Source organism: Scardinius erythrophthalmus (assembly GCF_964197995.2).
Source record: "Scardinius erythrophthalmus genome assembly, chromosome: 13".
NCBI classification, from domain to species: Eukaryota; Metazoa; Chordata; class Actinopteri; order Cypriniformes; family Leuciscidae; genus Scardinius; species Scardinius erythrophthalmus.
Window position 1 is genome coordinate 30,279,000 of NC_138233.1, and position 72,089 is coordinate 30,351,088.

Genomic DNA, 72,089 nt, shown 5'->3' on the forward strand with positions numbered 1-72,089 from the left:
CTGTAAATATTCCTCATTTACTTGCTGTTCTACGGGCATTATGGCTAGTTTGCTTGCTTTGAAACAATCTTTATTGTATATAAAACGCTATATAAATATAGGTGACTTGACAACATTAGCAGTGTTACATTAGCAAGCATCACCTTTACTATTGTTCACTTCACACTCATTTATCGATCTAACGTAGAAACATGCGTAGAAACAAGTGCAGAAATCATCTTGTGACAGTTCACACGTGTGATTTACCAATCCCATCATACGAATGATCGTACGTTGAAATGTGGCGGTGTCATGACAAATCGGGTCTCCCCAAACTGTCAGTTAATGAGTGATATGAATTTAAAATATGCATAGCTTACTATATAATGTGTACAAAAACACATTAGTGCATAATAAAACCAACTGAACGTAATTTCTTACATTTGATTAGGCCATTAATTCATCAATAATAATAATAGCCTAAAAAGTGTTTCAATAATTTAACATCATTCATTTGTATTGTATATAAATTAAATATTTGGACATTTAACACAATTACATTAAATATGATTGAGATTATATAGGGTAAGTGCAAATGTGTGTAGCCTAAACTAAGCTATCAGGCGCTATTAGGCACTTACCTGTATGCTATGCTAGTATAAGCTAACTAATACAGACATAAATAGTTGTTATATTGTATTTGAAACAGCATTTATAAAGGAGGAATTGTAATCAGCCGCTAAAGAGAGTACCTATTAAAAGCCATCTGAACCAATGGGATCGCTTGGGGTCCTAAAGGAGACCCGATTTCGGAGGGGGGGGGGAGGGGGGGGGAGGGGGGGGGGTCCAATTTGTCACTACAGCGGCTCAAAACAATGTAATTTGAATATCATGCCCCTAAAGATTCAGGCTTTAGAAGCCTCGCCCCTAGAGTTTACGACATGGAGAAACGAAACCCGGCCAAGAAGAGGAAGTATCTCATGAAAGAGAAATTGATCCACCCCAGAAACACCCGTTAACCTCATAGTTACATTAATTTATATGTATATTAAATACCGGTAAATAAAACAAAACATTTACAAACATTATAAACTAGGCTATTTCCCCCTCACTCTACAACAAATTCTTTAAATTTAAAGGTATTCAGAACAGAACAAGAATGAAAAATAAGTAGCTATCAAACTATAAAATAAAACACAAATTAGGCCATAGCAACATAGGCTACCTAATGGGCTCACCTCTCTCATTCGGCAAGAATCCAAATAGCCTGTGTTTCCGTATTTGCCATGTAACATTTGGTTGCTTAACTATTATTCATTATGTAAACAAGGCTTTGTATTTCACTAGTGTTTCAACATCCACATAAAACTGCATCCTTCACATATCCTGCAAAAATGTGTTTGGTCAGCAGATTGGATTTTACAGCAGACCATTTTGAGCAGTGTAACTTTTATGTTTGGTTGACTACACTTGGTTGATGACGAATAGCTGAAATGTCAAGTTAGCAATGCTAGAACTGATATGTTGTGTGTGTGGCACTGAGTGAGGCACCTGACAAAAAAAAAAAAAAAAAAAAAACCCTAAACATAATAAATATTATATCATCATAATCTTTAAATAAACTTTACATTTGTCTATTATTAATAAAAACTTTCACTAGTGTACATGTAACATGAATGACGCCTCAGTCGGTTTGTTGAGAAACGGTGTGCTAATGTTTTTATAAGAGTTATTAACTTATGATTTTTGACTCTTGGATAATAAAACATCTAACACTGAAGACAGGAGTCTTATGGACTAGGGCAGGGATCAGCAACTCCGGTCCTGGAGGGCCACTGTCCTGCAGAGTTTAGCTCCAACCCTAATTAAACACACCTGAACAAGGCAATCAGTGTTTTCAGTATTACTAGATAGATACAGGCAGGTGAGTTTTTATCAGGGCTGAAGCTAAACTCTGCAGGACAGTGGCCCTCCAGGACCGGAGTTGCTGATCCCTGGACTAGGGGCTGTATTACAGGAAAAAAAGCTAACTCGGAATCCTATTCTATGTGTTTAGTAACCATGGTAAATTCACTAAAGAAATGGAACATTTTCCCAATCTTGCTAACACTTTAATAACTGCATGCTATGAATCATTGGTTAAGCATTAGTAAATAGTTAATTCATAATTTATAAAGCATTAACCAACATAAATACAGCTATAAATGCTTTATTCTTTATTTATAAGCATATCTATAATGTGTTTAATAATTGTATTTTCATACTTCATTTATGATCACTTTATCATTTCTAATCATGAATTATACAGTAGGAATACGTTAATAAAGCATTTATTAATACACTGAGAAACTATTACTATATGTCTAAATATGTATGTTTATTGATCATTTACTTACACTTTCTAAATCAACTTATGAACACTGAGAGCTCAAATAACGTAATAATAAAGAATTGATCAATTGATCATTAATAAAGTATGAAAATACAATTATTAAACACATTATTAATATTAATGAATCAAGTATTAACCATTTATAGCTGTAATTTATAAACTGCCTATTAATGCTTTATAAATGATGAATTAACTATTTACTGATGCTTAACTAATGATTCATAGCATGCACTTATTATAAAGTGATACCTGTTTGGTTGAACCCAATGATTTGATTAGATGAATCTCACAACTTACCAAGATAATAAACAAGATACAAGAGAAAGACCCAAACAAACTCAAGCAACATTATCAGATGCATAAATTTAATCAATGTAAGCAAGGTTTGAACACCTCAGTACAATGTTATCAGTGTGAAATCAGGAGAGAATCAGAAGAGAGAACATATTGGATGCTGCTGACACAATGCGAGTCATGCGCAAAATGGCATATTAAAATTCACAGTCACAAACCACTCAATGAGGGTCTGTGATTAATTGCTATGATACATAAGAACATTTACGGAAACGAGAGCACAGATGTTCATTGAGAAGCAGCATTAATGCACTGCGGCATCATAAGAGTCAGTTACAGGTCCACGCTGCAGTGTGTTCATTGCTCGCCTACAGGCCTGGATGTTGATTACATAAATGGGCCTGATGTCTTTTTCCTAAAAGTATCTGGTAAAAATAGCAGAGATTTGTGACATACAATAATATTTTGAGATGTGATTAGCCGTATTGCTTTTGGACTGAATTGAACGTCAGAGAGGGGGTCCCAGAGAGGACACAGAACCGTATTTGTAGGCCGAGGGCAGTTTGAACACAGGCGTTTCCCATGATGACTCTCTGCGGTAGGCCATATTATGGGATGGACTCATCGCAGGCTCCCGTAGACCACTGGAGAATTCCCTACTGCAAGAGATACTTCTCGTATTACTCCGGGCGTAAATGCTAAGATACAATAGTTTTCCAAGATACAAGACAGTAGAGTCATTCTTTAGTGGAAGAAATACCTGACAGTGGCACTGAATGGCGCTGAATGGCTTCCCATAGAGCTCTGACTTGATGTCCTATGAGGAACTGAACCTAAAAGGAGGAGACCATTCATTACAGAACAAAGTATACAGCTAGATCATATAAATGGATTGTTGATATCATTGTGAAATGAGTGCTGCTTCTGAGATCTCAGAAGTACTATCCACTCTTTTCAGAGTCAAAATATTAAATAAAATAAAAAGGTGGCTGATATATTTGGCCAAAAACTGGGAAAACTGACAAAACCCAAAAGCTTTTGAATGTAATTCTGTTAATCTGTAAGATATATTATTTTATATTAATACATTATAGCATTTCACTAACTGGATTTAGGTATTAGGGGTGGAAGAAAATAGATACATTTTCATATCGCGATATTATGTTTGGCGATAATGTATTGATTCTTAAAAACACTATCGATATTTATTTCTTAGTTTATATCCAAGATTCGTGTCAGTGGCTTTGTGTTCGGTTAAACCCAACCGCTAGATGGCAGTGTTATTTCAGAACGTAAACTGTGATGCAGAGAAGTGCAAAGGTGCATCACTAGCTTTAGCATTAGCAAACCCAGCTAACAAGACGATAGAAATATAGCAGCTCCCGCCACGGTGTTCAGAGCTTAAGTGTGGACTCATTTTGACTAAAGAAACCACTAAGGAGATCGACAAGAGTCATGTTGTTTGACAAGAGTCACGCTGTATTATGCATGTTATTCCAGGCCAGAAGTTGGTGGTGTCACTTCGTAAAGAAAAACTACACTGTAAAAAAAAAGTGTAATTTTACAGGTAATTGTCTGTATTTTTTTACAGAATTTTACAGTTTTGTCATTATACAGCAAATATCTGTAAAATAAAAGGCATTTGCTGTAATTTAAAGGTCCACTGTTAAATTTACAGGTAATTGCTTGTATTTTGGTTTTACATCAATTTTACGTTTTTTAAAAGGAACTTGCCTGTATTTTTACAGAGTTATGTGTAATTTTACAGAAATTAAGTAATATTTTACAGATTTTTTCTGTGAAATTAGAAAACAAAGAAAAGAAGGTATAACTGCGGAAATCTGCATCTATTCAATATGTTTTCCTTACAGATTATTAAGCATATGGGGGTTAAAGTGAGTTTTTTTAAGGTTAAATAATAGTATTTGTAGCCTACATACAGTACCCTACATAGGCTACAGTAGGCCTGTATTGAATTATTTTTTATTTCACATTTTATTTTATACTTATTTTGATCATTATTTCATTGTCTTGTTCTCCCATAATTTCATGTATATTTTATGAATATTTTTCCAAATCTCCGTTGCTGCACATTCAGGGCTTTGTGTGTGTGTGAATGCGCGCGCGCGCGATGACGCAGATTCAAATTCGCCGCCATTACTTTTCCGCTGTTTACTCCCGCCAACAACGGTTAACGTTAGCTGATCAGTCGAGTTTGGGCAAGCGGGAGATTTGAATTCAGTCTACTCTCCTGAAGTGGATTGTGAGATCCAACAGTGGTTCAAAGCAATCGTATTCGTCAAGAGCAGCCGTGAGCAGGAGACCTTTTGTCAGTCAGTCCGTTTGGATTCTTCGGAAATAACGCCCTTTTCAGTGAGCCTTGTTCGTCACAGCGGACATCATGCCAACCTATCACCGGCTGAGGTAAGAGTCTCATTATACTAAGTTACATGTGAACGATATTTTATATTACACTTGTGTTACGTTTACAGTTTTCAAGCTAACGTTAGCATTCTTAAATGATGTTCAGGCATAACTGGCGAGAGCTGGAGGGCAACACACTGAAAATGTAGCATGCGTCTTTACATTTTCCATCTGTTTTAAGAAAGATCAGTTGAACCCACATCTCAAAAGACCTAAAACAAGCTTTCGTAGACTTGTTATACATATCAAAGTCCTTTTAATTGTGTATAAAATCTTTGTTAATACGCGATAGTATCTGTCAGTAAATCAATCTCTTAAATGGCAGGACATTTTGAAACACTGCCTGGAAGCTGAAAACTCTTCTCTTAAAAAATATCCTCGGTTTTAATTACAGTAAAATTATAGTAACCACGTTTTTGGCGGATTTTTATTACCATTTTTAATAACCACAGTTATACTACAAATAGGCCTACCATGTTTGTTTGTTTTTTTGTTTTTTCTTTGTGGTTAAACCATAGTTAATTTTCGTAAGGGTTAACATGGCTATCTCAAGACTGGTAAGAAAACGAATTCAGTAAATACTGTACTTGATGATACAGGAAAGCACATGAGACTAGAATATGAACACAACATGATAAATAGCATATTCTGGCTGCATCTGCTTGCCAACACGTAGCTATAGAATGCATACATGTGCATATATTAGGCTTATAAAATAAAAGTTGATAGAATGTTTGTGTTCTGATGAAGAAATGAACTTATCTACATTTTGGATGACCTGGGGTCATCATAGTATCCTTTTTCATAGGATACTTTTGATCATTGGTTATGAAAATTGCATTGATCCAGATGAACAGACAGTTACACCCCTAACGTTAGGTGTCTCAGCTCAAAACTTCACTGTTAGCCTTTCCTGCTCAGCTTCCAGATCATAGTCAGTTGAGGTTTTGCATTGTCTCAGTGGAACATATTCTGACATGTGTAAATGTAATACTGAGTTGTTAATTTTTTTTTTTTTTTTTTCAGGTCAAGTGGAAAGCAGAATGATCATGGCAAACAAGGTATGGGAAGAAGTAATTTAAAATATTGTATTGGCTGAGTCTTCTGATTCCATATGATTGCACTAAAAGTGGCAGAACATTTCATTTGTTTTATACTGTATTTTCCCATGTTAATATTCATTTGATCCTTGTGAGGCCACTGTAGCTGCACAAGGTTTGGTTTTACTACAGTAAGACCACGATTGTGTTAGATTCCACCCATCTATTTAAATTATTTTTATTTATTTTTGTAGTGTAACTAGGCTCTGTCATTTAGAAACGTGACTTTTCCTACCACTTAATGACACATATCTCTACCTTTCATTCCAGCTAGAGGATCTGACGATTGCTGCTTGCATCTCAGCCTACCTGATGGAAAATTCTTGCTGGATGAATGACCTTCACCTTCAACTCAACCTTGCCAAGACAACTGCTTATGGTTTCAGCCAAACCATGCGATCCTGCTGATTTGCCTTATACAACACCAGAAAGATCCGGCCCTTTCTATCGGAGCCACACAACTCCTTGTCTAAGCTCTTGTTCTATCCAGACTGGACTATTGCAGCTCTTCCAGCATCAGTCAAACCTCTGCAACTGATCCAGATGCTGCAGCAAGACCTAAACTCACTGCTTCAGATCTATGTGTCTCCAGAAGCTTGTGTTCTGCAAGTGAACGGCGCCTTGTGGTGCCATCATCCCAAAGAGACACAAAACCACTTTCACTGACCTTTCCCTGGACTGTTCCCTGCTGGTGGGATGACCTGCCCAACTCGACACATTTTCAAGAAACTGCTAAAGATCCATCTTTTCATAAACACTTGAACCAATAATACTAAATCTTTGTTTTAATGAAAAAAAAAAAAAAAAAAAAAATTGTGCACTGTGCTACACTAACTGGGACTTGTCACTGGACTTGTTGCTTCTATAGTTCTCTTAATTTTAAGTCACTTTGGATAAAATGTAATTGTATATGTTTAAAATAAGTTATATTAGAGTATAAAGGGATACAGCAATTGTCTTTTAATGTGGATATTTTTACATGTTCTAAATTATATACTATAAGCTTGTATTTCCTATCATTCACGTATCTTGATGTTCAGTGTTTGTTTAATGAGTAATACTGTAAATGTGCAGGTATTCTGTACTTGTACGTTTAGTTAATTTAACAGAAATTGACTGTAAATTTGCTATTATTAAGTACTTAATTAGAGATTGGTCAAAGTTGTGAAACTGGATCTGCAAAAATTAAATCTGTAAATATACAAACTTTGTATTTGAATTTATGTACTTATTGCATTTTTATACATAACTTCATAGTTATTTTACACAGAAAAACTATATATTAAAAGATAATTACTGTAGATAGACAGAGCATTATTATTAAATAACTTTATAAAACCCTAAATTTACAGTTTAACCTTAAAGTTAAATGTTCTTATTATGTAATTTGACATCATTTATCTGTTTTCCCACGGTTTAATAAGCCATTATCAACAGTAATGTACTGTAATTTAATTAATTTTGACCGTAAAGTCAATTCTGTATTTTTACGGTTTTTGCCTGTAATTTTGTGAAATGGTAATTTGCTGTAATTTAACGGAATCCATCTGGAAACTTTGCTGCCAGAGATTTACCGTTTTTTTTACGGGATTTTTTTTTACAGTGTATGTGGTTACATACTGAACGCGCATGATGTCACCGTTTTCTCAAATTTGCGTTTTTGTAGTTTACATGGAGACTATAATGGTATTGTTTTCAAAAACTTGCACTTTGAAACCTTTTTCTAAATGTTTTCAGGCCCCCAAAACGCTTTTATAGCCAAAACGCATTAAAAAGTGAACAATATGTATCGTGGATAGTGCCTGTAAGAGCCTTAATTGGAAGAATTAAAATTCAACACTAAAGGCATATGGTTTGGTTTGGTCTGTTTTAGCGACTTTAGGAATTGGCGAGGGAGGCTTGTGGCAGAACGCCGCTCGGATAAGATTTCTCTCAGAGGGAGCTGTCTTCACATTGTAAGTTTTTTTCACAAGTGTAGTTTGTGAATATTTAGAAGACAGATAAACGATTGCAGCAGCTCAGGATTACAGTGATGGTTTACGTGAAGATCTGCTTTCTAATTAAGTAGAATGGCGGATGATTCTGTAGATGTGAACATGGTATTGGCCACAAGAGGGCGCCAAAGCCAACAGCAAAGGCTGCTGAAGAGAAAGGGAAATTGGCACAGCTAACACACAAAACGAATCAAATTGACAGATTAATGCAAGATAAAAAAAGATGTGAAGACTGTTGAAAGAGAACTAAATTGAAGATGGAAAAGAAGATCAGATTAACTGGTTTCAGCCCAAGATTGAATGTTTCCAGCCATTTATATTTGATGCGAAAAATTGGATTTCAACCACAAAAAGGAAATGAGCCTGATGAGCATGAACTTCAGAATGAAGATGACGACGGCATTAAACTAAATGATAGTGTATCTGAAGTGATAGCTCGTAAAGATAAAAGAAAAAGTGGATGTGTGACAAGTTCTATGGCACAATCTTCAACAAGTTCTGCTCGTGTCAAGGCAGAGGCTAAGCATGCAGCACTTTTAGCCCGGGCATCTGCTTTAAGAAAGAAGTAAGAATTAGAGGCTGAAAAGTTGAGAGTGAAGATTAAAGAGAACAGTTTGAACTAAAATTGCTGCATCAAATGCTGAACTCAAAGTATTAAAAGAGTATGAAGAAGGTCAAGATGGCATGAATGATTACTGCAGGTCACAGACTGGATCACAAGCTGGTGATTAATTTAAAAGTAGAAAGGAACGTCAATGTAAGCCAGTATCTAACCCTTGTAGAAAGTCTGAGCCAACAACAAGCACCCAGGATCAAAGCTCTACCCAGTGACCATCTCAAGAAATTACAGATCATGGTAATTCTCAACAGTCAATTGATGATGGCAGATATCTGATCAAAGTGATGCAACGACAAAACGAAATAACTGAATTGTCAATCAGTAGAGCTTATCTCAATTGCCTCAAAGTGATGTGCCAGTGTTTTCTGGATGCTTAACTGGATTACAGTGGGGACAGTACTCTTGCCTATATTTCTTTCATAAGGGCCTTCGAGCATGTGATTGAGAACAAGATTAATAGCTCACAAGACACTATCTTGAACAGTTCACAAGTGAAGAACCACAAGCTCTTGTTCACAGTTGTGAACATATGAGTCCTCTTACGGGATACAAAGAAGCTAAACGTCTCCTCCAGCAGCATTATGGCAATGAACTGAAGATAGCTACAGCTTACCTTGAGAAAGCTCTGAAATGGCCACAGATAAAAGCAGAGGACAGTAAGGCAATGAAGACCTATGCCTTATTGGATGTAGAAATACCATGGCTAATGTTGAATTCATGGATGAGATGAACAATCCAACAAAACAGTCATTTCAAAACTTCCTTTCAGATTCAGAGAACGCTGGAGAAGTGTTGCCTTTGATATCCAGTGACGAAATGGAAGATGATTTGGTCAACTTTATTGACTTGAATGCTCAAATTTTGAATGACCCACTCTTTGGAAATATCCAGGATGTTAAAGTGGAGATAAAAGGAAAGTCCAGTTCTCCAGAGGGGAACAGCTCAAAGAAGAGTGGCTTCAAAGGTAGTATTTTTGCCACAAACATCTCGCTGGCTGGCAAAGACAAAGCAGAATTCTCACAACGAAAGAAACAGAACACAGAGAAATCTGATTCTGCAGCCCAAAGATCTTGTTTGTTCTGTAACAAGGAACATACACTGGATTCCTGCGATAAGCTTAAAAAGCAGGAATACAAGGACCGAATTCCGTTTCTCAAAAGTAAGGGCTATGCTTTGGCTGTCTAACTCAAGGACATATGAGTGAAGATTGCCAGAAAAGAATGTAATGTCCAGATTGCTCACTAAAATATCCAGGTGTCCTACATATTATCAAACAAGAAGATAACTAAGGTGAAAAGTCTGAAGACCACGACTTTGCGGTTTCTAACGCTCTTCTTTCACAGAGTCAGAAACTTGTGGATACACCGGGGCTGGTGATGGTGAGTGCAATTTCTTTATACCTTTAAAGGTTAAATCAAAGAAGAGTGAAAGATCAGAAATATGCTTTCCTAGACCCGGGAAGCACAAAGTGCATCTGTGCAGGGCAAGAAGACTGATTTTCTGCTTTGTATTATGGGTAAACAAAGAAAGGTGCAAGGATACTTGCTGTCTGACTTAGAGGTGTGCGTTTTGGAAGAGAATACTTGCACTGATCTGCCCAATGTCTTGACTCAGCGACATTTGCCTGTAAAAGAAGGAAACATACCTAACCAAAAGGATATTGAGAAATGGCCTTAACATGCATGAAGTTCGTCTTCCACATATTGAAGCTGCAGTGGGGCTACTGATTAAAGTGAACACGCTTATAAGGCCATGGAACCATGGAAGGTGATAAACAGCAGAAACGATGGGCCTTATGCAGTGAAGACGGCTCTTGGCTGGATAGTGAATGGACCAAAGGAAGAGAGCATCAAGACAAGAAAGTCTGGTATACACAGCTATACAGTGAATCGTATTTCTGTGGAGAAGATATATCGTTATATGTTGTATATCCGTGTTGTCTTCGACTGTAATGCATCTTACCATGGATTTTCTTTGAATGATCAGTTACTTCAGGTGCCCAACCTGACCAACACACTTATCAGAGTCTTGGTCAGATTCCGCGAGGAGCCGATTGCAATGATGGCTGACATTGAATCAATGTTTTATTAGGTTCGAGTACCTAGTGTGGATGCAGACTTCCTGGGGTTCCTTTGGTGGCAGCAGGGCAACCTAGATCAAGAGGAAGTGATGTGTGTACACCTGTTTGGTGCAACCTCTTCACCAAGTTGTTCTTGTTAAGCTCTTCAAAGAACAGCAGAAGATGGAATCAACGACACTACTCCATAAGCAGCTCAGACACTTTTGAAGAATTTTTACGTTGATGATTGCCTAGAACAAGCAATCACACTTGCAAGGGATATCAGAGCGCTTTGTAAGCAAGGTGGGTTCCATTTGACAAAACAGACTAGTAATACCAGAACGTCTCGGTTACGTATGTAACCCTCGTTCCCTGAGTAGGGAACGGAGACGTTACGTCGGATGACGACGAATGGGGTTTCGCTTAGAAAGCCTGTCATCTTCTAATATAAAAAACGAGCCAATGGCAATGAAATGCCATGGGTCTGCGGAATTTGCATAGCGTAAGTCCGCCCCACGTCGTGGGTATATAAGGAAGTACGCTGGCAACATGCAGATATGTCTTCGCTGAGGAGCCGAGACTGAACTCCGGCGTTCCAGCGGTACAGCGGAAGTGGCAGGGAGACGTAACGTCTCCGTTTCCTACTCAGGGAACGAGGGTTACATACGTAACCGAGACGTTCCCTTTCGTAGTCACTCCGAGTTACGTCGGATGACGACGAATGGGGTTCCCAGTGTAATCACGCCACCTCTCGACTGTCTTCCAGTGCCCTGCGTAAGTCTGAGCTCCCTGTCGTGAGACTAGCACGGACGAGGGAGTCCTACTTAACACAGGAATACCAAGGTACACTGGGAAGCATATCTCAGTGGAAATATGCAATTATACCCAGCCCGAAGGGGGGGACTTGGAATACACAGATGACCCCGGGGGGCTGCATATGGAGTATCACTGGGGTATCCAGCCGCAGGTGGAATATTTCAACCCCAGGGGTGGCAAAGTGGCTTGCCAAGGGAAAGACAAATGCTCAGAGAGGCTCACAGTGGAAATCCACATGTGGGGGTCACCCAGAGGGGGAACCATGCACATGGAGGCACCTAGCCAAGCGCAAAAGCTGCCGGTGGCATAACTCTGGCGTTGACGTCGTCAGTGCTGGAGGAGCCTCAGGGCTTATTAGGCTCACCTGAGGAAAATATCGCACGTATCCCGTCCGTGGAGAGGAATGGCGAGCAAGCGAAGACACCTGAGCAGAATCTAGTACTGGCTAGTTGAGGCGAGTACATGAGAAGAAACTGGCTCCACTCGGAGATTGTAGAATCTCGCGAATGTGTTAGGTGTCGCCCAGCCTGCAGCTCTGCAGATGTCTGTTAGCGAGGCGCCATGCGCTAGACCCAAGAGGATGCCACACTCCGGGTGGAGTGGGCCGTCACACCAAGGGGGCATGGTCGACCTTGCTGCTGGTAAGCCAAAGCAATGGCGTCCACTATCCAGTGAGACAACCTTTGCTTGGAGAGAGCCTTTCCCTTCAGCTTCCCACCATGACAGACAAAGAGGTCTGAGGTCCTGAAACACTGCGTTCTGTCTACGTAAGCACGGAGTGCGCGTACTGGACAGAGCAGTGCCAAGGCTGGGTCTGCCTCCTCCAAGGGCAGCGCTTGCAGGTTCACCACCTGATCTCGAAAGGGTGTGGTGGGAACCTTGGGCACATATCCAGGCCGGGGTCTCAGGATCAAGTGAGAGTTAGCCGGTCTGAATTCCAGGCACGCTTCGTCAACCGAGAATGCCTGCAGAACCCCTACCCTCTTGATGGAGGCCAATGCAACCAGGAGCACTGTCTTCATAGACAGGAACTTAAGCTCCACTGATTGCAGAGGCTCAAAGGGAGCACTCTGCAGGGCAGTTAAAACCACTGAGAGTTCCCAAGAGGGAACGAGAGGAGGGCGAGGAGGATTCAGTCTCCTCGCTCCTCTCTGGAACCTGATGACCAGGTCGTGCTTTCCAACGGACTTACCTTTGACTGCGTCGTGATGTGCGGCAATAGCGGCAACATACACTTTCAGGGTGGAGGGAGACAGCCTTCGCTCCAACCCTTCTTGCAGGAAGGAAAGCACGACACTGATGGGGCATTTCGTGGGTTCTAGATTTTTAGAAGAACACCAGTTGACGAAGAGGTTCCACTTCAACGCATAGGCATGTCTCGTGGACGATGCTCTAGCGCAGGGGTGTCAAACCCGTTCCACGGAGGGCCTAGTGTATGCAGGTTTTTGGTCTTTCCCTTCAATTAGTGCCCAATTAAGACCTAGACTACCAGGTGAGGGGAGATCTTAGCCAATTAGTGACCTACTCAATCAGTTTGGTTCAAGGTAAAAGAGAAAACCTGCATACACTAGGCCCTCCGTGGAACCGGTTTGACACCCCTGCTCTAGCGGAAGTGATGGTAGCCACCACCGCTGGTGGTAGGGTACTCAAACCTGCCTCGTCCCGTCCAGGAGCCACACGTGGAGGTTCCAAAGATCGGGACGAGGGTGCCATAAGGTGCCCCGTCCCTGAGAAAGCAGGTCCTTCCTCAGAGGAATTGGCCAGGGAGGTGCTGTCGCGAGGAGTACTAGTTCTGGGAACCAGGTGCGGTTGTGCCAATACGGGGCAACCAAAATTACCTGCTCCTCGTCCTCCCTGATTTCCCCCAGGCTCACTGGGGGAAACGCATACTTGCGGAGGCCCCGTGGCCAGCTGAGCGCCAGTGCATCCGTGCCGAGCGTGCCCTCGGTCAGGGAATAAAACAGGTCGCAATAGAACGAGTCGTGGGAGGCAAACAGATCTACCTGTGCGTCCCCGAACTGATCCCAAATCAGCTGAACGACTGGGGATGGAGTCTCCATTCTCCAGCGAGAGGCTGAAACCGAGACAGCTCGTCGGCCGCCTGGTTCAGGCCTCCCGGGATATAAATGGCTCGAAGCGACCTCAGATGCTTCTGACTCCATATGAGGAGGTGGTGGGCGAGTTGCGACATACGGTGGGAGCGTAGACCACCTTGACGGTTGATGTACGCTACTGTGGCGGTATTGTCTGATCGGACTACTACGTGTTGACCCCTGAGCAACGCACGGAAGCGGTGCAGGGCAAGGCATACAGCCAGCAACTCGAGGCAATTGACATGCCAAAGGCGCTGGGGTCCTGTCCAGGAGCCCGCGGCAGCATGTCCATTGCACATGGCACCCCAACCCGTGGCGGAGGCATCTGTTGATACAACAACATGCCTGGAAGCTCGTTCTAAGGGAACTCCGGCCCGTAGAAAATTGAGGTGCGACCACGGGGAGAAGGTCTGACGGCAGGTCGGAGTCACTGGGACTCGGAGCGTGCCGTGTTGCCATGCCCACCTCGGGACTCGATCGCGAAGCCAAAGCTGAAGCGGCCTCATATGAAGCAATCCGAGCGGCGTTACTGCGGCTGTGGATGCCATATGCCCCAGGAGCCTCTGAAAAAGTTTCAGTGGAACCACACTCCTGCCCTCGAACTGACGAAGGCAAGTCAGCAGTGACTGCGCACGCTTGCTCGTAAGCTGCGCGCACATGGCGACCGAGACGATCTCCATACCGAGAAAAGAGATCCTCTGCACGGGGCAGAGTTTGCTCTTCTCCCAGTTGACCCGAAGGCCCAGACGAGCTAGGTGCCGGAGCACAAGGTCCCTGTGTTCGCAAGCCTGGTCTCGAGAGTGAGCTAGGATCAGCCAGTCGTCGAGATAGTTCAGGATGCGAACCCCGTGTTCCCGTAGAGGAACAAGGGCTGCCTCGACGACCTTCGTGAAGATGCGAGAAGACAGGGCTAGCCCGAAAGGGAGAACCGCGTACTGGTATGCCTGCCCCTCGAAGGCAAACCGTAGGAACGGTCTGTGTCGAGGAAGAATGGTGACATGGAAGTAGGCGTCCTTCAGGTCGATCGCTGCCTTCGGTACAATGAAGTAGGGGCTGTAGAAGCCGGACTTCATTTCATCATCAAGAACTGATGCCCCTTCCTCCGAGCCCCAAGAGGCTGTGGATGACAGTGCGCGCCGCTCACGAGCCTCGCCACTCTCGTCCCCCTCTGTCGCCAGACCCCTGCCGGGGGACGGAGTGGCCCTGCTACCAACTCCTGAGAAGAACTGAGCCCTAACTCAAAGCTGCCCGTCTCGAAAGTGCGGCTTAGCCTGGTGTTTGGCCAGCTAAGGGGCGGAGACGGGCGGTGCCGCCCTCCTGCAACCCTCTCCTGCTCGGGGCCAGTGAAGGCTCGAGGGGAGGGGCCGCAGGGAGGCGGCCTCGGCGGAAAGCAGACTAAGGAGACCGCACGGACGGATGACCGTCGGTGCAGAAGGCCTCAGTCCGCTTCTGGAGGGGTCAAAGACTGTAGGGTACAGTCCTCAACCACACCGCCGAGGAGCCCAGCCTGGGACATGGGGGAGCTGAGAAAATGAATTCTCAGACCCCCTCACATCAACCTGGCTGAGCCCATTCCTGGACCACAGCTGTGGACATCACCTGGCCCCGGGATCACGCAGGTACTGATGTCGCCCGAAGAGCGAGGTCAGTAGTGTGCGTGGCGGATCGACCAGCCCAGACATGGGAGGCATAGCGTCCCTGCGTGGGGGCGTGGTCGAGTTTCCGCGTTTCTGTCAGTGTTGGCCAGGGAAGGACCAGCGTTCCACGACGGCCTGGTCTGACAGAACTCCCGTGTCAGCACTGCCTTGAAGGCGGAGGCGACACACAGCACTGCATGCCTGTGCCACGATAGTGACAGAGAACATACAGCCCATGATTGCCACGCGATCGAGTACAGCGAAGGCGGAGGACACCTGCGGGGCACGATAAGTCACGGGGACTCACGCGAGCCGGAGGCGTCCTGATGCACGTCCGGGAGAAAGGCACTGGGAGCGAGTGCTGAGAGCAACACGCGCCCAGGAACCAATCATAAGCCTACAGCGCTCGGGGGGAGGGCGACGCCACTCCAACCGATGCTTTTAGCTGCCCGGGAAAGCATGGCCATCAGCTCTGGATCTGACCCGACTAACGCTGACACTCCAGAGGGAGGCAACGCAGTCGAATCCTCATTTCCAGAGGAATCCAGCCCGCCTTGTGATGCTGTGAGTGACATGACACCACCTGCTGGAGCCCCGAATGAAAACACTGGGTCCCCGAGAGGAACCAGGCACACACGGAAGCCCCACGGTTTGCGATGTGGAGGGGGGGCGTGGCCCGAGGAATGCTCGTCGGTATTATGCCACACTGTAACCCTCAGATCACCCTGGCCACCAGCCAAAGTATCCCCTCTCGAGGAAGAGATAGATTGGGGTGTGGCAGAGGGGACTCTACCCACACGGAGATCATTGAGTCTCGATCTATAAACATCGCGATGGTCACGTTCCCGCAAAGAAAACATGACTCATCAACGAGCGCTGCCGAGCGTGAATAAGCCCAACACGCGAAACAGCGCTCGTGACCGTTAGGCAGATGAATCACGCGCCCACATCCAGTAAATACACGGAAAAGCACGTCTTGAAAAAGACGTGCCGCGTGCAGCTCTTTTAGAGAGAAGGAAAGATCAGCAGAGTGCTGAAGCGCCCAGGGAGAAACACACACACTGTCAGCAGATCACTGCACAGATCAGCAGCAGGCAATGCGATCTCGCTGGAACACACCGTCACACCAACACACTGAAGAGCCGCTCGTCTCGTAGAGTGAAGATGATACATAATGGCTTGTAGGAGTGAAGAAAACTCTTGGCTCCGAAGCGAAAACATATCTGCATGTTGCCAGCGTACTTCCTTATATACCCATGACGTGGGGCGGACTTACGCTATGCAAATTCCGCAGACCCATGGCATTTCATTGCCATTGGCTCGTTTTATATACTCGAAGATGACAGGCTTTCTAAGCGAAACCCCATTCGTCGTCATCCGACGTAACTCGGAGTGACTACGAAAGGGAACTGTAATTTCGTCCATACCTGAAGAATAAGACACTTATGTGAAAGACCTCGATCTGGATAGTGAGTTACTTCCCATGGAAAGAGCATTGGGAATTCGCTGGTGTACAGAAAAAGACACATTTCATTTTAAGATCGAAGTGCAAAACAAACCCCTCACCAGAAGAGGTATATTATCAGTTGTTAGCTAAGTTTATGATCCCCTTGAGTTCCTAGCATCGTTTGTGCTACCAGCAAAGCTCATTCTGAGGGACCAGTGTAAAGAGAAAGTAGGATGAGATGAAGAAATTGTAGAGAAAAAGGCTGAAAGATGGCTATCCTGGCTGGAAGATTTGCAAATATTCAAATCAAAGAATTAATTTTATTTCAATGAATTCAGTGAAAAAGCATTAATTTAATTTACAGATAAAGCAATCACATTAGTAACCTTCCACACCCAACAACGTGTGTCAGAGAAAAGAACAGAATCAGATATAATTTTTTTTATAGAAAATTGTACTTTGCATACTATACTGTAAAAAACACATAATTAGTTGATTTTAGTTGATCATAAGATATGAACTGGCATGCACATTTCATGATTATAGTGTCAAAAACTTATCACAGAATCCTGTTCAAAAAGTACTAATACTACACAATGAAATCAATTCACCAAGTTTTATGTCAAAAACCAGCAAATAACAAATAAAGCATCATAGTAGCGAATTGTACAAATAATATTAGAAGTAGTAGTTCTTTTAAAATTTCGATTTCCAACCAGGTTTACATGTTACATGTTGCTCTGAGAATGTCATTTACTTGTCTGTGTCATAAAAAATATGTAGGTAAAACTATTAGACAAGACAGAACACAAATTATTGAACATATGAGTGCTGTGGGAAGAAATAAGAAATTATTACACTGCGCTGTGGAATACTTGACTCTGATTGGTCAATCATGACATCCAACGGTTTGTTAATCCCAGATAACAACCATTAAATCTGATCACAAAGACTCATCCGGGTAACTGAAGTCAGTGCTACTCTTGCTTTGAATGGAATTTATTTGTGGAAGTGTTGCTCCTTTTTTGCTTTATTTCATTAATTTCATTAATTTGCATATAATTTCTACATCATTTTTGTAAAAACTTTTGTAATTGTTTCAAATTTGTATGCAGTCTGATATACTTATGAATGTTACTGCATAGTATTTTATGCTATTGAGGTATATGTATTTTTTATCAACTTTGAGTTTATTGGATGTAATATGGTAAATAAAAAAATGGAATCAGGTGTGCTATTGTCTGTTACAACACTGATGACGACACTGTTTTGTCTTTGCATTTGGCCTCTAAATAAAGTATTTTTTGTAATACATCTACTATTATGTGTGAGAGCTCCTCTCCTTGTTGAACTTTAATATGTTTTTTGAGTTTACGCAACAAAGTAATTTTTATTTACCAATGTTTTCAGTATTCTATGGCTTTTTGGCTGTTTTTGACTTTTAGCTAGTTTTGTAATGATGCAAATATATTTATTTATATTTTTTATTTATATTTAGTTATAAATATTTTTAGTTTAGTTAGTGATTTTTAATTAATTAGCAAAAACTTTTTGTTAGAATGGTTAAAATGTATGTATAGTAAAAAAAGGTTGGTTATTGCATTGACCTCAACAAGCTGTTGATTATCGGTTACTGGCCCAAAATCAGTGCATCTTTAACATTCTGTATGCAAACCCTGTCCAGGCGATCCAAAACCAAAAAACGGCAATGATGAATTTCTGAAAACAGCATAATCTACAGTGCTGACCAACCTATGCGGCAGTTCTGCGGTGAGCTTCTGAGACAAATCCTACTCAAGGCGTCTGTCTAGAAGGAGAAACAGAAATCTAAGATTGCAGAGTCACAACAGAGCTTTATATACTCTACAGAAAACCACACAAGTATACAGAAAAATAGGGTAAGTTTACTTTGTGAGAGAGCCCCCTGCTGTCGATTTCTATGCTATCAGCTCTGAGAAAGAAAAAACAAAATAATGTTAAAATCACAAGCAAGGCTTTCAGTGGTTAAAGCACAGAATATCCTGAAAAAACACACGACAGATACTATTTCATAGAAGTTCGCATTTTTCAAAGAAATCATCAAACACAGACAGCTGGAATTTAATTAAAATCAGGTTTACATTTCTCTGCCATGTCAGTTTTGTACTGTTGATTATGAAACAGTTTAATGTTAATAAATCAAATATAAAAATAAAGAATTATGAAACTATGTGAAATGAGAAACAAAAGAACGTAGTTTAAACCTTCCCCAGAGATCTGAACTGATCAAATACTCACAGGCTAGCAGAGGATAAGGATCGTGATATTAAGAGTGGAGAAGAATAGGGAACTTTTGTCACTGAAGAAGCTGAAATAAACAGAGAAACAGCTCTTTGAAAAGATATAATAGCTCACAAAAACCACCTGATCTATTTCATAATTCAATTTCACTGTAATAGTTTGGACAATCTGTTCATCTTAAAGATCTAAAGAGAGCTAAAAACAAGCTAGAATGCACCTTGTCTTTGACTTGCTGACTGTAGATCTCGGTTGGACTGTAATGCCAGTCTTGAACTGGAATGATTTCAATGACAAGTGATGCATTAATAAAGTACAATGTTTAAGGTTTTCTTCTTCAGCTCTTCTATTTCCACATCCATCATAAGTTGACTTTCATTAGAAGGATACATGCCATATTTACAGTGCATATAAATACTATTCACTGCCTCTGACGTTTTATGTTTCTTCATTGTTTTCAGTTGTAAAATATTTTCAAATGTATTTAATTCCTGTGATGCCATTACTCCAGTCTTCAGTGTAACATTCATATTTTTGTTTGGATAATAATATTAGAATAATATTGTCCAGATTTACTGATGAATAGAATGTTTGGTAACATTTAAAAGGTACAGTAGGGTAGGCAATTTCGGAGAGGCTTTAAAAGCATGAGATCCTAGGGGTGGGTGATATGGAAAAAATATCATATCATGATTTTTTTCAGGAAAATCACAATTCACACTTTTATCACGATTCTTTTTCATATTGGTTTTACTATTTTGCAAGTGACTGAGCATTACAGCCTAATTAATGTCCCTATTTTAAATAAAATGAAAATAAAACACTACATGGACTTCACTGTATAAATTATACATTGATTCTTATTAAAGCTACAATTAAAGTTCTTGAAAGCATTTTTAAAAGCATTGACTGATTTTCTCATTGCGTTTTGTTGTTTAATTAATATTAAAGGGATAGTTCCCACAAAAATGAAAATTGTCATCATTTATTCTGTCAAGTTGTTTTAAACCTGAATAAGTTTCTTTCAAGTCTCGTTCTTTTCTGTTGAAAATAAAAGTTATTTTGAAGAATGTGGGTAACCAAAGAGTTGCTGGTCCCCACTGACTTCCATAGTAAATTTTTTCCTACTATGGAAATCAATGGGGACCAACCAGCAGATGTTTGGTTACCCACATTCTTTTGTGTTCAGGTTTGGAATAACATTAGAGTGACAAAATAATGACGGAATGTTTAGAACTGCACATCAGCACGCTTATTAAAAGTTTAACCGGCAAGGCATTAAAGCAAATCCAAATAATGAACTTTTGAGAATTGTAGTGTCCCGTGAGTCTGCGTTAATATGTGATGTGAATGTACGTTGCGTTGTGCAGTATGTTGAGACGGAGACGCCAGAACTAAAGCTGATAGAATGCAATGTATACGATACTGGGCAATTCCATGCAAAGGTCATCCTTACCATGAAAAAATAAAGTTTTTACCTAAAGATCAAAACCCCTTTTAAGTTGTCCATTTAGGTCTGTAATATACTGTATTAATATGCTGTATCAGAAATTTTAAGAAAATTGCCTTGTTTTTCCACCACATATGAGGTGAGCAACAATGCTAAAATTTTTATTTCAACCAGCCATATTTCATGCTTTCAAAAGAGGTATCAAAGACCCCCCTTTCAAAAACTTAATTTGAACATAAAGCATTTTGCTGAAAGATGGAGGCATGCCTGAGAAATAAATATACTAATTTGGTCATAACAGCACTGCCTGTTGAATTTATAAGGGCTTTAATAAAGAGGTCTCGACGCTTCAGTGCTCTGTCACGTCCGTAACGTTTTAAAGATTAAGTTTATATAATATAACAATTATAAATGCAAATAACTTGAAACTTTATATGCAAAGCTAAAACTATGTTTATGCTTACTAGGATCGACATTTCATTCCACTACTTTGCTCTGAACAACCATAATAATGCGTTACGGACGTGACCGTTACGGACGCTTCACATCAAATCATATGCACTTGTGATCGGTTTCAGGCTTACCATATATTCAGTTCATATCCAATAATCGCAATAATATTTGTGCTTTGTTAGTTTTAATATGAAAAAATGTCTCAACTTTCAAATTCAGTCTATTTTATAACAAAATGTAAACAATAGAGACCGCTCTTTAATACGCCGTGGTATATTTCTATAGCGCCTCAGTGCGCGGCGGATAAAGCGCACATGAACAGATCTTCTCTTCCTCTGCCAGTTACAGGACGAAATATGAATATCAGAAGGTAGTATATGATACAGTACAACTTAAAGAAGAGCATGTGTCTTATAGCCATAGGACACTTCCTTCGGGATGTCGCGTTTTTCCCTCTTGGTTAAAACATGAATATTCATCATAATCCCGTGATCAAGCTGACAAAATAATAGTGATATTGCAATCATTTTGACTCACGACTTAAAAGTAGTTTAAAAGTAGACATTTCAGACATCCTATAGATATATTTCTCAGGTATGTGAGGCAAGTAGCCTACATTATACGCAGAGTTTCTGTTCATTTATGAGGCGCGCTCCACTTCACGCGACGGCGCCTCCGTGTCCTGATTATATTGTCTGTTATAGCCTATTTGCTTCTTATTTAATAAATCCAGGCAATTGGTTGATGAAACATTGATTAAAATTAAGATACAATTTATACAAAACGAAATTCACATTAAAGAAAGGCTTTCTACAAAAAAAAAAAAAAAACTAAAGAATTGGTCAAAATCATGTCTGCCCACTGATATACTGTATCCGATATATTGCGCACCTTATGATCTTACTCATGCTGTTATCCTTTCATATAATCAACATATGAAATAAAAAATACAATTATTTTATTTAAACATTAATATGAGACTAAATGCCTACTCAAATGTAATGCTGGAGCGGGATTTGAGTGAACGCCGTCTTACCGGTGAGCATGTTGGGGGAGAGGTACGATTTTCGAACAAACATCGAATATTATTTTTGCTTATAATGCCAATCCTTAATATTTGGTGTTTTAAATGCCTGTTTGAGGTCTCTGTGAACGTTTTAAAGCAGTATTTTAGTGCCGCTTTCAGAGCGGTCACGTCCGTAACAGAGAACCGTCACGTCCGTAACATAGTTTTTCCCTCATAAATGCGAAAACGAAAAATAACATAAAATGAATATTTTATGTTCTGTGGAGAGCCAATCCTTCTTCATTCGGTGGGTACTATTACTTTTGGTTTGCGCAGTGTAATTCACAGAATTACTAAAAAATATTTTGGCAACAAAAAGTTAAGAGATTTTTTTTGGCACGTCTGTAACGCATGTGTATTTCCCTCATATTAAATATAAAACGCATGCGTAGACTGATATTTTTCTAATGTTTGGACTCCTTTATTAAGGGAGTATGGATATATAAACAGACGTTTACAATATATTGGTATTAAATGCATTTTCTGAGAATTTATATTTCAAGTTTTTACTGCAAATGTCACGTCCACAACGCTGGAATTGCCCCACTATGATATTTCTTCAAAAGCTGATCATGAAGACATTTTAACCATCCACGATCAAAAATCGTTATAGCGCACACCCCTATGAGATCCCACCCTCCCTTCAGAGCGCTGTCCAAAGCCACACCTCCTTCAAAACACATGAACGTGCACCGCTGAAGCAGAGTCTGCAAAGCGTCACGAGAGACAGCGTTAAATTGCCTCATGTCTAAAAAAAGCAAAAAGCACATAACATTACAAAAATAATGAACAAAAACAACTTACAGAGCTCTGACTTGTACCACCTGACTGCTGCAGATTAATTCCGCCATTGATAGTGTTGCCATAGAAACGCATACACCCGAGTCTGAGGACGTGAACAGCTCCAGGGGTTGCCGTCACGGGTTGCCATCTCGTAATTATGGTTATGACATGCCGTGAACGCAGCATAAGCTTGTCGTTGTTTGATCAGGAGGAACTGTAAAACGTGGCTGCTGTTTGCTTGTGGAGCTTGGTGACTCTTCATAGCCTTACGGAATGAGCTGATGACGTGTGATGTTTGCACGAGTGCGCAGAGGTATGGGAATACATATGTTGACAGGCAGGTAGGACATGATCCTACGCGTTTAATATTTTAATCTAATTCATCTATTTTACCGAATGCAATGATTGGATGGACATTTTTTGGTCCCGAGTCTTCCACAGAAGATATGTGCATTTTGTAATATTTAGACCACTTCTATTATTGATTTATTGAGAATTTAAGTTGGATTTTAGTTAAGAAGTTGACTTGACATAGGCTGTCCACTCATGACTGAGATTGAGCAGTTCTGCCAAGAGGACTGGAGAAAATTGCACTGGACAGATGTGCAAAGCAGTATCCATATACACTCAAGACTGGAGCTGGACTAATAAAGTGCATCAAAAACAAAAACGTGTTGTATTTATGTGTGTAATATTTTTGGATCAATAGGTTTTCTTATTTCGATATGAAAGAATATTTTCCTGGTAATATGTGCCACAAAAGCAAAAGTAAATTCTTTGTGGTTTAATGTTGTAAAACACAAAGATATATATTAGGTGAATACTATTTATAGGCCCTGTATTCAACTATCTATTTAGAGATTCATGTAGAAATACCTTTGATTTTGAACAGTCATCTCTAATTTTGATATGTAGGCATTCTGTTCTGAAATTTTCCTGCTCAAAATAGAAACCAAGATTAAGGCAAAAATGCAAAAAGAAATGGCTGTACTAATGCAATACTCGTCCTTACTTTGACATCTTCTGCATCTCTTGTTGCATTTTCAGTTCATTCTCCTTCATTCTCTCAATCTGTGCTTAGAGTGTTGTGTGACATTAATTTGATTCAGTACCAATAAGTCATGTTAAGGGCAGGATTCTCTCACCTTCTGCTGATAGTGGGCCATTAATCGCTTCTGGTGTCTGGCCTGGAATTGTAAGACCTACAAAGCATAATAATGTCAAAGCATGTCTTTATAAGTGCTACTGCTGCATGATTGATTAACATATCTACAATCAACTCATTTTATGTACATGATCACCTTGCTTATATCTGAGAAGTACTTGACTGCAACTGCATTGATATCCGAGAAAAGCTCCTGAACCTCTGAGCTGCTCTATGAAAACAATAGGCAGATTAGGGACAGTTCATTAATATTAATCTCTATGACATAAAAATCTCTTGCATCTTACCTTATCAGACAGTGGAGAGATTTGACACTTTGCTTTGCAAATGAGACACACACCTTGATTTCCTTTGGGGGAAACAAACAGACTGCTCTTAGTACTATATTATTTCCAGCAGAGGGCAGCATATTCACATATTTAATTCATAAATCTCACTAACAAAACATTCATACTGAAATTTTACTACTGCAATTCAATGCAGAATAGGCAGATAATTTTACTAGGAATATCATCATAATTATAGGAATAGTTATAACTCACATCCAGTGTTATGAATGCTTAGAGCAACTACAGTTATATACAAAAGCAGCACCGATATACCATGTATAAATCTGAACATACCTCTCTGAAAGCAAACATTACAGATGATGTGGCCACAGTTTGTGACAGCCAGCTGACGCTCAGGACCAGGGGACATGAAGCACGAGTTACAACAGATCCAGTGAGACATTATTCTGTTTGAGTACAACAACATCATTACAGCTGTTTGCTTAAACCTCTAAAAGTGAGCTTATAGAGAAAACAGACCGAAGACCTGTCCATTCATGCCCAAAACTGCTGTTTAACTATAATGACAAAAATGTTGTAAGCACCTGTTATTGAAATTATGAAACACCATTTCCACCACATAAGAAAAAACAAAAAAAGGTCATAACCCTGGTTTCACAGACAAGGCTTGATTAAGCCAGGACAGAAGAGCTGCTTTAGTTAAATTAGGATAGCTTATATGCCATAAACAAACAAACAAACACAACTGTCCTGCATCTTGAGATTAAACAATGGAAAGGACATATTTTAAGATATGACATTGCAAGTTATTTTCACTTAAGGCTGCTCAATAATGAATTTTAGTCTGAGACTAGGCTTAGGCCTTATCTCGAAACCGGGCAACAATATGACATAGGCCTACAACTAAATCATAATTATGATGAAAAAAAAATTATATATGAAAAAAAGAAAATGATGAGAATAATGAGTCGATATTTGGATTTTGTCATAACAATTTGACATGTTAATTATGACGTTTAAAGACATAATTTCGATGTAGTATGTCATAATTTCAACTAAAATAACATTATTTCAAATTAAGCCAGTTCATAGCACTGTGTTTAATATACAACGTGTTCTCTTTTTGTCAGAAAGGAATTGACTGAAAAATATTAACAAGACGAATTGATTAAATGTAAGTTACAATAAATGGGGGTTAAAATAAAGGTTACATTAACCCAATAAGCAGGCAGATGTTTAGCGTCTGAGCTAAATAAACAAATGTAACGTTATACAATTCTACCGAGGACTTCACGAAAGTTCGCTAGTGCTGAGGACACTAAATCTCAAAAAGTAAAAACAACAAAAACAAAACACATACCTCGATACCTGTATCTTCCTTTACGCGCTATCCAGATTATTATCAGTAGTATGTATGCTAAAATGTGGGTTTGCTAGTTTATCTAACAAATTAGCAGATTTAGCAATGCTTATTGGAACGATGACGTCACCGCACGGAAATCGCGCACTCCTCTCAAATATGACCATGGCGACTGTAGTTTCCGGCAAATACTACGGCTAGTATTTAAACGATTTAAATTGTAAATCATAACGATCCAATTCTTACATTATACTTTAAATAAAAAATTGAACAAATGTATATGTCTGCTATTGTATTTTTATTTCTGATTAAAGGTGATCGTTTTACTGTAGTAATTGTGTAATTAACGTTAAGGGGCCTAATAATATGGTGGAAACAGTAGGCTAGTTACCATATTAAAAGTTTGTTGATGAATTTATAAAAAATACATATTTTTAGTGGAACATCTAGAGTGAAATAAAACACAAAGATAAAAAATGTATTTAATAATTAGCCTATGAATTTATTAAATTCAGTACAGTCATGAAATGTTCTCTTTGCAGAGTAAATGATTGTTTACTCTCAAATGAGATAATTTAGACTTCTACATATTAGAATACTTTAAACAATGTAGAATTATCTGAACATACAGTTAGTCATTTCATACAGCTAAACCAACTTCTTTTCGATGAGAAAGTCTTTGAGGTTTTTCATTTGCCAGATTCCAACAGAGAGGAGGATTGATGTCTGAATAATGGCCCACCACAAAACGTTTCCATTTGTTTCCTCACTCATTTGGCGAAACTTCTCCTCACGTTCCTGGTTGCAGTAAAATAAACATACATATTGCATATAATCACTGAGAGCAAGTACACCTTGTAAAATGTGGACAGACACTCAGCCTGGTTCTCATTCCGATTCTGGCAAGCAATTAATATGGTAACATTTTGTTGTCAGGCCATCCTACTGCCTGTGTTTGCTTACCCTTTGGAAATGTTGCTGTCTGCTAATGTAATGCATCTGGTCAATGAGATGTTGCAGGTTGTATTCCATTGCTTTCATAGTGTCCTTTGCCTCAGCAGCATTAGGATCAATTGTGTGCTCGCCCATCTGGACATCTAAATGGACTTTCTGTGCATAAAGAGAAAAGTAAAAGCCCCTAGGAGACATTTTAAGCAGGTCAAATACAACATGTGAGGCCACAGCATCACACAACTCACCAGACGATCACCGGCGAACACAGAGAACCTGGTGGAGTTGGATTGCATGCACACGAAATGTTGACCCGAAGCATGGGATTTAAAGGTGAATTTTCCATATCTCCCAAAGCGTTTTAACAAGACCACCTGCACATGACAGAGCGAGTCAGAAGAATTGTTCCAGGTGGTAATAGTTAACAGTTTGTGTCATTTTCAGTTATTTCATGATAAAGAGTTGAATGCCTCATACAGTACCTCATGGTTAGGGTCTCTCACAGTCACTGTCAAACCAAGGTGTGGAGTATTGCCCTTCTTATTTTCATCCCAGTGCTCAAGCAAAAAGACACCTGAAGGGAGAAACCAATAGTCAGTCATACTGTAGTCCTTATTAAAACATTTTTACTGTCCACTAGGACTATGTAGCTACTTTCTACAGTATATACTTTTTTATACAGGGGGCAATCCATGACCCACAAAGCTGAATTCCCAATTAATTGTTAAAATCTTGATGGAATAAGGAGTTAATATAATGCCACATATTGTATGTGTCAATTATTAGACTATCATCAATAGCAGTATGGGCATGTAGGGCTGGAGCCAAGACACCTGGCTTAGAGAAGGGTTACTCTTTGAAAAAACAATGGACTTTTCTGGAAATTAGCAATTGAACTCTTAAACATTAGCATCCTCATCTGAGATGCAATTAAGTTGATCACACCTCAGTATTGCCTTAATCTGCATCTCCTACCCTTCCCCCATTTCTTCTCTCCACATCCTCCAGACAATCCATTATGTATTTTTCTGAGGTCAGGTGTATCTTTTTATTTCAGCGCATTTGATGTTTTGTACTGATTATCTTATCGACACAGCAGCCATCGGCACTGATCCTCAACAAACCCGTCTCCATCCCGGCATGATGACTCCGACCTTCAACCAGATTGAAGTGGATAATATTCGGAATGTTCTGATCCAATCTGACTTCTGACCTGTAATGCTGCCTGGATCATAATCATGCACTGTTCGTTCGTTGGCCAGAGGAGAACTGGACCCGACTGAGCCTGGTTTCTCCCAAGGTTTTTTTTTCTCCATTCTGTGGTTTGGTTCCTTGCCACTGTCACCCTTTTACTTGACTTGACTTGAATTGAATTGAATTGATGAAATTGGCATGATACATTTAACTGACTAATAATAAATTGTTACATTTGAATTCATTCTGACTTACTCTTAAAATATTAACTCTAGATTACGTTGCATCCATTGTTACCGCAAATCTGCGTCCAGGGTTAAGTACATACTCAGGTTAGATGGGCACATCAGGTGAGATTCTAGATTTCTAACTAACTGCTCGACTTTAGTAAAGTTGTTATGCAGTCGCATTCACTAGGGGGCTAGATAAAAATACTATTGAAATAATCGCAAGCATTGGGGTGGCATTATTTTAAAATACTAGCCTAACCTCTGGTTATTGTTTGAGCTTTTAACTAAGTTGTTATATATATAGGCGATTGTGGAGGGCTAAACAGAAATGTTATGTAAATAATGGCAAGCAGGGGCGGCCTATATTAAATAGCATTAGCCATAACCTCTGACTAACGATCGAACTGGTGAGTTTGTAACTGTGGGATCTGAGTAAAAAAGAACGGCCGGCGCGAGACCCTAAGCTACATTGGTACCAGAATGAAAGAGTTATTTAAAAATTGGAATTAAATTACTTTGCCACACTGAAACACTGCGAACACGCTGTTATCCTTCACCCGCCCTACTAGAAACCGTCATTGGGCTGATTGGGTGGCCCTTACAGCCAATACTGTAAAAATGTAAAAATATCACTATAATATTGAGGAATATTAAAGTGCCCCTATTAAGCTATTTTGAAGGTTCTTAACTTTGTTTTGAAGGTCTTCTACAATAGGTTTACATACATCCAAGGTCAAAAAACACATATGCATTGCAGCATCAATTCTTTTCTCACAGTGTCTGAAACGATTCACGGTCTCTCTAAATAATTGGTCAAATGGCCCAGTCTGTTGTGATAGGCCTATGTCACACTTCCTGCTTCCGGAACGCGGAGTAGGATTTCAGAACTTCCAGTCAACAGTATTTCTCGATAAGGATTTAGATTATCAGCCATAATGTCTAAACCATCCGAGGTAGACTGACCACGAGCTATGAGGTTGTGAAACGAAGGTTTTTGCTCCTGTAGAAGCTATAAGTTAGTATGAAATCAACCTTGTTTTAAGAAAAACGTTTTATCTGCGATCTTATGAAAAAAACTACACTACCCACAATCCTAAGCGTAGCAGCAACGTCTGCTGATTGGTCCAACTCGCTGTTACCATAGAAACGTTTACCTTACTGGCGAACGGCTAGAGCTATAACAACAATGGCTCTCCCAGAAGAACTTCTACCCTTTCCTCAGTTTTGACATTTCCACTTGAGAGTTTTCATTTACCATCCGAACCACATCGTCATATGTGACTTCAGGCAGGTTGCGGAGAGATTTGGTCCAGCGGTATCTATCGGACACCGCCATTGTAAAAAGCTAACCGGAAGAGCCGTATCCCTACTAAAAGACGTACTTCCGGTCTTCAATTTTTTCGTGACATAGGCCTATTGGTCATCGATCACTTACAGCATGTGTCGAAAAAAAAAAAGGTCATTATCATAAAACAGCTATCAAAGAACATAGTGTAGGTGGAAAGGAGTTACAAGAAGAAGTACGCAGTCTGAAGCAGCAAGTGTTTACTATGCAAACTTCTCTTGATGCCCTTATGCAGAAAAGCCCGCAACTTGACAGTAAGATAGTTGAACAGGAGGATGTTGGATTTAAAGTTGACACTTGGGAAAGTTTTCAGCAAGCTTTTTTAGCTGTCTTTTTGCCAGAAGACTATCAAGACGTGTTGGAGGATCAAGAACGAAATCGGTTACAAGGAGCAAATGAAAGTGTTCGTGACTTTACTTTCTCATTTCAAGCTTTGTTTAAGCGTTGGAAAAAGGAAGCTACTGAGGATGAGGTTTTAAAAGCTCTTTTAAAAGCTATGAACCCTTGTTTTGCTAGTCAGCTTCGAGGTCGTGCATAGACTGTTGAGGAACTAGTGAGGCTGGGAACTCAAATAGAAAGGGATTATGATCATCAGAGAAAATATAATCAGCTTCAGTTGTCCAAGAGCACAACATTTGACCAGAATTCACAGGCTAGAAAAATAAAAGAGGTAGAACCAAAAGCTATCTTGCCTTCAGAGCAACGAAACCCAAGCTTGTTGTGTTGGAGGTGTCATGAAAATCATTCTCCAGGTTCTTGTCCTAATTTCAAGGCTTCTTTGAGTGGAAAACACTCTGGAGGGCACGCACAGGGTGGTAAAGGACCACTTTATCTGGCTAATGGTGATGCTACTGTTCCTCTTGGACAGAAAATGCTTGATTTTTATTTGCATGATTTGCATTTTCAGGTTCCTACAGTAGTCCTTCCACCTCAGAAACTTGTCTATTCAATGGTGCTGGGGTTAGATTTTATAGCGTTGACTGGTTTGCAGCTTAATATTAAAGATTAGTTGTACAGTTTTTCAGGGGACCAGGAAAATCGTGTTTTCCCCTTGCAGCCACCAATTACCTCGGGGGATTCTTGGAGGTCTTGTAAACCACCTGTGGATTGTAAGCCTACTGCTTCTCTTTATTCCTCTGTTCCTCCTGTCTAGCTTGAGTGGTCAGTGAGTGAGTATATGGAGAACTATGTGCAGGAAAAAACTGTTACAGAACTTGTCGAGCTAGTACAAAGCAAAGTTAATGAGAGTAATTTACCAGACAAAGAGTCTCATGTTCTTTTTACGCTTTTGTATGATCATCCTGAAGTATGTACTCCTTCTCTTGGTAGAGGTCATCTAGTTCAGCATAAGATCGCTGTCCGTACAGATGTGGTTGTGGTGCAAAAGCCCTATAGGTTACCAGTACATAAAAAGGAAATAGTTAACCCTCTGGGGTCTGAGCTGTTTTTGGGGCCCTTGAGATGTTCTGACATGCCCTGACATTTGTGCTTTTTTCAGTTGCTTATAAACATATTAATGGCAATGGTGTAAATTCACTCTATAAAGCACAAACTGGGCTACCATAATATGTGAGCCACGTGTATGTACATGTTTTCATTTTTGAGAGAATAATGTTTATGCATGGTTATTGAAAAAACTAAAAACTAAAATTTCTGAAATAAGGCCACAAAACACATAGTAAATATGTGTCAATAAGACTTTTGAATAATGGATGTCCTCGCCTAGTGTTTTTTCTTCAAAATCATGTGAAAATAGTCTTGCTTTATCGTTCACATAAAACCATACATTGATTTAAATTGATGTAAAACAGGTTTTGCTTGGAAAGCCAATATGCGAGGAGGCGTGAACGAGGAGTGGTTTACAACTTAGAACACCCACTCTGCATAATGACTCTGCATAATTAGCCATTCATTCAGGTGTGACACTGACTGAGCCACAATGCAAGGACAAAGGATATTTAGAAGAAGACTTATATTGATCATTTAAGATTTTGCTTACATCTATCTTGTAAATATGTTTTGCCATTTTATTAAAAAGGTTACAATTACAACAATAATTACAATTTCAACAATATTTCAAGTGTACTCTTTCTTTGTAAAAAAAGAAAATGATTATAGGCCTACATTTTATCTATGTATTCATTACTTTCATATTTCGCTTGACTGTAACGTTGTTTTCATGAAATATTAGGGCATATTGTTAATTTGCAGTTTAATACGTTGCGTATACAAATAGCCTACATTTTATTTCAACATATTTCAGTCGATTTTTACTCATCTCAGTATAGCAATACAGTTTGCTGAAACATCATCATTCATTCACACACGCGATTTAAATTTAAACTGTCTTTGCCAGCTGTGGTAAACAGCGCGCATCTCTGCCGTTCATTCATTCATAAACAGAAACCCACGTGAAGAAATTCACGTGAGAAGGAAAAAAACGTACTAGTATTCCTCAGCTCGCTCCTCGATATACCCGCACTTCTGGGGGACATTTTCCATTATTATTCCTCACAGCTGCAAGACGGTGTAAACAAGTAATGATCTGAATAAACTTGTGTTTTCTCGCGCTGATATGGGGGCGTTCACAGGTTTGCGCGGATTGCCTCAGTCATTTGCGTTTGAATAGCGCGCGCTCTCCGTGGGCGGAGTCACATTACATCTGAATTAGATGTAATTAGCTCGACTGGAATCGCTCTCTTTTAATACAGATTTCACAAGATGAGAATATTTGTTTTTTATATAAATTACTTCATTAAAAAGAAGAGAATTCAAGCTTCATGCCTGTGTGACTGTATGCCTGTTTGACTGAGTATTCGCTGAGTTATTGTTCATTTTCGGACGCGTTTCAGAATGGACTACACTGGCAGAGAGAAGGCAGAACTCGCTTCGTGTTTATTTTTCTTTTTTTGGCAAAAAGCACAGCACTTTGTTTTTATTGTGAGTATACACAAAAATAATACACATTTAACAGAATCGATTGATGTATGAAACTTGTTTTGTAAAATCAAATTCAAAAGAGTATTTCGGGTCTCAATTCAACTCATAAGGAAAAAAGCGAGCAGATCACGCCGGCGTGATCTCCGACCTCTGAGGGTTAAGGATCAGATTGACGATATGCTTTCACGAGACATTATTCAGCCATCTCATTCTCCTTGGGCATCTCCTATTGTACTGGTTCCTAAAAAAGATGGAGGCCAGCGGTTTTGTGTCGATTATCGACGATTAAATGCTGTGAGTGAAAGTGATGCATTCCCTCTCCCTACTGTGGGTGAAATCCTGGAGTCACTTGCTGGAGCCAGTGTGTTCAGTACTCTGGATCTTAACAGCGGGTACTGGCAAGTGGCAATGGACCCAGACAGTATGGCTAAGACTGCCTTTTTGTCCCCTTTTGGGTTGTATGAATTCAGGGTTTTACCTTTTGGTTTGAAGAATGTCCCAGCCACATTTCAACGGCTCATGAATAGGGTGTTGGCTGAATGTTTAGGACAGTGCTGTTTGGTTTATCTAGATGACATAGTCATTTATTCATCAAATTTCAGTCAGCATATACAAGATCTCCAAAGGGTTTTGAGGTGTTTACAAAAGGCAGGATTAACTCTGAAACTTCAGAAATGTCATTTCTGTTTAACAGAAATTAAGTTTCTTGGCCACGTGGTGACCACCGAAGGGGTGAAAGCAGATCCTGCTAAAACAGAGGCAATCCAGAACTTCCCTGTACCAAAAAATCTAAAAGAACTTCAGCGGTTCTTGGGGATGAGTGGATGGTATCATAGGTATGTTCCTAATTTTTCAGCTATTGCCGAACCCTTAAACGCCTTGAAACGAAAAGGAGCCCGTTTCCAGTGGTCAGCTGACTGTCAGGCTGCTTTTGAGAATTTGAAAATGCACATTTCTTCTTCACCAATACTGGGACACCCTAACCATGCTTGCACATTTATAGTTTATACAGATGCTAGTTCAACAGGTTTGGGTGCTGTTCTGGGTCAACGACCATCTACATTTGGTACGACTGAAGAAGTACTAGCATATGCAAGCCGTACACTTACTGGTGCAGAAAGGAATTATTCCACCACAGAGAGGGAGTGTTTGGCTGTTGTTTGGGCGGTCGAAAGGTGGCGGCATTATTTGGAGGGCAAGTCTTTTATTGTTGTGACTGATCATGCGTCTCTCCTTTGGGTGTTTAACACTACCAAGGCAAACTCTCGCCTGATTCGTTGGGCTTTGAAATGGCAAGAGTTTGAATTTACTCTTGAATACCATAAAGGAAAGCTTAACAGTGCTCCCGATGCTTTGTCCCGCATTAGTAACCCTGACTCTACTCCAATAGTCGCTGCTTAAACTAAGCAAACCTCAGATAGTCTGGTCTTGCAGTTTCCTCTCTCTGATGAGGATATCTGGACAGCACAGCAGCAAGATGTAGAGGTCCAAAGAGTGTATCAGAGTATGGTTGATAATATGCAGAGTCCTGATGAGTCTGGTTCTGGATTTGTAATTTTAAAGGACAAAGTTTACCGGAAGGTGACTCATCCTTCCAAGGGAACCTATTTTCAAGTGTTTGTCCCACAGATCCTTCGCCAGACTATGTTGGAAGCATATCATTCCAACCCGTTAAGTGGGCATTTTGGTCGTTATAAGACACAAAAAAGGTTAATGGAAGTTGCTTTTTGGCCAAAAATGTGGGGGGATGTTTCAGAGTTTGTTAAAAATTTTGTCAGTTGTCAACAATGTAAGCCTGAGTGTCGTAAACCAGCGGGCCTGTTACAGCAGATTGAAGCACATGAACCATGGGAATTGCTCGGCGTGGATCTTATGGGATCTTATGTTTCCACTTCGAAAAGCTACTGCTGTGACAATTGCACAGACGCTAAGGAAGGAAATTTTGACACGGTGGGGTGTTCCGAAATTTTTGTTGTCGGACAGAGGTCCTCAATTTACCTCTGAAATTTTGCGGGAGTTGTGTAGCAGGTGGGGAGTGGTGCAAAAATTGACAACAGCATACCATCCCCAAACCAACTTCACAGAACGTGTGAATTGGACCGTTAAGGGGATGATATCATCTTACGTGTTTGGTGAGCATAATCATTGGGATCACTATTTGCCAGAGTTGAGGTATGCTATCAATTCTGCTGTTCAGGAGAGTACTGGATACTCCCCAGCAGAATTACTCTTGCAAAGAAGGTTGAAAGGACCTTTTGAACGTGTTCTAGAACCACACCAGACTAGTCTCAGGGTTCTTAAAGATTTGCAGGAGATCGTAGAAAAGAACTTGTCTCGAGCTAAGGAGAAACAGAAACATTTTTATGATGCCGGTCGTAGGAATGTGACTTACTCCAGGAAAGATAGGGTTTGGATGAAAGCACATCCCCTTTCCAAGGCCTCTCAACATTTTGCAGCCAAGTTTGCAGCAAAATGGATTGGGCCTTATCGAATTGTAGAAAAATTAGGTCCAGTAAATTATCGGGTTGTGCGTGAGGACAATGGAGAGGACTTGCGTACAGTCCATGTGTGCAATTTGAAGCCTGCCTTTCCCGCCGCTGCAGAGTTTGATCTTAAGGAAAGGGAGAAAGTCTTGAAAATTTTTACTGAGGGTTTTAATATTGATAAAATTATGTCCTGGATTAATTAGCACTCCGTATTGCAAGGCCCAATGATTTACAAAAGACTGAAATCTAAATGTTGGAGGCAGGAACAAGTGCTTTATGCTGTTGTTGTTGTAGGGTTTCATGTATTGACATTTCCCTGTTGATGAGCATATATCTATTTAATGTTGCAGAATATTAGGGGATCTTTCTCCATGGATGGATGACTTGTAATTTCCTACTTCTAAATTCTGAAAAACAGAGTTTCTAATTATTGGACAAAAAACTTCCTCACGTAATAACCAAGAATACTGTCTAACACTTGATGGCTGCTCTGTTAAGTCTTCGTCGTCGGTTAGGAACCTGGGTGTGCTCTTTGATACCAATCTTTCATTTGAAAGTCACGTGTCTAGTATCTGTAAAACTGCATTTTTCCATCTTAAAAATATATCTAAATTACGTCATATGCTCTCATTGACAAATGCGGAATAATTAGTTCATGCGTTCATGACCTCAAGGCTAGATTATTGTAATGCTCTACTGGGTGGTTGCCCTGCACGCTTAATAAACAAACTACAGCTGGTTCAAAACGCAGCAGCTCGAGTTCTTACCAGAACCAGGAAGTATGACCATATTAGCCCAGTTCTGTCAAAACTGCATTGGCTCCCTATTAAACATCGCATAAATTTTAAAATATTGCTGATTACTTACAAAGCACTGAATGGTTTAGCTCCGCAGTACTTGAGCGAGCTCTTAAGTCAAGTCAAGTCATCTTCATTTATATAGCGCTTTTAACAATGTAGATTGTCTCAAAGCAGCTTTACAGAGATAAGCGTATAATTTAAGGTAACAGAGATTGTTTCGGCTTTACAGCAGAGTTAAGTTATTTCCATCTAAAGTTAGTTTTAATTGATTTGGTTCCGTCGCAATGATCATTTGTTATTAAATTAGGGGCCGCTAAGACGACACCATTCTCTCTACACAGACTTTAAACGCGAACCTGTGAGAAACGCTGATGGCGGTCACATGCGCATTTAGAATGGGTTCTATAGTTATGTGCGTTAGAATATACGCAGGTTTGGAATTCCCTACAAGCCAAGCCTAAACAAAATACTTGTCTTTCCTTATAAATTTTGATAAGGAATTTTATTTTATTTGTTGCTTTGGGGTAGGACCGCGAGACGAATTTTCCCGACAACGCCTTATCTGTAGAGTGGTAGTGGGATCCTCCATAGGGAGAGACTAGTTGGCACTTCAGCACTGCGTTGTCATCGGTCCAGGTGAAGGTCCTTCGTCAGATCTGGATACGGCCTGGATCCGGCAGGCTGCAGGAAAAACCTTGGGATAAACACAGACACTAAAATTAGCGTAGATGCCATTCTTCTCATGATGTAACGAGTACATCAGGATTTTTGTGAAGTGTTCCCGGTTCCGGCTGACCTAATCTATGCAGCATAACATTAAATTATAGAAGTCTATAATGTATTATGTGAAAGCTAGGTCAAAGAGATGTGTCTTTAATCTGGCTTTGAACTGACAGAGTGTGTCTGCTTCCCGGACAATGGTAGGAAGACTGTTCCAGAGTTTTGGTGCTAAATAGGAAAAGGATCTACCGCCAGCAGTGGATTTTGATATTCTAGGTATAATCAACTGGCCGGAATTTTGAGATCGTAATAGACGTGAAGGACTATAATGCGTTAAGAGCTCGCTCAAGTACTGCGGAGCTAAACCATTCAGTGCTTTGTAAGTAATCAGCAATATTTTAAAATTTATGCGATGTTTAATAGGGAGCCAGTGCAGTTTTGACAGAACTGGGCTAATATGGTCATACTTCCTGGTTCTGGTAAGAACTCGAGCTGCTGCGTTTTGAACCAGCTGTAGTTTGTTTATTAAGCGTGCAGGGCAACCACCCAGTAGAGCATTACAATAATCTAGCCTTGAGGTCATGAACGCATGAACTAATTGTTCCGCATTTGTCAATGAGAGCATATGACGTAATTTAGATATATTTTTAAGATGGAAAAATGCAGTTTTACAGATACTAGACACGTGACTTTCAAATGAAAGATTGGTATCAAAGAGCACACCCAGGTTCCTAACCGACGACGAAGACTTAACAGAGCAGCCATCAAGTGTTAGACAGTATTCTAGGTTATTACGTGAGGAAGTTTTTTGTCCAATAATTAGAAATTCTGTTTTTTCAGAATTTAGAAGTAGGAAATTACAAGTCATCCAATTTTTTATATCCGCTATGCATTCCGTTAATTTTGTGAATTGATAAGTTTCGTTAGGTTTTGAAGAAATATAGAGCTGAGTATCGTCAGCATAACAGTGAAAGCTAATGCCATGTTTCCTAATGATATCTCCTAAGGGTAGCATGTACAGAGTGAACAGCAGCGGTCCTAGTACTGAGCCTTGTGGTACGCCATACTGAACTTGTGATCGATGAGACATCTCATCATTTACTGCTACAAACTGATAACGGTCAGATAAGTATGATTTAAACCATGCTAGTGCATTTCCCGTAATGCCAACATAATGTTCTAATCTATTTAAAAGAACGTTGTGGTCGATGGTGTCAAATGCAGCGCTAAGATCGAGTAACACTAATAGAGAGATACAACCACGATCGGATGATAAGAGCAAATCATTTGTGACTCTAACGAGAGCTGTTTCGGTACTATGGTACGGTCTAAATCCGGACTGGAAATCCTCGCAGATATCATTTCTTTCAAGAAAGGAACACAGTTGTGAGGATACTGCCTTTTCTAATATCTTTGACAGAAAAGGTAGATTCGAGATCGGCCTGTAATTGACTAATTCTGAAGGATCAAGTTGCGTTTTTTTAACAAGCGGTTTAATCAAAGCCAGCTTAAAGTTTTTTGGTACGTATCCTAGAGACAAAGACGAATTAATGATATTAAGAAGAGGATCTATGACCTCTGGAAGTATTTCTTTCAGTAGCTTAGTCGGTATAGGGTCTAACATACATGTTGTAGATTTAGATGATTTAATGAGTTTAGTAAATTCTTCCTCTCCTATAGCAACGAATGAATCAAATTTTTCCTCAGGGAGACTACAATGCACTGCCTGATGCGATACTGTAGTAGACGGTTGCATAGTTATAATTTTGTCCCTGATATTATCAATCTTATAAGTGAAGAAGTTCATAAAGTCATTACTGCTGTGTTGCTTGGAAACTTCGGTGCTTGAAGCTTTATTTTTCGTTAGTTTAGCCACCGTTTCAAATAAATACCTAGGATTATGTTTATTTTCTTCTAATAGGGTTGAAAAATAAGCAGATCTAGCAGCTTTTAAAGCCTCTCTGTAAGTAATTGAGCTCTCTTTCCATGAAATGCGAAATACCTCTAGTTTTGTTTTCTTCCAGTTGCGCTCCATTTTTCTGGCTGCTCTCTTAAGGGCCCGAGTGTGCTCGTTGTACCACGGCGTTGGACTATTTTCTTTAATCTTCTTTAAGCGCAACGGAGCAACTGTGTCTAAAGTGCTGGAAAAGAGAGAGTTAAACGTTTCTGTTGTAATATCTAGTTCTTCTAAGCTATCTGAGATGCTGAGATGATGAAACTGATTAGGAAGATTATTAATAAAGCAATCTTTAGTAGCAGAAGTGATAGGTCTCACATATTTGAAACACGGAGTCGGCTTTGCAGCCTTGGCTAAATGCAAATTACACGAGACTAGATAATGATCTGAGATGTCATCGCTCTGCTGCAGAATTTCAACGGCATCAACATCTATTCCGTGTGATAATATTAGATCTAGAGTATGATTACGACAGTGAGTAGGTCCTGACACGTGTTGTCTAACTCCAATTGAATTTACAATGTCTTTAAATGCCAATCCCAATGCATCTTTTTCATTATTGATGTGTATATTAAAATCACCAACAATTAGTACTTTATCTGCAGTCAATATTAATTCTGATAGAAAGTCCGCAAATTCTTTGATAAAGTCTGTATGGTGCCCTGGTGGCCTGTATACAGTAGCCAGCACAAATCTCAAACGTGATTTATCGTTTACACTATGGGGATACACTATGGGGACTGGGGATATTTGGGGATATTTAATTGAATTAATCAATCAACGATACTATTGATCAGCATTACCAAACGTAGACGTTCCACTAGAAACAAACATTGATGTATTGTTCTAATTTATTACTGTGAAGCTGCTTTGATACAACCTGTGTTGTGAAAAGCGCTATATAAATAAACTTGACTTGACTTGACTATATATTTTTACATTAAGCACCAATGCTTCAAAAGAATTATATTTAAAACTTGATTTCTTAGTGGTTTTGAAACTATTACTATAGATTACAGCAACACCACCCCCTTTGCGTTTCAGACGAGGCTCATGTTTATAACAGTAATCTTGCGGGGTTGATTCATTTAAAGTAATGTAATTGTTTGGTTTTAGCCAGGTTTCTGTCAAACACAGCACATCTAGGTTATTATCTGAAATCATATCATTAACAACGAGTGCTTTTGAAGTAAGCGATCGAATATTCAGCAACCCAAGCTTTAGCATTTGCTCATCTGTATTATAGCTGTTTTTTATTTGTTGAACATCAATTAAATTTTTAACCTTAGATGGGTTTAAACGTTTTTTGGATTTCCAAATTCGGGGAACAGACACAGTCTCTATATGATGATAGCTAGGTGAAAGAGGCTCTATGTGATGGGATTTATCTGACCTGGGTGACGCGAGGCCGCTAGCAGACGGTTGGTTAAGCCAGTCTGTCTGCTTCCTGACCTGAGCCCCAGATTGTCATGTTTGAGCTCTAAGACTATGAGCCATATTACTAGAGAGAAGAGCAGCACCATCCCAGGAGGGATGAATACCATCTCTTTTCAACAGGTCAGGTTTGCCCCAAAAACTTTTCCAATTGTCTATGAATTCTATATTATTATTATTATTAAGCGGACACCACTTAGACAGCCAACCGTTAAGCGAACACAATCTACTATCTATCTCATCACTCCTGCGAACAGGAAGGGGGATAATCTATAATCTTAACGCATTATAGTCCGTCACGTCTATTATGATCTCAAAATTCCGGCCAGTTGATTATACCTAGAATATCAAAATCCACTGCTGGCGGTAGATCCTTTTCCTATTTAGCACCAAAACTCTGGAACAGTCTTCCTACCATTGTCCGGGAAGCAGACACACTCTGTCAGTTCAAAGCCAGATTAAAGACACATCTCTTTGACCTAGCTTTCACATAATACATTATAGACTTATATAATTTAATGTTATGCTGCATAAATTAGGTCAGCCGGAACCGGGAACACTTCCCAAAAATCCTGATGTACTTGTTACATCATGAGAAGAATGGCATCTACGCTAATTTTAGTGTCTGTGTTTATCCCAAGGTTTTCCTGCAGCCTGCCGGATCCAGGCCGTGTCCAGATCTGACGAAGGACCTTCACCTGGACCGATGACAACGCAGTGCTGAAGTGCCAACTAGTCTCTCCCTATGGAGGATCCCACTACCACTCTACAGATAAGGCGTTGTCGGGAAAATTCGTCTCGCGGTCCTACCCCAAAGCAACAAATAAAATAAAATTCCTTATCAAAATTTATAAGGAAAGACAAGTATTTTGTTTAGGCTTGGCTTGTAGGGAATTCCAAACCTGCGTATATTCTAATGCACATAACTATAGAACCCATTCTAAATGCGCATGTGACCGCCATCAGCGTTTCTCACAGGTTCGCATTTAAAGTCTGTGTAGAGAGAATGGTGTCGTCTTAGCGGCCCCTAATTTAATAACAAATGATCATTGCGACGGAACCAAATCAATTAAAACTAACTTTAGATGGAAATAACTTAACTCTGCTGTAAAGCCGAAACAATCTCTGTTACCTTAAATTATACGCTTATCTCTGTAAAGCTGCTTTGAGACAATCTACATAGTTAAAAGCGCTATATAAATGAAGATGACTTGACTTGACATGGGGGGAAGAATGTGATAGTCGTCAATGATTTGTGGTTTTCCTATTCCGTACTGGGGATGGCGCTGTTGAGCGTATATCCGGGGAACCAGGTAGGAAGTTATTTAAGGAAGTGTGATTGCGTCTCTCTTTCTCTCTCTCTTGCGCTCTCTAGCCTTTGTTGTTAGAAGCGGGTTATTCCCTGTCATGGTCACGCTAGCGGATGGCTTGTGAGTATTGTTGTTGTAGCCCGCGTTGCATTGATGTGTTAATACTGCGGTCTTTTCCTGCTTTTAATGCTTACGATTCATATTTTGAGGAATATGTTTCCCTCATTGAATTTCGTAAAGCATTGGGAAGTTGTGTTGAGAGCGATTTTGGTGATTTGCGTGTAAATGGAGCATTTGAGAGAGAGCTTTTTCCATTCCGGTTATGTTGTGGTTTAGACGCTTATTCAGGGCATTATAGGTAGTTTTGAGGAGGTTTTGGTGTAGGGAGGTTTTTATTTTGGTGTTTGATTTGGCGCTCGAGTTGCCGAATTATTTTGTCAATATTGTGTTTGATGTAACAAATTGCATTTCAGGCCCAGTAGTTTAATGAGTGACATGGTAAGCAAACGTTTTTTTTTAATGCCTGTTTTTCTCTTATGCGTTTTTTTTTTTTGTATTTTGATTCATTTTTTTCGTTTTTGCATAAGATTTATTGCATTGCATTTAATTATCTGAATTATTTATTTGATTTATCTGTCATTCATTTATTGTTGTGAGGTAATTAAAAGGTAAATGTTTCTTGCATTGCATTTAATTATCTGAATTATTTATTTGATTTATCTGTCATTCATTTATTGGTGTGAGGTAATTAAAAGGTAAATGTTTCTGGGCCTGAAATTAATAGTTGATTTGTTTAATTAGTTTTTTTTTTTTTCGTTCTATTTCTCTTTTGAATTGAATGTATTGCTGTACTGAATTGTAATGCAATATGACTGGAATTGAACTTGAATAGAAAACTAGTTAAATTAACTTTCTTGTGGTTCCTTGTTCTGTTGCTTCATAATTGATAACGTCATCCCTATGTGTAGTGTTTCTAATGAGGGATTAATTAAATAATTGTGGTGGTTTTTACCCCTGGCGCCCGAACTCAATCTTGTAAGGCCAAATACCGTCACAATCATATCTGAATTTCAGCTCTGGATCTTCCTCATACACTGTGAAACGAACTGTAACAATGGCGTTGGTTTTACTGTGCCAATTCGAGCACAGTCCTCTTCCTTTGCAAGTGCATCAAAGTGGATTTGCTTTCACAGTGCAGAAAAGTGTCTCAACATGTCAACTCACAAACCAAACTCTTCCAGGCCTCAGATACAACTAGTGTTTGAGGACGGGTCAAATTAGACGTTGGTCCCGGACAGCCAGTTAAGTATTCAAGTACATTCACAAACAGCTGCATTACATGAAAATGAAAATTCATAATAGGGACACTTTTGGGAAATTATTATGCAGGCCTCAATGTTACTGTATGTAGTTGAATGTGACAAAGGTCTGAAGATTTCACAACCATTATATTCCAGTCCCTGTTTAATATCAGATGCCATTGTAAAGCATTTTTATTTAATTAATTATGATAATAAATTTGGGACATTTTTAAATGAAAAAAAAAAAAAAATAGTACTGTGTTTGTATTAGTCTATAAGCCCCTAAATTGTCTCTGGCCTGTGTGCTGTTGTTGTCTAGATAAGAAAAGACCAGATGTAACTTTTTACAGATTAAATACATTCCAGTCAGTTACATGCATATATTTGCATCCAGAATTTATCTTGATGTTTGCAACATAAACAATAACTTGTCTTAATAACAGGGTATCCATACAGCCTAAATATGCTTACAGAGTAACGCAAAAAAAGACTATAAACATGAGGTCAACAATAAATGTTCTACATTTATTAAAAGTATAATTAATTTTAAAACAGAATATCAAATTGCTCCTTAATGTATATTGAATCTTCACTGACCTGTCACAAGTGTGTCCTCTGGAATCTCCTCAATGAGACACTTTTCCTCCTGTTCCCCTAAATCAAAATACATTGCCGGAGCCAAAATGACAAAACTGGCTAGCAGCAGACCTGTCAGCCTAACATTCACAGCAGTAAAACCATCCATTTTTAAGGAAAGCTAGAAGTAACATTAACAGCTAGCCAAGGAAAATAGTAAAGGGTTATGCGCACAGCAGGTTTAATGTGTGAAATCTGCAGCTGATGTTTGTAGACTCATATTTACACAAGGTAAAAGTAATGATAAGACCAGTGAGAAACCTAAATATGTTGATAAATAGTCTATTACCTGCCTTGCTTCATAAAGACTAAAAGTTTAATAGATAGTAATTGTTTGAAGACAGTATTTCAAACAATTAAAAGTTTTCAGACACCAATTTCAGACACCAAATATATAGTGCAGTAATTTTCATACTTAGAAAAATACATCATTTTTTTCCCCACACAAACATGACAACTTTAGAGGAAATGTGTTTTTATTGTATTGTATTTACAATTTTATATACAGTTTTGAAATTAATGTACAGATATCATCCATTGATGCAACATATTTTTACGATGATTTTTATCTCAACTATTGAGCTTGATAATGTCACTGTTGAGTTTCTTCCACCAGAGAGCATCAGACTCAATGAACAGTGCATGAGGACAGTGTGTAAAAATTCAGTCTATAAACTCCTGCTATTAGGGCAAATATTGTAAAAAGTATTTTTGCTGGTGACATCTGCAGTTCCTCATAACTAACTTGGGATTTGTGGTCTAGTCTGTTTCATTACCATTGTTTAAACTTGTTAACTCACCCACTACACCATAGCCTCACAGAAAGTCTCAAAACATTTTAAAGCTGTTAACCAGTTTAAACCAGGTCCTCATCATGTCCTCTTTAAATTCACACACAGTTGTCAGGGATACAGAGCTTCTTTTCCTCTAGAAGTGGACAGACAGCCCCGTTGTTTGCGGGATGCATGTGAATATAGCGAGTTCTGTGTTTTACCCCTTTCTCACCACACTGACCCTTACAAAGACCCCAAGGTGACCAGACAGACACCTCACAATCCAGAGGGGTATCTGAAGGGGGGGAAAAGAGACATTGATTATAGTACCGTAACTTTAGAAGAACTGGGGGGAAAATTGTTGTACTTGCTAAAAGAATAGTTTACATAATATTGAATATTATAGTTCATAAAATCAAATCATAATAAAAGCACCCTCAAAATTGACTGATAAAACTTTAAATTTTGGGTGCACTATTCCTTTTAATAAGGCTAAGCAACCAAAACACGTGAGAAAACAGTTGATAGTGAATAATGAATTCGTATGATTTGAGTCATCCAAAAACATACAGATTTTAGAAAAAACTAAGCATGAAGGATGAGATTTTTTGAATTTATATCAATTCATCTCCAGTTTGCCAAAAGGTAAAATAGTTATAAAACTGCCTTTCGAGTGTGTTGGCTGAGCATAAATGTTTATCTTAGAATAAAAAAAAAAAAAGTATATATATATCATTTCATTTATAAGCATACATATTATTTATGTAGAAGAGTAAGTAAATGGAAAGTTGCCTAACAACTTAAAATCAATTTTGTGCTAACTTTATGATAACTTTACCCCTGAGTTTTTTTTTTTCCAATCTTAACTTAACCTCTGAGGGTTTTTTTTCTTGATTTAATTTGAGATTTTAATTAATTTTGGAAAACAAAAGAAAAATCTTTAAATGTTGTAGAAATAATTGTTTGACTAAACTGAGATCTCCAGATTCAATGATGCTTTCCAGAAATCCTGACCTTGTAAAAGGTTGATATTTATCACAGACTGGGACTTTTGTACGAGTAGGAAAACAGAAGGATGGAATAAAAGCACACATTTCACTTCCATGACAAACACTTCCTGAGTGCTGAGTGGCAGAAAACTTTTAAAATGGTTGGCCTCCATTATCTTGTTTGCCATTTGTTGTGTTGGTTACCATGGGGATGGATAAACCTTTCTACAGCCCATGATTCAATAACCACAAGTTCTCTCTACAGATTTGTAGTGTTTCCTCAAAAATGGAATACATGCATATAAGACTCAAACACAAGTACTGTATATTAACTCTGCTTTTTGCATAAATATGTCCTGTATGAGAAGACTTTCAGAGCATTAGAACACATTCATTTTATAAACAATTCCCAATGCTTACTTATGAGAGATCCGCCTATGTCATTCCCGCTTGGAATCTGATTAGACTGAGTTGGCTGAATGGGTAAACTGAAGATCTGGTTGTTCTTGATCTTAGTTAGGGAGACTTTGGCTATTGGGGGAAGATTCTTCAGTCTGGGATAGTAGAAGGAGTTTGCAGGGTGGCTTGGAAATGATGAGGTTATCTGTTGATGAGAAGACACATCTGTAACAAGATCCATAACAAGACTTGCATCCCTGCTGAATAAAGGTGGTTATAGGTGGTCTAGCAGGCAGCCTGGTTTGTTGGTTTTAGAGAGGATTTGGTCACTGGCAGACCAACTTAACCAGCTAAAAGCAGTTAACCCTGCTGCAAAAACATATTTAAAACCAGCCTAAAATGTTTTGCTGGTCTCAGCTTTTCTCCAAGCCTGGTAAGGTTGGTCTGTTGGCTGAGGGATTTTGGAAACTTTTCAGTTGGCCAGGTTGGAAGAGCAGCCTAAACCAAACAAGACCAACAAACCATGCTTGTCGAAGGTTTTTTTATTTTATTTTTTATGCAAAATATAAAAATATTCTAGGGTTATCTACTTTTAGACATTACCTGAGTGACCTTGTCTTGAGGAATGGTCTCAAAGTTTGGTGAAGAAAAGGTAAAACCACTGTCTGTGCCAGCATCATAGGGGTAAAGATCTAGGCTTATGTTTCCTTTCCAGTGATCGCCCTCACACAAGTTCAGACTGTCTATTCCAACAAACCAGTCAGGACTTGGAACAATGCGGACAATGAAGGACAGCTGAAAAACAAGAAGACCATTAGTGTTCTGTTGCTCTGTGTTTTTAGCTTGCTCATTAGCCTGTATGAACTGCCACTGGCTTGTTTTCATTTGGAAAGTTTTATTATTTACAATTTTCTCTATAATATTTTATATGGAATGCCTGGGAGGCCAATGAAGTATGTGCATGTAGAGAGCTAATTCCAAAAGAATGCTTTGGACACAGTATGAAAGTGTCCACATCTTCGGACTGAAAACATCTGTGGTTTAAAAAAAAAAAAAAAACAGCTATAACAACAGCTTAAAACAGCCTAAGGTGGTTTAATGATCCTAAGTGGTCTAACCTAGTTTAGTCTGTCTCCCTGCCTAGTTAAACCAGTGTGTATATGGTTTATCTGGTTGGTACAGTGGTGTTCCAGCTAAACCAGCTGACAGGACCAGCAATACAGCATGGCCAGGCTGGGGGACCAGCGTAGGCTGGTTAAAGGTCCCGTTCTTCGTGATCCCATGTTTCAAACTTTAGTTAGTGTGTAATGTTGTTGTTAGAGTATAAATAATATCTGTAAAATTATAAAGCTCAAAGTTCAATGCCAAGCGAGATATTTTATTTAACAGAAGTTGACTACATCGAACGGCCCGTTTGGACTACATCCCTCTACTTCCTTCTTTAATGACGTCATTAAAACCGTTTTTTGACTAACCTCCGCCCACAGGAATGCTCCCTCAACTCTACCGAAATTTGTTTATGTACTTGCACACTTCTAATAACTTTCTGTGTTTACTCAGCTCTTACAGTGATTTTCTGAAGTAAAACTGACGCTTCATCTTTTGTGTGATGTACAATAAACTTTATTAAACTCATCAGTGTATGCTTGATCATCATTCAGACAGCAGACTTGTAGGCTATACATAATGGATACATACAAGCAGATGACAAATACGTTATAATAACCACAATTAAACTACTAAACTATACCTGTTTCATCTCTATACTAGGGTGACCATATTTTAGTTTTCAGAAAACAGGACGGGGGCGTGGTTTGGGAGGCGTGGTTAAGGGGTGGGGGCGTGGTTGGGGTGAATGCATCAAAAAATACTTGACAAATGCATTCACAACCTTGCAACTATGTTATTGTACTTTAATACATAAAGTAATACATCCTTTCCATTCAATGTTTGGCCCGCAACAATAGAATAGCCTACTATTAAAACAAGTTTAGCTTTTAACACCTTTTACATGACACTATTTCTTTTCATGGCCATAGCAGGTTAAAAATCTACTACAATCTACTAGTAAAAGAACAATTTCAATCCTCCCGATGTTCTCTTGTAGCCTATACTTTCTTTATGTGGGCTTCTAGGTCGCTAGCACCTTTATTTGACACTGAAACGTACGTTCCAGCTTTGCAGTTCATGCATTCTGCTTTACACGGATCCCGACCGAAACGAAAAAACAGGAATTTTCTCTGTAAATCATCTGTGAATTTACATTTGGGCTTTTTTTTTTTACACTGTTAGCTACTTACATCTTATCTCGCACTTGACCGTAAACTGAAGCGTCGGCCGTCGAGTCCTGGTCGAGTCACGCACGCTGCTAAAATTTAAATTCTGTGTCTGTGAACGTAAAGTCCGCCTACTTTGATTTGATTGGTCATTTCAAATATTCTGACATTGACGAGCAGTGTGACAGACCAATGAGGCTGAGATGAACACACACACACACACAGAGGCCTCTGTATTCTGACGTGCTCTCTGCTTGCCGCTGCGGATTGAGGAACGCACTGATTATAACAAGACGGGGCGAAGCCGAAGCCGGTTTCATATGTTTTGTGTGCAAAGGCAAGCATGTATTTAAAGTACACACTTAATGGCCCAATGAAAAATAATGAAAACCAGGACATTTTCATCACTTTATAAAAAACAGACAGGACGGCCAGGACAGGACTTGAAAACAGGACATGTCCTGGGAAAACAGGACGGTTGGTCACCCTACTCTATACAGCACTCTGACTCTGTAGGCATTATTGTCCGACTCGAAATGAATACGTTACTGAGAGTTTCTGATATTATCATCATTCCGTGAGATTAAATTGTCCTGAGAGACTGTGCGCGAGCTCATGAAGCTCCGCCCCCTGTGTCGTCCAGCAGCAGCTTATTTGCATTTAAAGGGCACACACTAAAACAGCGCGTTTTTCTGAGCCCCAAAAAATGACAATTTAAACACGCTGTAAAAAATGATCTGTGGGGTATTTTGAGCTGAAACTTCACATACACACTCTGGGGACATCAGAGACTTATTTTACATCTTGTGAAAAGGGGCATAATATGGGACCTTTAAAGCTAGCAAAACAACTGGATTTAATATTCGTTTTAATGTCAAATGGTGTGGATTTTCATAAAAATGCATATTGCAATGCACAGTGTACTTACTAAAGAGTGTCTTGCATAGACCTCAAATTCTGTGGTTGCCTGGCCAGTTCCTTCAACCACACCTGGTGCTGAGAAGAGGCTATAGACGCTCTGGATCCGTTCCCCAGCTGCCTCCACTTCCTTTATCAGGGTCCAAGCCTCTCCTCTCTCAGAGAACTCTCTCACCCCATTACTGACATACTCGTTCCTTTGCCAAATGTGATAGTCTGAGCTGTGAGTTACTCCTAGAATGAAAATAATATTGATACAATTTTTGATGTGAACTTCAGCTTTAATTGACTCTTTTTTTTATTTTTTTTTTATACTTTTTACAGGCAAATTTTAGGGACCACATCTTGTGCAATCCAGATTGTTTTTAACATCCTTATTGTGAGTAACCAGTAAAATGTTATTTTGATGCTCCCTTTTGAACATTCTGTTGACTATAAGTAAATTTGCAAGTCATGTCAACTAACTTTCATTAGAGTGTTAGAAGATACTTTCTGCTTACTATCTGCTATTTATTGTGATGCTCCTCCAACAGACATTCTACTGACTATAAGTATCTTTGCTGTCTTTTAACTTATTCTAACCCTAATCCTACCAGTCTACTCATACTCTACTAACACTCCAATGAGTTAGTAGATATGTAGGTGCAACGTTATTTATGGTCAACAGAATGTGTTAAAAGGACCATCAAAATAAAGTCTATTTTCAAAATTCTAGAATTGAAAACGCTATAGTTTTTTTTTTATACTTTTGTGATACTGTAAATAAATCTATGAGAAACTGATAAATAATTGTAGTTTTTAATAATCTAATAATGATCAGTGAGCAGCCATACTTAAAAATATGCACCATGGCTAATTTTCAATAGCTACTAAAACCCTGAAATTCTTATTGAGATTCTTTATTGGCATCTGTGGTTCCATGGAACCTTTAACATCCATGGAACCTTTCCATTGCACTAAATCTTTATAGTGGAGGTTCTTTAGATCATTAAAATGTTTTTTTTACACGAAGAAAAAGTCTTAGTTCTTTTAAGAACTGTTCACTGAAAGGTTATTTGGGGATCTTCAATGAAATCGCTGCAAAACCCCTGTTTTTGGAACCTTTATTTTTAAGAATGTATATCACCTTTGTTTTGACTTTTTGGTTAAAGTCATAATTGCTAGGTCAATCCCCCTTTGGGTGGGCCATTGCACTCATTACAACCCAAAAAGTGGGGCAACAAATGTAGAAATTTTGAAAGCAATAATGGTTACTTACTTACCCTCTTCTTACATAATAAGAGCAGGCCACTCACCAATGATGGGGGACCACTGAGCAGGCGGCCTGTACAGAGGGTAGTGTTTGGGGAAGGCAGTCTGAGTCCACTGGCCGGTAAACGTCAGTTTGTACTTGGCCGTAGATGGCGCCGTGCATTCGCGTTCCACGTCGACCAGCATTGCAGGGACTCCACTCAGCAGGGCCAGAGTCACAGTAAGCCACTGCAGCCAGCAGTTCACTTTCAGAGATGTCATGTCCATGCTGGTTCTCTGAAGGAACAATGAACTATTTTATAATGCGAAATATGTGGATTCATACCACAACCAGGTTTGCCGCTTTGAACCACTCCTTCCATGCTAGTGACAAACAGGGGAATTAAGCAATTTACATAAGCTGCCTCTGTGAGTGATTTGATATAACTGTGTCATACACTGACTAAGAAGGAAGGAATGTAGGTCAGGATAAATGAATTCACTCTGTTTCCAGGCACTGTTACATGGCATGTTCAGAAAAAGCAGGATTGGCAATGAAATTGCATGATTTGTTGAAATTGGTTAAGTTATACTCAATACAATATTGTATAAATATATTTTTTTAAATAAATTATAATTGAATTGTTACAATTTATATTATTATTATTACACAAATTATCCAATTTCATGCACCATTTAGACATTACCATATTTAAAATAGAATCCATTAAGTATGTATATAGTAATGTGTATTTGTCATATAAAATACTACCTTTAAAGTCATATGCTCTGAAAAAGATTTAAATTTATCGTAATTAGGCAGAAGCAATTCAACATCATGCAGCATGAATAAAACACAAGTTAAATAAATCACTTACAGGGTTTGCAGAGACAGATGAGTTTCCTGCAGAAGAGTTTAATGGAGGTCACCTGCGCCCAGGCATTCAGAGGAAGACTGCAAGATGACTGTGTGTCTTCCAGCTATTTATGCGTTTCTAGCAGTCCCCACAGTCTAACAATTTCAATAACCTCCTGACCCCTCCCAGGCGTAGTGTCGAGCTCTCCACACTCTACATTACATCTCCATCTGGGATTTCCCCTTTGGTCTTGGCAAACGAGTCACTGTTTGAATCAAGATTCACACATTTATTCCTCTCCCAACCAGAGATGCACAGAGAAAGCAGCATTATGAAGCTCCTGAGGGTTTCACAGTCCAAGGAGGAAGTTATGGCGTTATTTGAATGTGAAAAAAGACTTGGCTGGTGGCTCAGCAGCTTGGAGGCACCCGGCAAGCCGAAAGCTAACCGATCCTGCCTGCAGCCAGTAATTGCTTCCACATGCTCACGTTTTGCCCCTCACCCTTCTCTAATTCTCTCCAGTTTCTTGACATTTAATTTGCTGAGAGCTGTTTGGATATGTTTTTTTGCAAACCAGTTCCATTTCTGAGACCTTGCTTTAAGCGTTTTTAATAGTCCTCTGTTGTACTGTAAATTGGGCTTTGGCCCAAATGGATTGCGACATCTAATGTGTTTGACATGTGTTTTATGTCTGTCTCAATCTAGGGTCAGTTTCTGTCAACCATCCCTCATTGTTTATTTGAGTTGCCTCACATGTCACTCCATTTGGTCACAATGGACTAACTGAAATATTAATAGAAACTACAGAGAACTACTAGAGAGTCAGAAAGTGTGTTAAAATGAGCTTGGATTGAATCCACACAAATGGATTCATTTAACAATAACTTTAAGGAAGTCATAAATACATGATAGTCTCTTTAAAGGCCAAAATGTAGGTCATCATTTGCAAAAACTTACTCAGTCCTAATGTCTTTACCAAGTGCAATTGTGAGACAGGACAATGAATGCAGAAATATGTGCATAGATAAATTCTACTAATTTATAACTTATAAGGTGTTTTATTTTGACGTGAACAAAGATTTAATTTACCAGTTGTAATGCTTTGTGACCAGAATTTAACCTTGGCATTAATCCAGTAAATCTGTTGCAATGCCCCATTCATTCCAACAGCGACACCCAGCGACAAAGAGACATGATCTCACTCGTTTTCAGTGGAGAGCTGGCGACTTCCGACGACAAGAGCGACAAAATGTAGGCGTGTCCCCCCTCTAGGGTGTCTACCCTGAGGGGGGATATGCGTCCGGGGGGGCCTCCCTGCCGGTGCACCTCTGCGGCCCTCCTCTTCCCCTGTGACTGCCTGGGCCGGCTATACTCTGTACACCTCACTTTTTAATGCTCCTCATGATATATGCCCAACACTCACACCCACATTCAAGAAAACAATAACTAAATGAACTAGGAATAGGGCCGGGTGGGGTGCTCTGTGGAGGGCCAGAAGAGGACCTGCACAGGCGCGCCCCACCTCTTTTTAATGCATCTCATATTAGAAGGGGCACACAATCAATCCATAGGTAGGGCGAGGGCGGTGCCTGGGGGGAGACTTGAATTAGTTCTCCCCCCTGCTCTGCACCTCTTTTAATGCACTTAGACATTAGAAGGCACACATACCACAGGGACAGTGGGGTGTGTAGATGAGCTGGCTGGCCCGTCAGTGGGATAACAACTTGTGTTGGGGGCAGGGGGAGGGGTCGTTCTGGCATCGGGTGAATGAGCAGCGAATTTCACAAGCTAATTTTAGCAGTCAGCAACTGTCCTACCACTTCTAAAATCTAATCTTTGCGTGTCGCTGTCACGGCTGGTTAGTAACTCTACACACAAACATCAAATTATTAGACACATAAACGACCAACCACACATGGATGTGAACAATGTAAAATACTACTTTTCTGTCTTTTGCTTGTTCCGTGTGCAGTGGAGTGTACAGGAGTTTGTCATTGGACTCACACGTACATTTATGTACACAAATACACTGTATATACAGTATGTATGTGTATTCAGTATATGTTCACTTTAAACAGAAATGCAAGGGAGGGGTAAATATTTTATTCTTAACACACTGTATTTTCAGTGTATTTGATCACTAAGAGATCAACAGTAACAGACAAAATGCATTTGAAGATACTGTAAACTAATAGGATTGTTACTGTAATGTAAAGGAAAAAAGATTTGTTTGCATCCTTTCTCCTGTTTGGGTCTGGCCACAAAACCTCATCAACAAGCAATGTTCTCTCTGGCTAAACAGCATATCCAGCCCTGGCATGCCCCCTCGTCTATGTCACCACTGGCCTCCTCCAACGCTTGGAGAAGGGTTATGCATTGGTTGGGTTGGCGATCGTATACCTTCCAATGCCATGCCTAAAATAACTCTTTTATTAGGTTTAAAAAAGGAGAATACGGTGGCAAGTTGAGCATCAAAAGTTGCGGATGGTCATTGAACCAATTGCGGACCAGAGCAGTCCGGTGGAAACTTATGTTGTCCCAGATGACAACAAACCTTGACTGCTCTGGTCCATTCCTCTGATCATTGGGAATGAGGTTATTATGCAGGGTATTAAGAAAAGTGATAATGTGGGCAGTATTGTAAGGACCAAGAGTGACATGATGATGAAGGACACCATTGTGACTAATGGGTGATGGTTTCCACCACGCTGTCCAGGGACATTGACGATGGCGCGGTGCCCTAAAAGGTTTCTTGCCCTACGTCTTGTTTTGCATATACTGTAGGTTAAATCCGACCTCATCAACAAAGATAAAATCATGGTGTTCTTTAGTAGCTTTTAGTTCCATCACTCCTTGAAACAGACAAGACAAAACATTGTAAAGTACGAACACACAGTATGAACACACATAGGGCAGTCAATAAGGACAATATAGCTTACTTTTACGTATTGTTGTTTCACTCTGTCAGAATTGTGTTCAAGTGGCACTCTGTAGAGCTGCTTCATTCGAATCTGATTGCATTTCAGGAGATTGCTTATATTGTGGATAAACTCACCCTATTCATGTTACTGAATGTTGTGTTGTCAGTGTTGTTGGAGTTGTCGTAAAGTACGCTGTCCTGCCCTGCTGTCTTCCATGTCTGATGCAGAATTCTCTAGCAATTCTGCAAAAACATGAAGTGAATGGTTAGGATGCAAGGTTCCTTTCAGTATGCAATGCAAAGTTTTGTAGTGCAGGTTACCTTTTTTCATTTCGAAATGTCTGGATGACACTGGCTACCGTGTAGTGGCTTACTGTAAGTTAGGCTGGACCCTCTGCCCAGCCACCACATGGTCAACCAAAGTGGCCCGGATCTCATTCGTAATTTTTCTCCTCTGTCCTCTTCCTTGTCGTACTCCTCGTCCTCATCCTCTTTGTCATCTTCCTCGTCCCCCTCTTACTCAACTCTAAATCCTCCATAGGGAGAGACTAGTTGGCACTTCAGCACTGCGTTGTCATCAGGTCCAGGCGCAGGTCCTTCGTCAGATCTGGATACGGCCTGAATCCAGCAGGCTGCGGGAAAACCTCGGGATAAACAAAGACACTAAAATTAACGTAGATGCCATTCTTCTTATGATGTAACGAGTAGATCAGGATTTATGGGAAGTGTTCCAGGTAACGGCTGACCTAATCTATGCAGCCTAACATTGAATTATAGAAGTCTATAATGTATTATGTGAATGCTAGGTCAAAGAGATGTGTCTTTAATCTAGCTTTGAACTGACAGAGTGTGTCTGCTTCCCGGACAATGGTAGGAAGACTGTTCCAAAGTTTTGGTGCTAAATAGGAAAAGGATCTACCGCCAGCAGTCGATTTTGATAGTCTAGGTATTATTAACTGGCCGGAATTTTGAGATTGCAATAGACGTGAAAGACTATAACGCGTTAAGAGCTCGCTCAAGTACTGCGGAGCTAAACCATTTAGTGCTTTGTAAGTAATCAGCAATATTTTAAAATGTATGCGATGTTTAATAGGCAGCCAATGCAGTGTTGACAGAACAGGGCAAATATGGTCATACTTCCTGGTTCTGGTAAGAACTCGAGCAGCTGCGTTTTGAACTAGCTGTAGTTTGTTTATTAAGCGTGCAGGGCAACCACCCAGTAGAGCATTACAATAATCTAGCCTTGAGGTCATGAACGGATGAACTAATTGCTCCGCATTTGTCAATGAGAGCATATGGCACAATTTAGATATATTTTTAAGATGGAAAAATGCGGTTTTACAGATACTAGACACGTGACTTTCAAATGAAAGATTGGTATCAAAGAGCACACCCAGATTCCTAACCGACGACGAAGACTTAACAGAGCAGCCATCAAGTGTTAGACAGTATTCTAGATTATTACGTGTGGAAGTTTTTTGTCCAATAATTAGAATCTCTGTTTTTTCAGAATTTAGAAGTAGGAAATTACTAGTCATCCAATTTTTTATATCAGCTATGCATTCCGTTAGTTTTGTGAATTTGTAAGTTTCGTTAGGTTTTGAAGAAATATACAGCTGAGTATCGTCAGCATAACAGTGAAAGCTAATTCCATGTTTCCTAATGATATCTCCCAAGGGTAGCATGTACAGAGTGAACAGCAACGGTCCAAGTACTGAGCCTAGTGGTACGCCATACTGAACTTGTGATCGATAAGACATCTCTTCATTTACTGCTACAAACTGATAACGGTCAGATAAGTATGGTTTAAACCATGCTAGTGCAATTCCACTAATGCCAACATAGTGTTCTAGTCTATTTAAAAGAATGTTGTGGTCAATGGTGTCAAATGCAGCACTAAGATCAAGTAACACTAATAGAGAGATACAATCACGATCGGATGATAAGAACAAATCATTTGTGACTCTAACGAGAGCTGTCTCGGTAATATGGTACGGTCTAAATCCGGACTGAAAATCCTCGCAGATATCATTTCTTTCTAAAAAGGAACACAGTTGTGAGCATACTGCCTTTTCTAGTATCTTTGATAGGAAAGGTAGATTAGAGATCGGCCTGTAATTGACTAATTCTGTAGGATCAAGTTGCGTTTTTTTAACAAGCGGTTTAATCATAGCCAGCTTAAAGGTTTTTGGTACGTATCCTAGAGACAGAGACGAATTAATGATATTAAGAAGAGGATCTATGACCTCTGGGAGCATCTCTTTCAGTAGCTTTGTCGGTATAGGGTCTAACATACATGTTGTCAATTTAGATGAATTAACGAGTTTAGTAAATTCTTCCTCTCCTATAGCAATAAATGAATCAAATTTTTCCTCAGGGAGACTACAATGCACTGCCTGATGCGATACTGTAGTATACGGTTGCATAGTTATCATTTTGTCCCTGATATTATCAATCTTATAAGTGAAGAAGTTCATAAAGTCATTACTGCTGTGCTGCTTGGAAACGTCTGGGCTTGAAGCTTTCTTTTTCGTTAGTTTAGCCACTGTTTCAAATAAATACCTAGGATTATGTTTATTTTCTTTTAATAGGGTTGAAAAATAAGCAGATCGAGCAGCTTTTAAAGCCTCTCTGTACGTAATCGAGCTCTCCTTCCATGAAATCCGAAATACCTCTAGTTTTGTTTTCTTCCAGTTGCGCTCCATTTTTCTAGCTGCATTTTTAAGTGCCTGAGTGTGCTCGTTGTACCACGGCGTTGGACTATTTTCTTTAATCTTCTTTAAGCGCAATGGAGCAACTGTGTCTAAAGTGCTGGATTAGGAAGATTATTGATAAAGCAATCTTTAGTGGCAGAAGTGATAGGTCTAACATATTTATAACACGGAGTCGACTTTGCAACCTTGGCTAAATGTAATTTACATTAGACTATAATGATCTGAGATGTCATCACTCTGCTGCAGAATTTCAACGGCATCAACATCTATTCCGTGTGATAATATTAGATCTAGAGTATGATTACGACAATGAGTAGGTCCTGACACGTGTTGTCTAACTCCAATAGAGTTTAAAATGTCTTTAAATGCCAATCCCAATGCATCTTTTTCATTATCTATGTGTATATTAAAATCACCAACAATTAGTACTTTATCTGCAGTCAATATTAATTCTGATAGAAAGTCCGCAAATTCTTTTATAAAATCTTTATGGTCCCCTGGTGGCCTGTATACAGTAGCCAGCACAAATTTCAAACGTGATTTATTGTTTACACTATATATTTTTACATTAAGCACCAACACTTCAAAAGAAGTATATTTAAAACTTGATTTCTTAGTGGTTTTGAAAATATTACTATAAATTACAGCAATACCTCCCCCTTTGCCTTTCAGACGAGGTTCATGTTTATAACAGTAATCTTGCGGGGTGGACTCATTTAAAGTAATGTAATCGTTTGGTTTTAGCCAGGTTTCTGTCAAACACAGCACATCTAGGTTATTATCTGAAATCATATCATTAACAATGAGTGCTTTTGGAGTAAGCGATCGAATATTCAGCAACCCAAGCTTTAGCATTTGTTCATCTGTATTAGGCCTATATCTGTTTTTTATTTGTTGAACATCAATTAAATTTTTAACCTTAGATGGGTTTGGACGTTTTTTGGATTTCCAAATTCGGGGAACAGACACAGTCTCTATATGATGATATCTAGGTGAAAGAGTCTCTATGTGATGGGATTTATTTGACCTTGGTGACGCGATTGTCAGGCGCTCTGGCTCCTGGCAAACATGTGACTATGGTGGCTGGTGTCTCTATTTTCACGTTCCGTGTGATCGAATCACTGAGCGGGGCAAATCGATTTGTTATGGTAATCGGAGCGATAATTTTGATCCGCGACTAGAGCGATCCCTCACTGTCACCCATTTGCCTTGCATCATCTGAGATGTTGAGTAAGCTGTATTTAGTAGTATAAACAACTAGAAATTATAGTAAATGATGGTTCAAAACAGAAAGAAATACGAGGCTAAGACGGAGCTTACAGCACCGAAGCAAATAAACTCACAGCAGGCAGCGAGGCAGACAGGAGCAATCGATCAACGATCAAACAGATCCGCAAAGTACCAAAGGAATCACATCATTCAGAAGAATTGGAATACCAAAATTCTCAAAATAGTTCCGGTTCATATGGCTACTCGGAATAATTATAAAATAATTAGAAACCGGGCTGGAGCGAGTTAAGGGTTTTCTGTTAGAACGGTGTTGTGTAAGTGGCCCCTAAGTTAATAAACTGATGATCTTTGCAACGGAAGTGAATCGATCAAAACTAACTTTAGCTGGACAATAACTTTATTCTAGAGTTGCTGTAAAGCCAAAAAAATCTCTGTTACTTTAATTTCCTATTATCACTGTAAAGATGCTTTGAAACAACCCATATTGTTAAAAGCGCTATATAAATGAAGGTGACATGACTTGACCCTTCTAGAGTCTTGTCCCACCGAGACCACCCTTCCAGAGTCTCATCCCACCGAGACCACCCTTCCAGAGTCTCATCCCACCGAGACCACCTTTCCAGAGCCACATCCCAAGACTGTCGCCGCCATTCCAGAGCCTTGTCCCAAGATGGCCGTCGCCATTCCATAGCCTCGTCCCAAGATGGCCGCTGCCGTTCCAGAGCCCTCTGCCAAGATGGCCGCCGCTGCGCCTGAGCCCTCGTCCAAGATGGCTGCTGCCTTGCCTGAAACTCAAGTCTCCGTCCCCATCCTGAGTCCTGAAGTTACTCCAGTCTCTGCCCTCTTCCAGAGCCCAGTAGTGACTCAAGTCTCCGCCCTCTTCCAGGGTCCTGTGGGGGTTCCAGTCTACGGCTTCCTCCAGAGTCCAGAGTCCAGAGTCCATCAAGCTCCCCAATAATTTTTTTTTTTTTTATGGGGGCATATACCCTCAATGCCGGCTCCGCCCTGGTCCCCTGAGCTGCCGGCTCCGCAATGGTCCTCTGACCTGCCGTCTCTGCCCTGGCCGCCTGAAGGGCCATCTCCGCCCTGGACGCCTGAAGGGCCTGCTCTGCCATGGCCGCCTGAGCTGCCGGCTCCGCCCTGGTCACCTGCCTCCCTGACTTCTCCAGCGTTCTCCCTGTCTCCAGCATTCTCCATGTCTCCAGTAATCCTGCATCTCTTCTCGCCACGACTCCATCGATCCACCACCATCCCTGTAAGACACATTCCTTTCACTGCCAGCACACCACTCTCCAGCATTGCAATTCCCACTCACCTGCTTCAGTTCACCAGCCCTGTTGTTGTCAATAAACTTCCTATTTGCATTTATCTCTGTCGCCCGAGTCTCATTTTGTAAATAATAATCTCCTAAATTTGATTTTTGATTCTCCTAAATTGGAATTACTTACTGATAAGTTAAGCTTGTTTCTATATTAGTAGTAGCTGAAGTGTTAATGTAGTACTACTCATTAGTCCTGCATTACTTCCTGCATAGTTACTTATTAATGACGGACCATTATTCTAAAGTGTTACCAAATTAGCTATTTGTGTTTTTACACATGATCATTGGGTGTAGGTAATCAGTAAATGAGTGTGCCGTTTTGAATGGCAGTGTTTTCTAAATAAAACACAAGAGCTGTTAGTTTTGAGTGATGTGTCTAACGTAGAGAACTATGTTTAGAGTTTTGAAAAAAGTTTGTTTTTCAATTGCAAACTGAGTGTAAAGCCAAAATGGGCTTGCAGTTTTGCAGACTTGGTTTGAAGATTAGATACATGGGTGAATAGTTTCAATGAGTGGGCCTCAAGTTCAACTTTTAGTGTGTAAGCAATTTGGAAAATAAACTGTAATATTGGATAATGGAGAAAAACAAACTTTGGGAGAAAACAGTCAACACTAGAGGGCCAGTCCTCCTCTAGCTATACAGTCAAAATAAAAGTCAGTAATTAAGTAGATATGTTGCTACATTGATTGAACTGCACAATTAAGTTGTGGGAGTCTTTGAGAGCCATCCAGGATAAAAGAATAGAGTGCAGGTAGATGCAAACATACATTCGTATTATCAAAAAAATTAACTGAAATTCAGTTAATTAATTACATTACTAAATTTATGCAAATATGCTTAAATATGCAACTTTTACTAAAATTATTTTAAAGACTACTACCAATGTTAACATTTCATATTAGTGCTTAATTTTCTTGTTCTGCTTTCAGGTTTTCCTGAAGGCCTCTTTTTTGTTTATTTCTTCCAAGTAAATAGTCAGTAAATTTGACATTCTGGCCGTTTTGGAAACTATTATGTTTGAAACAAATATGTAACCAATAAAGAATGTTCAGATCTTGGCAAGAATGATTATGAAACCATGCACCAGTTCCAGACATGGTGCCTTTAACTAGGTCATATTATTTTTCTTGGAAACAGTACCTGAAGTTATGACAAAACTGAAAATGTGTTTACAAAGGAACCAATGCAAGTCTTTTACTGAAGCCTGAACATAGTATTGACATACATTAGATGGTGGTCCTCCATTACTGTATATTATTTATATAATAATCCATGTCTATAAGTATTCATGTGTATTGTATACTCACATTTATGACAGATCTCCCACAACATGATTTATAATTATAATTTTGTGTCACCACACTTAAAAAAAATGTCAGTACACTGCACATTTAGGCCCTGTCAGGTCTTTCTAATGCATGATATCTCTTATAAAAACAATTGGTCTGCTGTTGATTCATAAAGTGAAACTTTCCTGTTATTCCCATTCACAATTCCCAGTGTGACCATCTACTCATAGGCCGGAGGTATAAAGAGCATGATTTACAGAGCCCTTCCTAAAGACAGATTCATTTTCCAGCTTGGTGGCATTTTGCAGTGAACTTGAACCTCTGCGTTCAATTTAGGTGATTTAGTCTTTGGAATGACTTATTTTATTAAAAATGGTGAAAAATCCATTTTCTGGATTATGCGATATGCACAATATGAACAATGTCAGCTAGTAAAATATAACTATTTTGTAAGTCGGTTAAAATAATTGCTATATACTCACTAGCCACTTTATTAGGTACACCTTTTCAACTGCTCGTTAATGCAAATACTTAATCAGACAATCACATGGCATCATCTCAATACATTTAGGCATGTAGACAAGACGATCTGCTGAAGTTCAAACTGAGCATGACAATGGGGAAGAAAGGGGATTTCAGTGACTTTGAACATGGCATGGTTTTTGGTGCCAGACAAGCTGGTCTGAGTTATTCACAAACTGCTGATCTACTGGGATTTTCACACACAACCATCTCCAGGGTTTACAGAGAATGGTCCAAAAAAGAGCAAATATCCAATGAGAGGCACTGTGGGTGAAAAATGCCTTGTTGATGCCAAGGGTCAGGGGAGAATGGCCAGACTGGTTAGAGCTGATATAAGAGCAACAGTATAACTCAAATAACCACTCATTATGATGTTTCATTAACAAAGTTCGGGAGGAACACGTTCAAATGATCTATCCAATCAGCACGAGAGGAGGCCTATGTATACGTAGCCGACTCGCCTATGTTCCTCGACAGTACTCTAGGTTCGGGCCAAAATACCGAGCTCGGAGCCCTCTCTTCGGACAGCACGCCAATTACGCATACTTCTTTTACTCTCTCTGATAATTTGTAAGTGTGAACTCGTGAAACAACCAAGGTATGCAGAAGAGCATCTCCGAATGAACAACATGTCAAACCTTGAAGCAGATGGGCTACAGCAGCAGAAGACCACACCGTGTTCCACTCCTGTCAGCTAAGAACAGAAAATGTCTTGGTTAATTTAACCTATGTTCCCTGATGGACGGAACGAGACTTTGGCTACATCTACATTAATCCAGATACCTTTGAAAACAGCGTTTTAGCGCCCGCGCCTTTGAGTTCATAAAAAGCTCAGGTGAGTAAGAATCACTCAACAAACACAGTGAGTAATGTCTTGTCCTGTTATTGTCACCTGCACTTCATGTCACAAGTTTAGCATAGCCTTTTCTGTCGGCAATATAGGATTTATATGTGATAAATGCAAGGAGACATTTAGGCTGACAGAGAAGATTTCAGAACTAGAGACACGCATCCAAACTTTAATTGAGGATAGTAAGAGTGCTAGAGTTTTAGATGCTTTGGATGCGCCTAGCATAGTGAACTCTTTACATGATTCGGTTCCAGCTGAATTAGTGCCTGCGCAGCCAGGCAAATGGGTGACAGTGAGGGATCGCTCTAGTCGCGGATCAAAAAACCACTCTTCCGTTCCGATTACCATAACAAATCGATTTGCCCCGCTCAGTGAAACACCCACTGAGAGTTCTGTTGATTGTGTCCTAGTTATTGGCGATTCTATTACACGGAACGTGAAAATAGAGACACCAGCCACCATAGTCACATGTTTGCCGGGAGCCAGAGCGCCTGACATCAAAGCAAATTTAAAAGTGCTGGCTAATGCTAATCGTAAATTCTCTAAGATCATTATCCACGTCGGCACAAATGATGTTCGACTCCGCCAGTCGGAGATCACCTAAATGAATATTAAAGAGGTGTGTGAACTCGCAAGTACGATGTCAAGCACTGTAATTTGCTCTGGCCCCCTTCCTGTTCGCAGGAGTGATGAGATAGTTAGTAGATTGTGATCTCTTAACGGTTGGCTGTCTAAGTGGTGTCCGCAAAATAATATAGAATTTATAGACAATTGGAAAAGTTTTTGGGGCAAACCTGACCTGTTGAAAAGAGATGGCATTCATCCCTCCTGGGATGGTGCTGCTCTTCTCTCTAGTAATATGGCACATAGTCTTAGAGCTCAAACATGACAATCTGGGGCTCAGGTCAGGAAGCAGACAGACTGGCTTAACCGACCGTCTGCTAGCGGCCTCGCGTCACCCAGGTCAGATAAATCCCATCACACAGAGCCTCTTTCACCTAGCTATCATCATATATAGACTGTGTCTGTTCCCCGAATTTGGAAATCCAAAAAAACGTTTAAACCCATCTGAGGTTAACCCCCTGAGGTCGACGGTATCGCCGGCGATACCAGCTCGCTTTTTTTTTATCAGTGTAAAAGAAACTCATGAATACTCTGTTGACTTTGATTTTCCATAGGAGTTCCATACATCAATCAATTCTGTTAAATGTGTATTATTTTTGTGTATACTCACAATAAAAACATAGTGTTGTGCTTTTCGACAAATAAAGAAAAATTAACACGAAGCGAGTTCTGCCTTCTCTCTGTCCGTGTAGTCCATTCTGAAACGCGTCCGAAAATGAACCATAACTCAGTGAATACTTCTCACACATACAAGTGATATATGTCTTTATGAAGCTTGAAATCTCTTCTTTTAAATGAAGTAATTTATATAAAAAACAAATATTCTCATCTTGTGAAATCTGTATTAAAAGAGAGCGATTCCAGTCGACCTAATTAGAGCTAATTCAAATGTAATGTGACTCCGCCCACGGAGAGCGTGCGCTATTCAAACGCAAATGGCTGAGGTAATCCGCGCAATCCTGTGAACGCCCCCATCAGCTCGAGAAAACCAAAACACAAGTTTATTCAGAACATTACTTGCTTACACCGTCTTGCAGCGCTGTGAGGAATAATGAGGAATACGAGGAATACGAGCTGAGGAATACTAGTAAGTTTTTCCTTCTCGGGTTTCTGTTTATTGACGAATGAACGGCATGCGCTCTGTTTTTTCTCCATTATGGACGCGAGCTCTAAAAAAAAAAACACTAAAAGACTTTCAAACTTTCACAGAGACCTCAAAACAGAAAGTACAAATCCTTTCTTTAAAACGAATTTCGTTTTGTATCAATTGTATCTTAATTTTAATAATTTTTTCATTAACAACTTTCCTGGATTTAAAGTAAATAAGCCTATCGTCAACGAATGATGATGTTTTAGCAAACTGTATTGCTATACTGAGATGAGTAAAAATCGACTGAAATATGTTGAAATAAAATGTTGGCTATTTGTATAAGCAACGTAAACTGCAAATTAACATTTATATGCCCTAATATTTCATGAAAACAACTTTACAGTCAGGCGAAATATGAAAGACAACATTTTGTTTAGTAGATTTGGGTACAGTTTTTACTGTAGAATATACTGCCTCGTCAAATAAGCTTTTGTTTAGCAATTTCTATATATAAAATAGCCTAATATTTTTGTCAAAAATAAAGTCATCAACTAAGATGTTAGCTGTTCCAATGTTGGCTATATTCAAAGTAATGAATACATAGATAAAATGTAGGCCTATAATCTTTCTCTTTTTTTACAAAGAAAGAGTACACTTGAAATATTGTTGAAATTGTAATTATTGTTGTAATTGTAACCTTTTTAATAAAATAGCACAACATATGTACAAGATAGATGTAAGCAAAATCTTAAATGGTCAATATAAGTCTTCTTCTAAATATCTTTTGTCCAAGCATTGTGGCTCAGCCAGTTTCACACCTGTGTGAATGGCTCATCATTATGCAGAGTGGGTGGTAATTCAGGTGAAAACCACTCCTCGTTCACGCCCCCTCGCATATTGGCTTTCCAAGCAAAACCTGTTTTACATCAATTTAAATCAATGTATGGTTTTATTTGAACGATAAAGCAAGACTATTTTCACATAATTTTGAAGAAAAAACTATAGGCGACGACATCCATTGGTCAAAAGTCTTATTGACACATATTTACTATGTGTTTTGTGGCCTTATTTCAGAAATTTTAGTTTTTAGTTTTTTCAATATCCACGCATAAACATTATTCTCTCAAAAATTAAAACATGTACATACACGTGGCTCACATATTATGGTAGCCCTGTTTGTGCTTTATAGAGTGAATTTACACCTTTGCCATTAATATGTTTATAAGCAACTGAAAAAAGCACAAATGTAAGAGCATGTCAGAACATCTCAAGGGCCCAGAAAACCGCTCAGACTCCAGAGGGTTAAAAAAAAATTAATTGATGTTCAACAAATAAAGAACAGCTATAATACAGATGAGCAAATGCTAAAGCTTGGGTTGCTGAATATTCGATCGCTTACTCCAAAAGCACTCATTGTTAATGATATGATTTCAGATAATAACCTAGATGTGCTGTGTTTGACAGAAACCTGGCTAAAACCAAACGATTACATTACTTTAAATGAGTCCACCCCGCAAGATTACTGTTATAAACATGAACCTCGTCTGAAACGCAAAGGGGAGGAGTTGCTGTAATTTATAGTAATATTTTCAAAACCACTAAGAAATCAAGTTTTAAATATAATTCTTTTGAAGTGTTAGTACTTAAAGGTATAGCGGAGGATCTTTCCGAATTTTAGATAAGAACCGCCCTCTCCACTTTTTGAAAAAAATGCACATGCGCAACACTCTACCTGCTCCCGAGAGGGAACGCCTATTAAACGTGTGCGAGGTTCTCCTCGTGCACGCTCTGTTTACAAGTTGCTGTCGGCATCGCTCATACAAGATTACTTTCCAAAAGAAGATTTGCACTTTTTCTCCAAATAGCATGCCAAACTTTACCTGTCGAGTAGAAACTTCGCGACTGAGGCATCAGTGGGAAGCCCAACCTGTGTTTTCAGCGCACGCCATCGTGTGAAACAATCTCCCAAAAACACTCTGATCTTGTTCATCTCTTCTGAGGCCTTTCTCTTCTCATACAGTTCGTACAAACTTTTTCTCTTGCGACCCTCAGACATTTTCAAAGGACCCGGTGAAACGGCGAGCTTCAATGAATGGCTTAGCTCTAGCTCACCACACATAAACACCTGAAAGTGCGCATGCGCAGAAAGCGAAAACGCCTCGGTTACGACTGTAACCTCGGTTCCCTGAAGAGGGAACGAGCGTTGCGTCGAGTTTGACGCTGTGGGAACGCTTTGCGTGATGATGTCTTGAAGCACATGTAAAATCAGTCCAATGGCGTGGCGGAGCGTCAGATGCGGGTGACGTCACGTATCAGGAAACTATAAAGCCTGCTTGAAAACAGAGAGCGACAGCTTCGTAAAAAGTCTGAAGTAGCCGCTGACAGGCATGAAGGAGATATGGCAAGGTGACGCAACGCTCGTTCCCTCTTCAGGGAACCGAGGTTACAGTCGTAACCGAGGCGTTCCCTTTCAAGGGAACTCGCGTTGCGTCGAGTTTGACGCTGTGGGAACGTCTATACCAACGCCACCATAGCTACGAATGTCTGTCCTGTGTGAAATCAAGTGAGCAGCACTAGGAAGACAGAACATGAGACCCTGGAGTAGAGTCCAAATCCAGAGAGTAGAACCTGACGAATGTGTGCGGTGAGGACCAGCCTGCCGCATCACAAACGTCCTGTAAGGAAACTCCTGATATAAGGGCCTTGGAGGCCGCCATACTCCTAGTAGAGTGCGACCGGACAGCCATAGGAGAAGGCTGTCCGGCTGCTTCATAAGCAAGCGAAATGGCCTAACCACCCACTTGCTCATCCTTTGCTTAGACACTGGATATCCCTTGTTAGGGGACCCGAAACACCCAAATAATTGGTAGTTTTAAGCCACAGGGCAGCTCTGTGGACATAGCGTCTAACGCCCGAACTGGGCAAAGCAAATAGTTCTTTCCTGGTCCGTGAAAAGGAAGAGGACAGAAGGCCTGCAGAAAATAGTTAGAAGGAACAGAGCTTTCAGTGTCAAGAACTTCTCTGGAGCCTCCTCAATAGGCTCAAAAGGGGCCAGGGAAAGGCCTTGCAGCGCAAAGGACAAACCCCATGAAGGGACCCTAGAGCAAACTGCAGGCCTCAGCCTCAAGTGCCACGAAGGAAACGAGATACCAAGGGGTCTTTCCCCACAGAGATTCCACCCAAAAGCATGTGGTAAGCACCTATGGCCGCCACATAAACCTTTAAAGTGGACGGGGTTAGACCTGCAGTGAACCGTTCTTGCAGGAACTCCAGCACTGTACCAAGTGGGCAGTTAACTGGGTCCAACCGACAGTCACTACACCAAGAAGTGAATAGTCTCCACTTCAGGGCATAAAGTTTCCTCGTGGAGGGAGCTCTGGACTGTAGAATGGTCTCAACAACCTCAGTTGAGAGACCTGACACTATGCGTTGGGCCCCCTCAGAGGCCAAGCCCACAGGTTCCACAGTTCTGGTCGGGGGTGAAATATCGAGCCCTCCGCTTGGGACAGAGGATCCCTCCTGACGGGTAGCTCCAGGGGAGGCCCGTCGAGGAGAGACACGAGGTCGGGAAACCATACTCTGCCCGGCCAGTGCGGGGCTATCAGAAGCAGGCAAACCCGGTCCCTGCGAACTCTTTCCAGAACTCCCGGGAGCAGAGCAACTGGGGGAAAAGCGTACAGACGTAGCCTCGGCCACGTCTGCACCATAGCATCCAGTCCCAGAGGAGCTGGATGCGTGAGGGAGAACCAAAGTGGACAGTGAGACGTCTCTCGAGACGCAAACAGATCCACTTGTGCTTGCCAAACTCCCTCCATATCAGCTCCACCACCTCGGGGTGGAGCCTCCATTCCCCGGGCCTCAGCCCCTGTCTCGACAGAGTTTCTGCTCCTATATTCTGGACCCCGGGGATGTACGCTGCCCTGAGAGACAGCAGCTTTCCCTGGGACCACAAGAGGATATGGCGTGCCAAGTTGCATAACGGGCGCGAGCGCAAACCCCCCTGGTGGTTGATATAGGCGACTACCGACGTGTTGTCCGTATGTACTACACATGGTGTCCCCTGAGACCTGTGATAAAGCTCCTCAGAGCCCGGAAGACAGCTAATATCTCTAGGCTATAGAATGCCAGGAACGATGATGGTCTTCCCACAGACCTTGAGATGAGCGACCCTCAGGATCGCTCCCCAACCCGTGAGGGAAGCATCCGTCGTTAGCAGTTTGCGACGACAAGGAGCTCCCAGCACTGGGCCCTGGGACAGGAACCAAGGTTTCTTCCACATAACCAAGGCACGTAGGCATCACCGCGTGACCTTGATTGTGCGAAATGGGTTGCCCCTCGGGGAAAAACCCTCTGGTCCTGAGCCACCACTGCAGGGGCCTCATGTACAGCAGTCCAAAAGGTATCCCGTTGGAAGCTGCTGCCATGAGACCCAACAGTCTCTGGAACTGTTTGACAGTGAGTAGCTGGCCTAGCTTTACACTTCTCACAGCTGCCAGGATCGAAGCGTGGCGATGACAGGCGCGCCTGCATCGACACTGAATCCCAAACCACGCCTAAAAAAGTGGTCCTCAAAAATAGAGAAGCACACTCTTCTTGCCGTTCAGCCGTAACCCCAACTCTTTCATATGGGCGAGAACAACATCTCGATGTTGAACCGCCAACTGATGCGACTGAGCTAAAATCAACCAATCGTCGATGTAGTTCATGATGCGAATACCCTGAAGGCGCAGGGGAGCCAGAGCTGCATCCACGCATTTGGTGAAAGTGCGGGGTGATAAAGCCAGGCCGAATGGAAGAACTCGATATTGGTATGCTTTGCCCCCGAAAGCAAACCTCAGGAACTTCCAATGACACGGACGGATGGAAATATGGAAATATGCGTCCTTGAGGTCTATCGTGACAAACCAGTCCTCGGACCTGATCTGTGGCACGATCTGTCTCAATGTTAACATTTTGAACTTGAGCTGCATGACTGACTCGTTCAGAACTCGAAGATCTAAAATGGGACGCAATCCCCCGTCCTTTTTCGGAACTATGAAATACCGGCTGTAAAACCCGGTTTCCCTGTTGGAGGGAGGTACATATTCTATGGCCCCTTTCTCTAACAGAGTGTTCACTTCCTGTTCCATAACCAGAACCTGCTCGGGGCCCACCACTGTGGGCAGGATCCCCATAAACCGCGGTGGGCGTTACCAGAATTGTATCTAATACCCTTTTTCCACGGTCTGCAGGACCCAACGAGAAACATTTGACAGTAGCTTCCATGCTGTCAAAGATTCTACTAGAGGTACCAGTCTCTCGAGACTGGTTTCTGGATTTTGTTGCTGTTGAGTAGTCGGTTCGTCGCCCTGTAACGGCGCACCGGCAGGGAACGACCAAACAGACTGCTCTAGCACCCTCCTCAGAGGGGGCGGGCATCCCGAGGCCACTACGTTTCCAGGTGGACCTTGAGATATGTGCTCGCCGGAGACCGCTGCGCCCTGTAACACCGGAGGCGGCAGGGTTGGCAGAACGGTCCCCTGAGGGCACCGAAGAGAGACGGCACCGTATTTTTCTCCTGCTGTTGAGCAGTCGGTTCGTCGCCCTGTAACGGCGCACCGGCAGGGAACGACCAAACAGACTGCTCTAGCACCCTCCTCAGAGGGGGCGGGCATCCCGAGGCCACTACGTTTCCGGGTGGACCTTGAGATATGTGCTCGCCGGAGACCGCTGCGCCCTGAAACACCAGAGGTGGCAGGGTTGGCAGAACGGTCCCCTAAGGGTACCGAAGAGAGACGGGCACCGTGAAAAGAGGTGTTGACCGCTGCACTTCGGGGGGGGGGGGACTACCCTCATTGTCCTGAGCCCTCGAGCATCAGGACAAAAAATTTACCAAGAGAACCAGCCTCTCAAGACTGGTGTAGATGTTACTCGAGCGACCAATTCAGTGCCCTGTATGGCGAACCGGCAGGGAACGACTGAACTGACTGCTCTCGGACCCTCCTCGGAGGGGGCAAGCATCCCAGGACCACTACGTTTCCGGGTGGACCCTGAGATATGTGCTCGCCGGAGACCACTGCGCCCCGAAACACACAAAGTGGCAGGGTTAGCATAAATGACAAAGACATCGTGTATAAACACACGCGGAATAAGCCTTGCCCACCAGAGATATATATATTTTTTTTTTTTTTTTTTATGTCACTCTGAGGGGCTTATTTAGGCAATGCCGAAACACTTAGGGACGATGCTGTTGCTAGAGAGAGATAGCTCGCGAGCGTCTCTCCCACCTTTGGCATCTCCTCATAACCATGTCTCTTTAACCAGAAAATAGAGGAATAATCAGATATATGTGGAATTAAACACTCTATATGACACTGGTTTCTCCCACGATCTCGACACCTCAGTATGGAGATCGGGAAAAAACGGCAGATTTCGGCGTTGTGATTGTGCACGTGAGGGCAGGAAGCGTTCGTCAAGTTTATTATTTATTTATTTATTTGAACGAACGTCCTGTTTATAAGATTGCCACACAACTATGTATGTATACATAGTCTATCGACTGCTATTGTCACTACATCCAGCAATTCTTCAACATTAACAACATCCAGTTCCTCAGAACTGGACAATTGCAGTGTTTGTGTAACCATCAGGGGGGAAGAAACCGCCGCACGTGCTTCCGCACCCTGATGAGAAACACCGGGTCTATCAGGCAAGGGCTGAGATAAGGCAGAGCCCGTCTCAGACCCCGCTGATAGATCCATTTGCGAACCCCAGGACTGAGATCGCCGCTGTGCCTCGGCAGCAGCGGGACCCGAGCCCTGGGGAGCGCGAGCTTCCCGGAAGAAACTCAGCCGGGATCGGAGCGAGCGCATGGACAGCGCCTCACAATGCACACAAGCCAGCACCCTCGAGTGCTGACTGGGCATGCTCCTCTCCCAAACAAACAATACACAGAACGTGAGTGTCCCTACCCGTAATAAAAACGCGGGCAGGGATGCACACACATTCTGAACTGATCGCTGGATTGCATAATGTGACAGACAACAATAAATAGACAGAGACAAGATTTCACATAAAGCGCTACTGAAGACACAGAAGCTGTCGCTCTCTGTTTTCAAGCAGGCTTTATAGTTTCCTGATACGTGACGTCACCCGCATCTGACGCTCCGCCACGCCATTGGACTGATTTTACATGTGCTTCAAGACATCATCACGCAAAGCGTTCCCACAGCGTCAAACTCGACGCAACGCGAGTTCCCTTGAAAGGGAACTAAGGGACGAGCACGTACTACGGCCTTACGTAAACATATCACCAGAATGATTGACACTTAGGTGGACCAATAGTTTAGACTACCCACCCGGAAAAAGAAAATCCTCCGCTATATATAGTATAAATGATAAATCACGTTTGAGATTTGTGCTGGCTACTGTATACAGGCCACCATAAAGATTTTATCAAAGAATTTGCAGACTTTCTATCAGAATTAATATTGACTGCAGATAAAGTACTAATTGTTGGTGATTTTAATATACACATAGATAATGAAAAAGATGCATTGGGTTTGGCATTTAAAGACATTGTAAACTCTATTGGAGTTAGACAACATGTGTCAGGACCTACTCATTGTCGTAATCATACTCTAGATCTAATATTATCACATGGAATAGATGTTGATGCCGTTGAAATTCTGCAGCAGAGCGATGACATCTCAGATCATTATCTAGTCTCGTGTAAACTTCATTTAGCCAAGGCTGCAAAGCCGACTCCGTGTTTCAAATATGTTAGACCTATCACTTCTGTCACTAAAGATTGCTTTATTAATAATCTTCCTAATCAGTTTCATCATCTCAGCATCCCGGATAGCTTAGAAGAACTTGATATTGCAACAGAAACTTTTAACTCTCTCTTTTCCAGCACTTTAGACCAGTGGCGTAGCCACGAGGGGGCCTGGGTGGGCCTAGGCCCCCTCATTTACATGTCCGGCCCCCTCAGATTTCTGATTGCTTAAAATAAAATAATAAAAATAAGAAATTGTTGATGTGTTAGTCTAATTGATAGATTGACCAATCAAAATACTGCGCGGTAAAATGCGGCTGCAAACTTGATTTGACGTGTTGTGCGTAACCTACGCTGTTGTGCGTAACCTACGCTGCACAATGCGCAATGACTTGTTTGCAATTGATGAACCGCCTTCACAACCAGTGATGAACACATTTCCTGTATAGCCTATATCTGTTGTATATGAAGAGTTTGGTTTCAAAACGCGATAAATGCAGTATGATTAATTTGAGTAATAATGTGTTTTCTTTACCAAGGGAGTGGGAAGATGAAAACCACTATTTTTAGTAGCTTTTTTTTTTACTTTCACATAGCATATTTAGGTTATAATAACATAAAAATTTCAAATCCAGATTTTGATTTTCAAATTATAAAAAAGGATTATTTTACCCCCAAAATGCAATAAATTCATGACACTTTTTTTCCAAAATGCAATTAATCCATTGAATCAATATAAAAGTTATTTTTCATATTTTAACTGTTGAAAATACACAACAAAGTAAGTTGATCCACATATTTGGTCAATACTAATCTTATATAACTTACAGGCACTGGATTAAAAATAGCCGACATTAAATCACCATCGCTAAGAAATACCTCCTGAACTTTTTTACGGCGATCAGCTGTAAAATGGCTTGGTCCTGCTCGGTTTTCGTTGACTTTGAGTAAAACAGTTGAAAGTTTTTCAAAAGATCCCCTGGGGTCAAAGTGTCAGCGTGACAGAAGTTTGATTCCGTCGTGTGAGAATAAGCAACAGTCGGCATTTTTCCTCCTCCCGTGTAGCCTACCTCATCTTCTTAATCTCCTCAAGTAGCCTAAATGATTAGATTTCGATGGCTTACGTTTCTTCCCCACCGCAGAAACCACCACAGGGTCACCAATGCCGTCAATTTTTTTTTTTTTTTTTTGTGAATCACAAAGTAGAAGGAAAACTAGGATGCCGGGTTTATTCAAAGCGCCGCCGTTACGGTTTACAGAGCGTAGAATGGTGCGCTCACTGCGCTGTGATTAGTTGAGCGGATGTATCTCATTCTGCAGAGAAAGGG

At 40.5% G+C, this 72,089-nt stretch overlaps 3 protein-coding genes across 3 annotated transcripts; all 3 read right to left on the minus strand.

Annotated features, from left to right (window-relative positions):
- Positions 1 to 2,714: 2,714 nt before the first annotated feature.
- Positions 2,715 to 25,874, minus strand: rnf212 (ring finger protein 212). Its single transcript, XM_081383611.1, has 13 exons — positions 25,699 to 25,874; positions 24,672 to 24,784; positions 24,336 to 24,397; positions 24,185 to 24,259; positions 24,029 to 24,085; positions 23,896 to 23,954; positions 23,760 to 23,819; positions 19,352 to 19,407; positions 19,132 to 19,201; positions 18,763 to 18,805; positions 18,607 to 18,661; positions 3,426 to 3,498; positions 2,715 to 3,324 (listed from the first exon to the last, which is right to left on the minus strand). The coding sequence occupies exons 2-13, from the start codon at positions 24,778 to 24,780 to the stop codon at positions 3,174 to 3,176; spliced, it is 870 nt and encodes a 289-aa protein (XP_081239737.1). The 5' UTR covers positions 24,781 to 24,784; positions 25,699 to 25,874; the 3' UTR covers positions 2,715 to 3,173.
- A 472-nt stretch (positions 25,875 to 26,346) lies between these two features.
- LOC308700769 (transmembrane emp24 domain-containing protein 11) lies at positions 26,347 to 43,111 on the minus strand (the record flags this gene model as incomplete). The annotated part of the gene is made up of 5 exons (XM_081382539.1): positions 26,347 to 26,496; positions 26,662 to 26,808; positions 26,898 to 27,023; positions 27,132 to 27,223; positions 42,964 to 43,111. The coding sequence occupies 5 exons, from the start codon at positions 43,109 to 43,111 to the stop codon at positions 26,347 to 26,349; spliced, it is 663 nt and encodes a 220-aa protein (XP_081238665.1).
- A 351-nt stretch (positions 43,112 to 43,462) lies between these two features.
- On the minus strand, positions 43,463 to 51,092 carry spon2b (spondin 2b, extracellular matrix protein). The gene is made up of 6 exons (XM_081382476.1): positions 50,466 to 51,092; positions 49,653 to 49,884; positions 48,368 to 48,591; positions 45,767 to 45,958; positions 45,185 to 45,368; positions 43,463 to 44,070 (listed from the first exon to the last, which is right to left on the minus strand). The coding sequence occupies exons 2-6, from the start codon at positions 49,873 to 49,875 to the stop codon at positions 43,892 to 43,894; spliced, it is 1,002 nt and encodes a 333-aa protein (XP_081238602.1). The 5' UTR covers positions 49,876 to 49,884; positions 50,466 to 51,092; the 3' UTR covers positions 43,463 to 43,891.
- Between the last annotated feature and the right edge of the window lie 20,997 nt (positions 51,093 to 72,089).

Bases quoted from the DNA above. Each gene is read 5' to 3' on its own strand.
- rnf212 (XM_081383611.1), bottom strand. From the start codon at position 24,780: ATGTCTCACTGGATCTGTTGTAACTCGTGCTTCATGTCCCCTGGTCCT. The intron at 19,408-23,759 runs GTATTTCTACAT...AAATCATTCCAG, and splicing joins ATGACTGTTCAAAATCAAAG to TTCAAGACTGGCATTACAGT. The intron at 18,662-18,762 runs GTAAACTTACCC...TTCTCCTTCTAG, and splicing joins GCAGGGGGCTCTCTCACAAA to ACAGACGCCTTGAGTAGGAT.
- spon2b (XM_081382476.1), bottom strand. From the start codon at position 49,875: ATGGACATGACATCTCTGAAAGTGAACTGCTGGCTGCAGTGGCTTACT. The intron at 48,592-49,652 runs GTGAGTGGCCTG...TTTTCATTCTAG, and splicing joins TCAGTGGTCCCCCATCATTG to GAGTAACTCACAGCTCAGAC. The intron at 44,071-45,184 runs GTAAGCATTGGG...CCCCCCCTTCAG, and splicing joins CATAGGCGGATCTCTCATAA to ATACCCCTCTGGATTGTGAG.